This window comes from Mobula birostris, chromosome 1, assembly GCF_030028105.1.
Source record: "Mobula birostris isolate sMobBir1 chromosome 1, sMobBir1.hap1, whole genome shotgun sequence".
NCBI lineage: Eukaryota > Metazoa > Chordata > Chondrichthyes > Myliobatiformes > Myliobatidae > Mobula > Mobula birostris.
In genome coordinates, this window is record NC_092370.1 from 138,665,396 (window position 1) to 138,737,484 (window position 72,089).

Sequence of the window (72,089 nt, forward strand, 5' to 3'; positions counted from 1 at the left end):
CATGTATGACAATGGCCGGAGTAAATTGTGGATTGCTTAGCAGTTTGCATGAACTCCACAATCACATTCATATACGGGAATACTAACTGTATCATTAGGAGAAGTTGACATCATACTTCAGACATCTTTTTGGAAAGAGATGTTTAATTAGTGTCAGAACAGCTTATGCTGTTATACAGTAGGAGGATGAGCCTTTGATTCATTCTTCATCACCCAAGGGGAATGAAAAGTTCATCCCAGAATTATAGATTAGATATACACTTAGTGGCCTTTTTACTAGGTACAGGAGTCTTGCCACAGATGTGGAACCCAGTGTGGTCTTCTGCTTCTATAGCACATCCACCTCAAGATTCATAAACACGAGGAAGTCTGCAGATGCTGGGAAACCAAAACAGTACACACAAAAAAACTGGAGAAACTCAGCGGGTCAGGCAGCATCTGTGGAAAAGAATAAAAGTTGAAGTTTTGGGCCGAAACTCTTCTTCAGAACTGAAATGGAAATGGGAACCATTTCAAGTTTCAATGCATTGTGCATTCAGGTATGCTCTTCTGCTTTTACAATGTGTGGTTACTTAAGCTACTGTCACCCTCCTGTCAGCTTGAACCAGTCTGGCCATTCTCTTCTGGCCTCTCTCATCAACAAATCATTTTCACCCACAGGATTTTTTGTTTGTTTCCACTGCCATTCTCTGTAACCTCTAGAGACAATTGCACATGGAAATCCCAGCAGATAAGTAGTCCCTGAGACACTCAAAGCACCCCAACTGGCACCAAGTATCATTCCACGGTCAAAATCACTCAAGTCAAAGTTCTTCCCCATTCTGCTGTTTGGTCTAAACAACAATTGAAACTCTTGACCATGTCGGCTTGCATTTGTGCATTGAGTTGCTGCCACATAATTGGCTGATTTGATATTTGCATTAACGAGCAGGTGTGCAGGTGCACCTAATAAATTGGCCACCGACTGTAGGTTATATGTTATACATCCACCTATAAAGAGAGTTTATTAATTTTGTTTTTTTTTCCAGGTGTTGGATTCACTGGGCATGGGGCCTATTTCTGTAGTCATGAACTCTAAGATTGCTATGTCTCTAGGACCTTGCCCAGCATCATAAGTATATTCTGTCCAGTATTCTCAAATAAAATTTGTCCACTCTCTGCAATGCACACTAAATGTGAACTTAAATGAGGTGAGTGGCACTTGTTGTGCACACCAATGATAACTGATCAGGGTTCAATTCCCACCACTGTCTGTAAAGGTTTTGTTCTTTCTCCCAGAGACTCTATGAGTTTTCTCCAGGTGCACATTTCCTCCTACATTCTAAAGACATATGGTTAGGGTTAGTGAGTTGTGGGAATACTATATTGGGGCTGGAAGCATGGTGACCCTTGGGGGCTGCCCCCACACAATCTTCAAACTGTGTTGGTTGTCAATGCAAGTGAGACATTTCACAGTTTGTTTCGATGTTTCAATGTAACTCGTGACAAGTAAAACTAATCTTTCCTTTCTTCTACCTCTCTTGATAATATGTCTTCATCTTTGTGGTCTTTGTCCATCTGCACATTCTTATCAGATTAGGAATTTCAGAATAAAAATAGCATGTTACAGTTTACAGGCCATGCAAGGTTTTGGTGATAAAAGGGTGGAAATTAATGTGTATATTTACATTCCTGCAATCTATAAATCAGAAGAGAACATGAGTTTGGAAGGAGATGGGGTGTGTGGAAGAGGAATAAATATGTGGATATATCTGCCATATCAGAAAATTAAAACTAAATTAAATTATAAGAAGATAAACAATAATTTGCTTAGAGATAATCAACATTGACTTTATAGTTTTTACATTAAAGTGACAGTATGACAACTGCTTAAATATGTAAAATCAACAATACTCTGTGGATAATTTCAATGATCCATTGTGAAAATTTAATTTTTATTTCCCTCCTCACTGAATGTAACATTCCAATTGCAGTTTAGAAATGTAGTGGCTGCAGTCCAAAATGTAGTTGGCGCTCAAAGAATTATACAGAAAATCATTGCCCTGTACTGAATACTTCTTCGTATTGACCACTTGATACTTTACTTGAGTTTTCAGAAATTTAGGATTTTGAAAACAGTCAGATTAAAATGATTTGCACTACAATCCAATTGTGCAGCTTAAAAGCTAACTGTTATTCAGAATGAAGTGGTATTATGCTTTGATACTCTCAAATGTTATGGTTATTCTGATTAAAGAGGATTAGGATTAGAATCAGTTGAGCTGGGGCTAGTGACTTCATCCAGAAAAGTGACATGCAGTCTGCAAGACCAAATGAAAACTCCGGGGTGATCAGTACCAGCTGTGTATTTGTCCTTGTGAAAATTGGACAACCAGGTGATGAAAATTGCAGGAAAACATAGACTGTCACCTGGATACTCAGTCACCTGACCTAAATGAAGGAAATATTTTCAGAAAGAAAGTTCCTTTTTAATGTGCAAGTACGAATCTCATGCTATTGTAGAGCCGCTATTTCCCATTCAATTTTAAGTGACTCTCTGCTCTGATTTCCGATGCATGGAAGGCTAAATATCTTCAATTCCATTCCAGAAGAAACACAGTACATAAAACATCTACACCTTGGTCATCTCAAAAGCCTCTGCCTAAATGGTCCTTGGTATGGCAGTTCTTGTCAGAGCAGATAAGAGATTTCCTTGTGTGTGTACAGAAGTATTGAACTACATTACTAACTGATGTTCAGGTGGGATAACAGCTCCCTGAGTTTCCTAGACTTTTAAAAATAGTAAACATCAGAATTGTCATTGGAGTAAAACTCATTCACCAACACTTCAGAATGCTGATAAGCTTAGACTCTCCCTCCCAATATGTTTTTGTGTCATGAAAGGTCCAACATCAAATCATGCATTATATCATCCATGGTCTTGTAGGATAGCAAACAAAATAAAGATGGTACAATCAAAAAGCCAATCTAATTGTCACAAGTATGGTTTTATGGCAACTTGGAAATCAACCAGTCTCTTGTTTTGGTGAAGCCCAGTGCAAGATTTAAAAAGAGCTCAGGGTTTTCAGGACTTTTTGGCAGGCTTAATTAATCATGACTTATTGGGAAATTGGTAAAGGCAAACAAAAATAAGTTAATTTCAGAAGAGTGATCATTGCGGGAATAGCTATTGTGTGAGCAGGCAGTGTTAGAGTGGTTTATTATCAAGCATTGGCTCAAGAGGCGTAGGTAAGAAGGGGTGAAAGCTCTTAGTAGTAGTTTTCAAGTAAGTTACCTTCTTCCTTTGTCTATTAATATATACGTAATGCAGTGAGAATGGGTCCAAGTTTGGAGGCGTGTTCTTCGTGTGAGATGTGAGAATACAGGAAGACCTCCAGTCACCCTGATAACTACATCTACATGAAGTGTAGATAGCTGCAACTCCTTACAAACCATGACAGGGAACTGAAGCTGCAGCACGATGACCTTTGGCTCCAGTAGAGAATGAAAAGGTGATAAAGAGGAGCCACAAGGAGATAGTCACCCCTATGTTGCAGGAGGCAGGACCCTGGGTGACTGTCAGGAGAGAGAAAAGGAATAGGTACTCTTGTATGAAATGGTGTCAGGGGTCAAATCCTCAGTGTAGAGTAACCCTATACCGTTTCCTCTCAATAATAAGTAATACAGTTGGGGGAACATTCTACCGGGATGGGGGGGGGGGGGGGAACGTAGCTACAGCAACCAGGTCTCTGGCCCTGAGTCTGGCTCCATGGCGCAGAAGGGAATGGGGAGAAGAGCAGTGTAGTAGTGATAGGGGATTCTATAGTTTGAGGAGCAGAAGGAGGTTCCATAGATGTCAAAGTGACATGGGGATGATATGTTGTTTCCCAGTTTGCCAGGGTCAGCGACATCTCAGATCTGGCCCATAGCATTCTATGCATTGTGTTGCTGTCATATGATCGGCTGATTAAATATTTGCATTAATAAAGAGATGCACCTAATTAGTGGCCACTGAGTGTACTGCAATACTATAGATATTGCTTTGCCTTGACCTTGAGAGGAGAACCAGTTACCATTGACTTGTCAACAGTGCTTCAGAGAACTAATTTGAGGATTTGACTCCTGACACCATTTCATACAAGAGGTCTCTTTGGTTTTTGCTTACTGCAGCTCAAATCTCTTATTTCCTCAGAGGGTGATCTTCAGCAGTACCTTTTTTACCCAAGCTTCTTTGATCTGGGTAAAAATTATCTAAGTGACTTAGATCGTGGAGTGATAACGTTCTGTGCATGAAAACATCTTGTTAATGAGAAATGTCTGAAGAGAAAGACCAGACAGGCTCAAGCTGACAGGAAGGTGACAATAATTCAAATAACTACATATTAAGTTAGTGTGCAGAAGAGCATCTCTGAAAGCACAACACATCGAAACTTGAAGTGGTGGGCTACAGCAGAAGAGCACAAACGCACACTCAATTGCCTCTTTTTTCTTGAGAGAAGCGGGTACTGCCACAAAACCCAGGCCATGCCCTCTTCTCACTGTTACCATCAGGAAGGAGGCTCAGAAGCCTGAAAGCACACACTCAGCAATTCAGGAGCAGCTTCTTCCCCTCTGCTGTCTGATTTCTGAATGGGCATTGAATCCATGAACACTACCTCACTACATTTTTTTAAATTTTTGTTTTGCATTACTTATTTGAACTTAACTATTTAATAGGCATATACTATATATACATAAAGTCATTCAGTTTTGTCTCCATTTTTATTCATCCTATATTGCATTTTACTGCTTCCGTAACGTTAACAAATTTCCTGACATACGCCAGTGATATTAAACCTTATTCTGATTCTGCTAAATAATTCCTTCTGAGGAAATAAGAAAATGTATTTCCTTTTCGTGGCTTGTGATCATTACAATATCAGGGTGACTATCCAGATGAGACCTATTGATATAGTACTGTCAACAAACTTAATCCCAACACTGATCATTAAAGGAATATGCTGCAATTTTAATTTGCAAAGATATTTAATAGATGCAAAAGTAAAATATTGAAGATGTTGAAAAAGCAGAACAGCTGGAAATATATCTAACAGGTCAGATGGTATCTGTCAAGGGATTCTAACATCAGAGATGCTGTGTTTTATGCTAAGTACATATGTCAGAGTCTGAGAAATAGCAGTGCAGACACTGCAAAACGATCCTTCTTCAGAATGCTCGGTACTGCCACAGAGTTTTCATTACATTTTCAGATCTCAAACTGACCAGCTGATTGTTTCCAGCAGTTTTAATTTTTGGCTGGCCAATATTTCTCTGTTTCACAAAGAAGTACAGGTGAAAATTTATGTATTTATTTAACAGGGCAAGGCAAAGTAGGCCCTTTTAGTCCCCTGAGTCACGCCACCCCAGCAACTCCCGACAAACCTGATTAGTCCTAGCCTAATCACGGGACAATCTACAATGGCCAATTAACCTAATACCCAATACGTCTTTGGACTGTGAGAGGAAACTGGATTACCCAGGGAAAACTCATGCATTCCACAGGGAGAATGTACAAACTCTTTACAGTACAGCACCAGAATTGAACCCCAAACTCTGGAGCCCTAAACTGTAATAGTGTCATGCTATGGCGCTCCATACACTGAGATCCGTTAACTTCAGTTTCAAATGTGTACATACATTATTGCATGACACACTGCTTTACTGAATGACCTTTCAGAACACTCTTTTATTTGTTGCCGTGGTAAAAACAAAATTTATTCTGTATTCTGCTTTTAGTTTCAAGGATCAACGATCAATGATCAAGTATCAACTATTTTCACCATATACATTGACATTTATCAGAAATTTGCTGTGGTGTGTTGGCGTGACATGCAACAGAAAACAACATTCAATTATTATAAAGAATTAAGAACTATATAAATATATATTTAAAGTACAGATATGGAATAAAATGTGCATAAATACATAAATGTCAGTATGTATATACAATGTAAACAGCATTATAAAATGGTTTAAAGTACACTGGACTGTAAGCACTGTAACCCATTTTATAATGCAGTGACAACGGTAATGTTGGACAAAAAAAAATTTCCAATCATATTGCTTCCTCAGAATTTTATTGTGGTTATGACAGAGAGCGTCAAGCTAAACATACATATAATTTTGGACTACTTGCATCATGTAGAAATTTGGAGAAACTAGAAATTAACTTTTATTGCATTTAATGCGTATAACTGCATAATGGTGCTCATGCTTTGCAGTAGTTCAAATAAGTCCACAGGGCTCCACAGGGGACTGTCTTCTCTCCCTTTCTCCTCACCATTTACACGTCAGACTTCAACTACTGCACAGAGTCTTGTCATCTTCAGAAGTTTTCTGATGACTCTGCCATAGTTGGATGCATCAGCAAGGGAGATGAGGCTGAGTACAGGGCTACGGTAGGAAACTTTGTCACATGGTGTGAGCAGAATTATCTGCAGCTTAATGTGAAAAAGACTAAGGAGCTGGTGGTAGACCTGAGGAGAGCTAAGGTACCGGTGACCCCTGTTTCCATCCAGGGGGTCAGTGTGGACATGGTGGAGGATTACAAATACCTGGGGATATGAATTGACAATAAACTGGACTGGTCAAAGAACACTGAAGCTGTCTACAAGAAGAATCAGAGCTGTCTCTATTTCCTGAGGAGACTGAGGTCCTTTAACATCTGCCAGACGATGCTGAGGATGTCCTACGAGTCTGTGATGGCCAGTGCGATCATGTTTGCTGTTGTGTGCTGGGGTAGCAGGTTGACGGTAGCAGACACCAGCAGAATCAACGAACTCATTCGTACGGCCAGTGATGTTGTGGGGATGGAACTGGACTCTCTCACATTGGTGTCTGAAAAGAGGATGCTGCCCAAGTCGCATGCCATCTTGGACAATGTCTCCCATCCACTACATAATGTACTGGTTGGGCAGAGGACTGCATTCAGCCAGAGACTCATTCCACCGAGATGCAGCACAGAGCATCATAGGAGGTCATTCCTGCCTGTGGCCATCAAACTTTACAACTCATCCCTTGAAGGGTCAGACACCCTGAGCTAATAGGCTGGTCCTGGACTTATTTCCTGGCATAATTTACATATTACTATTTATGGTTTTATTACTATTTAATTATTTATGGTGCAACTGTAATGAAAACCAATTTCCCCCGGGATCAATAAAGTATGACTATGACTATGAGTATGACTAAGTCAAAAATGTTTTGTTGATAGTTTTCATTTGTACTCAGTGTCTGAGGCTTCTTGTCCAAGTGTCCAACAATAATCAGCCAGCATTGATGTATTCCAGTTGCCCTGATATTGTTTCTCCATGACCTTAGTGTCCTGGTGAAATCTTTCACCATGCTCATCACTGACAGTGCCAGGATTTGCAGGGAAGTCTAAATGGGAATGCAGAAAATGAATCCTGGGTGACATGTTGCACTTCATAGTTTTGTATGCTTGAAGCATATTGTCAACCAACCAGCTGCATGTAGCTTGGTACTCTGTAGTTGCCAAGAAAATTTTCAACAAATTCCTCAGCTATGGAATTTTCTCAGGTCTCACCAGAAGTTCACCGAGTTACCTATCACTGATAGACCAACAAAAATGTTTCCTTAATCTTTGCATTAGTTATTCTGACTTGAATTATAAATTGAAATAATAAATAGAGGCAATTAAAAAAATGGTGCATGTGATTTTCATGATCAGTAGCCCAAAATCTGTAAGGTACATCGAAAGATATTCAGGAAACAAAATCTTTGTTGTACTGTTTAATAAATAGAAAGGAGTGGGTGGGGGGCTAACTAGAATGATTGCTCAGATTAACTGCTGGGTGAAGAAAATTTTAAGATTGCATGAGGTTTTGGTTTTAATTTTAATAACCCTACAGCGCTTTCCAAAAGTGAGCGTTAGGAAAAGGCAGTTTTTCTGGGTGGGATGTGTCCGCAATGATTTTTCTTGACCGCTTCTTTGTTGTTAAATATACAAGATCTGCAGTAGCAGCAGTTTCACAAGGACAAATAAGTAAGTAAGAGGAGACAGTTCTTGTCTTTCATCCGTTTCTGATATGGCAATAAGCCACGGCAATGTCCTTGCTGAGGTTATGTAGATGTGTAGTTGAGATCATGTACAGAATTGTTCTCAGTAAATGACATCAGAAGAAACACAGACATGATGGAAATCTGGAAGAGAACCATAAAATTCTGGAAAAACTCAACAATCTGAGTTGACGCTTCAGGTCATCAGTAGAGTCTTTACCTTGAAGTATTACCTATATGACTCTTTCCACAGATGCTGAGTGTTTCTGTCATTTTCTGTTTTTGTCTTCAGCCTGTCTGAACATAAAGGAGCAAATTATTCAGCGAGCAAATTATTCAGCAAGCAAATTAGCTCCTCCTGAGACCCGTGTAGAGAGAGATGGTCCAGACGTTTTAATAGATTGGCTGTGTCTACGTCCATATGACATAGTAATAAATATTAGTATATCGTTCAGAAGAGTAATGAAATGCAAAGGCTAATAGATTGGTAGGAAGTATAATGTGGGAAAAAGATAATCTAATGCACACAGGAACAGAAGAATGGGAATCACTGTGAAAGGTCATTCATCAGAAATGATATAAACAGAAAAGACAAATGTGTTCAATACTCAATGCAAAGCTGGTATTAGAAAAATAATGAAAAACTGAGATGAATCTTGAGGGAATTCAATGTTGTGTAGAATTGTTTTACCTATATGATGAATGTGTCAACGTGGCTAGTGGTAGCATTCTTGCAGCTGTACAGTTCCAGTCCCAGTTCACAGCATCATTAGTTAATGTAGGCTGAGAATTCTGTGGTACTCTAAATATGCCGCACTGCTGATTTTATTTAAAGCTCCGCAGTCCTTCAGGTAAAGGCACTCGTGCAGGTTAAAGAAAAGTGATAAAGCAATATATATCCAAGGGAGGATATGCATGATTCAGAGTGGAAAGTACAGTTGGCGGTGTGTCTATATTCTTGCTACCTTTGTCCTTACTGGTGACAGAGGTGTCAAATTTTGGGAGTGAGCTGTCAAAAGAACCTAGATGAGTCACTTCACTGTGTTTTGTTGACGTTTCACCTTGTGTTCAAAGTGTTCGTTAGTGGTGAGCAGATTAAGTGTGTAGGGTGCTAGAAGGGTTGTCAAATAAATGGGCTACTTTGTCCTGATGGGATGCTCCTTAAGTTTTGTTGAAGTTGTACTCATCCAAAAAAGTGGAGCGTACTCCTTTATAGAGTCATAGAAAAGTACAGCACAGAAATAGGCCCTTTGGCCTATCTAGTCTGTGCTGAACCATTTAAACGCCCATCAACTTGCACTGGGACCATAGCCCTCCATACCTCTTCCATCCATGCACCAATCCAAACTTATTTTCCTTTTTCTTTCCTTATAGATGGTGGAAAGACCAAGGGAGTAAATAATTGGTTCATTCTTTTTAACTGCTAACCCTCCTAGTGTAGTCATAATTTAATATGCAGTTATGATTAAGTTTCAAATCTAACCCCATTTATGTCTAAAGTCTACTTATGTCTGAAGTCATTCCTGTTATGGTCAGCTCTTGAAAAAAAATTCTTATGTTGAACTTGCCCAAGGAAAGTGCTACTGTCAAGCAGCAGAAGTCTAGCAGAAGCTCTGGTTTGTCTCATGTTAAGCTGTATGCACCCGTCATCTCTTCAGAGATATTGGAAACAAAGCAGTACTTTGAACAGCGTTGTTCTGGGGAATGAGCAAACAAGGATCTAAATAATACACAAATGGACTCCATAGCTGTGGCCTGCAGCCATAGAGCTTCTGCACTTGACTCAACAATAAACTGGTTCCGTAGTGGTTGACCCACCTTCAGGAACTCACTTTCATGTTCTGAGTAATATTTGTTCACTTTTTTTAAATTGCTTGAGTGATTTGATCTTTCTTCGCACATTGAATATTTGTTGGGCTTTGTTCTGGGGGGTTATTTATAGATTCTAGTGTGTTTCTTTGTTTTGTGGCTGCCTGCAAGTAGATGAATCACAAGGTTGTATATGGTTTACATACTTTAATAATAAATATACTTTGAAATTTGCTTTGAGATTTGAAGGGAAATAATAGAATAGAAATTATTTGGAAATCATAGAGCTAAAAAATGATATCAAGGCAAATTACAGAAACAGTTGGAATGAGATTTGCTGATTTTTTTGTGTGTCAGACCACTGTATCTAGTCTACCTTTGCCAACATTCACAAGAGTAACAATTACATGCCCTAAAGGAGTGAGGTGGATAATTTCTGGGAGCAATTCAGAAGGTGCAGAATTGATACATCCCAAAGAAAAAGCAGTATTCTGAAGGTAGGATGATGCAACTGTAGCTGAGAAGTCAAAGCCAACATAAAAGCCAAACGGAGGGCATATAATAGAGCAAAAATTATTGGGAAGTTAGAGGATTGGGAAGCTTTTAAAAACCAACAGAAGCCAACTAAAAAGGTAATTAAGAGGGAAAAGATGGAATACGAAGGTAAGCTAGTCAATGATATTAAAGTGGATACCAGAAGTTTCTTCAGATATACAAAGTCTAAAAGAGAAACGAAAGTGAATATTGAACCACTGGAAAATGATGCTGGAGGGATATTAATGGACGACAAGGAAATGGCAGACAAACTGAATAAGTGTTTTGCATCATTCTTTACTGTGGAAGATACTAGCAGTATGACAGTAGTTTGAGACTGTCAAGAGGCAGAAGTGAGTGAAGTTGCCATTACTACAGAGAAGGTGTTTGGGAAACTGAAAGATAGATAAATCACCTGGACTAGATGGTCTACACCCCAGTGTTCTGAAAGAGGTGGCTAAGGAGATTGTGGAGGCATTAGTAATGATCTTCCAATAATCAATAGATTCTGGTATGATTCCAGAGGAATGGAATATTGCAAATGTCACTCCATTCTTCAAGAAGGGAGAGAGGCAGAAGAAAGAAAATAATAGGCCATTCAGTTTGACTTCAGTGGTTGGGAAGTTGTTGGTGCTTATTGTTAAGGATGTGGTTTCAGAGTGCTTGGAGGCACATGATAAAATAGACTGAAGTCAGCAAGGTTTCTGGAAGGGAGAATCTTGACAGACAATTTTTTTGGAATTCTTTGAAGGGAAAAACAAACAGGAAAGACAAAGGAGAATCAGTGGATGTGGCTTTTGACAATGAGGCAGTTTAACAAGTTTACAGCCCATGGTATTGCAGGAAAGATACTAGCATGGATAGAGCATTGGATAATTGTCAGGTGGCAAAGATTGGGAACAAAGTGAACATTTTATGATTGGCTGCCAGTGAATAGTGGTGTTTCACAGGGGTCTGTGTTAGGACAGCTTCTTTTTACGTTATATGTCAATGACTTGGATGATGGAACTGATGGCTTGTGGAAAATTTTGCATATGATACAAAGATAAGTGGATGGGCAGGTAGCATTGAGGAAGCAGAAAGGCTACAGAAGAGCTTAGTCAGACTTAGAGAATGAGCAAAGAAATGACAAATGGAATACAGTGTCATAAAATGTATGGTTATGCCCTTTGGTAGAAGGAATAAAAGCACAGACTATTTTATAAAATTCAAAAATCTGAGACACAAAAGGGCTAAGAGTCCTTCTGAAATATTCTCCAGAAGTTAATTTTCAGGCTGAATCCGTAGTGAGGAAGGCAACTGCAGTGTTAGCATTCACTTCAAGAGGATTATGTGACGGGATCCTGAATTACCCCTATAAACTGTGCTTTTAAAAAGAGAGAGACAGAGTTGTTCAACACAAGCACCTTGTTATTAAGAGACAGAGAGGGGCGAATACTGCTCACAGCTTGTTTGGAATTTCTGCAAGGACACTGGTAGCTTCTAAGTTCCTACACAGAGATAAGGGAGGAGCTACTTGATGGACAACTGGTGTTCAGCACAACAGCATTTGATCCAGCGTAATTGCTTGTTTCACAGGACACGCAGACACACTAGGCTGTGGTGAAGTTACCACTATCCTGTTTATGTGCCCACGAGTATGGGACTGTGGATCGATTACGAGGTATCGGTCTGTGATTTTTAGTGCGTGAAAGAGCAACCCTGTGGAGTCTACTGTGTCTAACCCTCGCCTGGGTTGGTAGACTATCACTTGAAGATGGTGCTATTAAGTTGGTCAAGTTTGACTAACTTGGAAGTTTTGGAGGGCAACAGGAAGAGTGATGACATCAGCTCACCTGAACAACTAAACACCTCTCTCTCTCCATCACTATTCAACTCAATACCATGAACTGAACTGAACTTCACTCATAACCATAAGACTATATCCATTTACCCCTATACTTGAAGAAACTTGGATTTTCTATTTCCACACTTGTATACAGGTGTCCCCCACTTTTCCAACATTCACTTTACGAAACCTCACTGTTCTGAAAGACCTACGTTAGTACCCTGTTTTCACTTTCAGAAGGTGTTTTCACTGTTACGAATAAAAAGCAGCTCGCGCCCCGAGCAGCCACTCTCCCCCAGATTCAGTACTGCATTCTTGCCGGCATTGCTTAAGCACATGCCTGTGAGCAGTCATTTGCAAGATGAATTCTATGGTATCGGAAAAGCCTAAAAGAGTTTGTAAGGGTGTTACACTTAGCGTAAAACTAGACATAATTAAGTGTTTCGACCGTGGTGAACAAAGTAAGGACAACGTGCGTTTGGCTTGTGGAAGCTGTCGAACATGATGTTGAAGAGGTTTTGGCACCCCATGACCAAGATCTGATAGATGAAGAGCTGATGCGATTGGAAGAAAAAAGGATAACAATCGAAATCGAATGCAGTAGCAAAATGAATGTGAAGCAACTGCATGAGATTTTCACTGCAATGATAAAGTACAACTTTAATTTTGAAAGGGTACGTAGGTTTAGGGGATATTTGCAAGATGGTTTGAGTCCTTACAAAGAACTGTGTGATAGAAAAACGCACAAGGCTCAGCAGTCAAGCAAGCCTTCCACATCAGCCACAGCAAACGATGAACCTCGACCTTCGACATCGAGGCGGGCAGAGATAGAAGATGACCTGCCTGCTCTAATGGAAACAAACGATGACAAGATGGCACCCCAGTGTCCCACCACGCCAACCCCCAGGCCACGGACAGATTCCGATTCGCGGAGAATGCAGCGGTAGCCAGGAGGCACACAGCACATCTTTAAGAAAAAAGTCGAAATAAACATGCTAATTAATTATGTGTCGGGTGGCACCTAATTAATTAGCGTGTTTGTTTTGGCTTTTTTCTTAAAGATGTACTGTGTGCCTCCTGGCTATCTCTGCACCCCTGTATGCTTCGCGGCAATGTATCGGTCGTTAGCCTGGAGGGTGGGGGCCACTGCACCACCCAACCTGCGATGACTCAGCCTAACACACCATCATCAGTGTGCTTGGCGCTGTTCTGATTCCAGTAAGTGATACTACACTGTACATACATTATTTCTACTTTATATAGGCTGTGTATTTTTACGTGTTATTTGGTATGATCTGGCAGATTCATAGCTTAAAGGTTACTGGAGAGCGCTTGTGCCGTGTCTTTGCCAACAGCGCTTGTGTGAGATTTTCTGCCAACAGCGCTTGCATGAGATTTTCGCTACGGAGAACAGTGCAGTAATGATTGTAGAAAAGTATTTCTACTTTATATAGGCTGTGTATATATCATATCATTCCTGCTTTTACTATATATTACTGTTATTTTAGGTTTTATGTGTTATTTGGCATGATTTGGTAGGTTATTTTTGGGTCTGCGAACGCTCACAAAATTTTCTCATATAAATAAATGGTAATAGCTTCTTCGCTTTATTACATTTTGGCTTACGAACCATTTCATAGGAACGCTGTACCTTTGGATGGCGGGGGAAACCTGTATAATAACTGCTAACCTGTTTGATTTCTCTGATTTTATATTAATGTATTGCGTAGTTACTAATAAATAGTATTCGTGAATAGCAATACCAGACTCCAAAGTGTTTTCCATTTCTGCTGGTTCTTTAACCCGTCACGGGGTACGTGACAGAATTGGGGGCTCGTTCGGGATTTGAATAAATTGTTTGGGTGCTTGTTTGAATTGATTGGGGAAAATCCTTTTTGGTTTGTTTGTGTGGAAAAATAGCAGAAATGGATGTTAGTGTTGAGAGGTTTCTGTTGGAACCAACCCCTGAGGCACTGGATGATGCTAAGAGGGGTGTGCTGTTGGGAATTGCTCAAAAGTTAAGACTAAAGGTGACGACTAAAATGAGGAAAGCTCAGATGCAGATGGTAATAGCCCAGCATGATATAGCTGAGGGAAAGTTTGGAGAGGAGGTGTTAGATTTATTTGCTGAAGGTAAGGTACTTACTGAGGCTGAGGTTCAGCTTCAGTTGGCAAAATTAAAGATGGAGCATGAATTGCAATTAAAACAGCTCGAGGCTGATGAAGCAGAAAATCAGAGGGTTCATGAGGCTAGAGAGGCAAAAAAACTGAGAGAAGAGGCAGAAAGACAGAGAGAGTTTGAGAGGGAGATGTGGCAGCTGGGAGGTCTAGTGTTGGACCTTATTGACTTTTAGAGCTCGGAAGAGCTGGTTTTGACTGAAAAAATTTATAAGTTGTGTTCCCAATGATGTAAGGGCATAACCAGATGAAGAGGATGCCGCCACACTGTGGGGGTCTGCTAAGGCAGCAGTCAAGTTTGTTTTGACCCACGAGGTTGAGTTTACCCCGGATGAGAGTTTGCCAGAGAGTAGCTGGGAGGTTCAGGGTAATCTAGAATTTGAAACTGGGACAAGTGATAACAGCCTAGAAGAGGCAGCTGTCCCGATTGCCGGGGTTCAGGTTCTTAAAGTTCCAGTGGATTCACAGGGTACTGAACCTTGTGTTGAAGCTCAGTTAAGGTCTGAGGTGTCTGACTCAATCAGAAAGGAATGCAGTTCTTTTGTGTCAGATGGTCTTGGTTCAGTGAATAAGGGGTTAACCTTGGTACTAGTGGAAATTGAGGATTCTCAGTCACTTGTATTAGACAGTGTTCTAAAACTTAGTGATGAGATGAAATCTGGTGAAGTAAATGTTACTGAAGCTATTGAGGGAAGTGTTGTTTCTGGACTTTTGAATAAAGTACTTGTGAAGTTTGGATTAGTTTTGCAACCTTTGCCCTGCTTGCAGGACAAGGGCCTACTGAAGAAGTGTATGCCACTCTGTTGAATATTGTTTTAACATTTCGGTGTAAACACTTTCAAGGTTATGATGTTGTTCATGATTGCGATGTGGAGAAGATGATTTTTTTTGGTTTTGAGAGGCTGTCTAAAGAAGTTACTATGGAGACAAATTGGGATAAAGGTTGCAGGAATAAAATAAATGGATTGTTTGACATTTTTCACAACGTACACGTGTTTTTTGTAAGTCTGCTGATAGTGCTGAGTTTAGTAAACATTGGGGGGAGGTTGACACCTATCCAAGGTAATGTTTGTTCAGCATTTCCGCTAAGGAGCAAAGCTGCTGCTAATGATCCACACAGAGAGATTGATGTGTACCCTGCCTGCGTAGTGACCCGAAGCAAGTTCAAAAAGTCTGCTGATGCAGATAGTTTGGTGCAGGGGGTTCTGAGGCCCATGATAGCAAAACCAGGGGTTTAAATCATGATGATTTGTCACAGACTTCTCTACTTTCCATGTTACAACTTGGAGAGTAAGTTGTATGAGAAAGGTTTGTCCTTATCCAGAAAGGAATTTATAGAGGAACAGAATAAAGATCATGAAATTGTAGGTTTAAAAGAGACAGCTCTCTCGGAGGATGAACTTCAGAATGAGTCAGTGGGATATTACCTTAAAGATGGGGTGTTGATGAGGAAGTGGAGACTATGGCGCCTGCCAGTGAGGATTGGCCTATTGTGCACCAGGTAGTGGTACCAAAGGTTTACAGGGCTGAAATTTTAAACCTGGCCCACAAGATGCCTTTAGGTGGATATTTTGGAGTAAAGAAGACAGTGCACAGGATTATGAGGGAATTTTATTGGCCTAATGTGAGGAAGGATATTGTAAATTATTGCAGAGGTTGTCATATGTGCAAGGTGGTGGGAAAACCTAATCAGGCCATCCCAAAAGCACCACTTCGACCAATACCTGCTTTTGGTGAACCGTTTTCCCAAGTCATAGTGGATTGTGTAGGCCCATTGCCAAAGACTGCAGATGGTCATCAGTATGTACTAACTGTTATGTGTGCTGCATCTAGGTTCCCTGAAGCCGTGCCTCTCAGAAACAACCAGGCCAAGACTATGGTAAGAGCACTCAGTAAGTTTTTCACACTGGTATGTCTGCCCAAAGAAATTCAATCTGACCAGGGTAGTAACTTTACTTTGAGAACATTCTAGGAGATAGTTGGAGAACTGGGAGCTAAGCACATTGAGTCATCTGCATATCACACAGGGTCCGAGGGAACCTGGGAACAGTTCCATTCCACTTTAAAGACCATGATTAAAACCTACTGTCATGAGAATGACAGGGACTGGGATGAAGGGGAACATTTATTACTTTTTGCCGTGAGAGCCACAACTCAAGAATCCCTGGGGTTTAGTCCATTTGAGCTAATTTTTGGCCACAGGCCCAAAGGACATTTGACCTCGCTCAGAGAGCAGTGGTCTAACCCAAAAGTGCGTGTCAGTGTGTTAGATTATGTTTTGAAATTTCGAGAAAAGACTTAACAAGGCTTGTGACCTTGCAAAACTCTCAAGTTAAAATGAAACTCTGGTATGATAGAAGAGCGAGGGTACAGGTGTTTGAGGTTGGAGATAAGGTTCTGGTTCTGTTCCCCCTTGTGACCAACCCCCTGCAAGCACAATTTCATGGACCACATGAAATAATTAAGAAAATTTATTCTTTGAATTATGTTATTAAAACTCCTGACAGAAGGAAGGCTACCCAATAAGTGCACAAAATATGCTGAAGCCTTATTAAGATTCTGAGATGGTACCAGTAAGTACTGTTATGAAAACAAATGGGGTTGTGGAATCTGGTAATGAGCTGCAAAATCATTTTAACAAGCTGAATATCATATCAACAGGACTTGAGACTTCCATTATTTTGACAGGCCTTACTGATAAAGTCTGTCATCTGGAGCCTGCGCAGAGAAAACAATTGTAAGAATTAATTAGCAGGCATAAAGATTTATTTCCTGATGTTCCAAGATGGTGCACAGCTGCAATGCATGACATAATTCTAAATTTAGCCCAGCCCATCAAACAGCATCCTTACAGAATGAACTTAGAGGAAAGCAAAATGGTTGAAAAAGAAATTGGCTACATGCTATTAACTGGTATCATTAGACAATCTACCTCAGACTAGGTGGCGCCCTGCGTTCTTGTGCCTAAACTGCACGGTGGCATGAGATTCTGAGCTGACTACAGGAAAATCAGTGCAATAACCAAGACAGATGCTTATCCTATCCTGAGAGTGGATGACTGTATTGATAAAGTGGGAAAGGCTAAGTACCTTACAAAAATCAACTTGCTGAAAGGATATTGGTGTGTTCCTTTGACTGAAAGGGCTAGAGAAATCTCAGCATTTGTCACACCTTCTGGGCTGTACAAATACAATGTTTTACCCTTCAGGATGAAAAATGCTCCAGGGACATTTCAAAGAATGATCAATTCTGTGATTAGAGGTTTAGAAAACACAGGGGCTTATATTGATAATCTGGTTGTATGGAATGACACGTGGGAAGAGCATATTGCGGCTGTAAAAAAACTGTTTGAAAAGCTGTCCAAGGCCAATCTTACTGTGAACCTCACTAAACGTGAGTTTGGTCATGCCACAGTTGCATATCTGGGCTATGTAGTGGGCCAGGTCCAACTGGCTCCTGTACAGGCCAAGGTTCAAACTATTGCTGAGGTTCCCGTTCTAAATGACAAGAAAGCTTTAAGAAGGTTTTTAGGAATGGCGGGGTATTACTGAAAGTTTTGTAAGAACTTTGCAGATATCGCTCTCTCCCTAACAAAGCTCCTAGGGAAGAGTGAAAGATTTGTATGGGATGACCTTTGCCAGGAGGCATTTGAATGTCTGAAAACCATCCTGTGCTCAAAGCACCTGATTTTTCCAAGCCATTTTCTATAGCGACAAACGCTAGTGACGAAGCTGCTGGGGCAGTACTGTTACAGAAGGGTGTGGATGACATTGAACACCCAGTAGCTTATTTCTCAAAGAAACTTAACGTGCATCAGAAAATCTATTCCACTGTTGGAAAGGAGTTGCTATCACTTATTCTGGCTTTACAACATTTTGAAGTCTATGTCTGTCCTGCCCAGAAAACACTTGTGGTTTACACGGATCACAATCTGTTAGTGTTTCTAACTAAGATAAAGGTTAAGAATAGAAGGTGGGGTCTGATCTTGCAAGAATATGACCTGAAAATAAAACATGTGAAAGGTACTGACAACATTATAGCTGATTGTTTATCTAGGTGTTAAGTTAGAAATTGTACACGTTTCTGCTCTGTTATCTGATAATTATACATGTATTGCTTCAAACTTCGTGATTTACAGTTAACCTAAAAATTTTGATACATCAACATTTTTCCTAAAAGGAAGGGGTGTGGCGGGATTGTGAATTACCCCTATGAACTGTGCTTTTAAAAAGAGAGATACAGAGTTGTTCAACACAAGCACCTTGTTATTAAGAGAGAAAGAAGCGAAGACTGCTCACAGCTTGTTTGGAATTTCTGCAAGGACACTGGCAGCTTCTAAGTTCCTACAGAGAGAGAAGGGAGGAGCTACTTGATGGACAGCTGGTGTTCAGCATAACAGCATTTGAACCAGCATAATTGCTTGTTTCACAGGACACGCAGACGCACTAGGGAGTGGTGAAGTTACCACTATCCTGTTTAGGTGCCCACGAGTGTGGGACTGTGGATCGATTATGAGGTATCGATCTGTGATTGTTAGTGCATGAAAGAGCAACCCTGTGGAGCCTACTAGTATGTCTAACCCTTGCCTGGGTTGGTAGACTACCACTCGAAGACGGTGCTCTTAAGTTGGTCAAGTTTGGCTAACTTGGAAGTTTCCGAGGACAACGGGAGATGACGGCATCAGCTCACCTGAAGAACTAAACACCTCTCTCTCTCTCCATCACTACTCAACTCAATACCACAAACTGAACTGAACTTCACTCATCACTGTAAGGCTATATCTATTTACCCCTAGACTTGAAGAAGCTTGGTTTTTCTATTTCCACACTTATATATAATAACAGCTAACCTGTTTGATTTATCTGATTTTATGTTAATGTACTGCGAAGTTACTAATAAATAGTATTAGTGATTAGCAATACCAGACTCCAAATTGTTTTCCATTTCTGCTGGTTCTTTAACCCGTCACCGGGTATGTGACAACTAGAATATAAAAACAAGGATATAATGTTGAGGCTTTACAAGGCACTGGTAAGGCTTCACTTGGAGTATTGTGAGCAGTTTGGGGCCCCTATCTCAGAAAAGATGTGCTGATGTTAGACACGGTTTACTGAAGATTCACAAGAATGATTCGGGGAATTAAAGGGTTATTGTAACATGAATGTTTGTTGGCTTTTGTCCTGTACTCACTGCAATTCAGAAGAATGAGAGGTGACCTTATTGAAACCTATGGAATATTGAAAGGTCTCAATAGAGTGGATGTGAACAGTATGATTCTATGTTTGGGGAGACTAGAACCAGAAGGCACAACCTCAGAATAGACGGACATCCATTTAGAATGGAATTGAGGAGGAATCTTTATAGCCAGAGAATGGTGAATCTGTGGAATTTGTTGCCACAGGAGGCTGTGGAGACCAAGTCATTGAGTATATTTAAGGCAGAGGTCAATAGATTCTTGATTAGCCAGGGCATAAAGAGTTGTGGTTAAAAGGCAGGAGATTGGGGCTGAGCGTGAAATGCATCAGCCATGATAAAATGGCGGAGCAAACTCGCTGGGCCGAATGGCTTACTTCTACTCCTATATCACATGGTCCAAAAATAAATATCAGAACAAGAGCAAGAGACAGAGAGATAGAATCAGAAAAATTGAGATTGAAAATGAGACAAAGAGTTTTCCATGGATCTAAAAATAAACATTTTCCACCCAAAGCTTTCAGAAGTTGACTGAATGAAATGGATTGATATATATAGCTTTCAATCTTCCTTAGCTGTGGCAATGTGGTCATGACTTTATTGTAATGAAACTCATCGTATAAATTCAATAAATTCATGAGGGTTATCATCTTCCACCTAACTATTGAGTTTTCTTTTAAGTGCTCCATATACTTAAGCATAATAAACTATAACTTCTTCTACTACAAGTAAGAATGAGAGGCAGGTGGTTTCTGAAGCAGAAGCCACAGAGGCTTCATACTGTCTACGCCTTGATGTGCATATTTATATGATTTTTAATCATTCCACCAATGATGTCTGTGCCTTCACTGGAATTTCCTCCCTATTGTTTTTCTCTTTCATTCTCTCTCTCTCTCTCTCCACCTTTAATTGCAAACATTCTCTTTTGCTTATCCCAGTGGTTCCCAACCTCCGGGCCGTGGACCGATACATTGCCGCGAAGCATGCTGGGGTGCAGTGGTGGCCGAGATGCACCCAGCACATCTTTAAGAAAAAAGCCAAAATAAACAAACTAATTAATTAGGTGCCGCCCAGCACGTAAATGTCGGCCCAGATCAGAGGCAATGCAATCGGCAGTCATGCCGGGCAGCACCTAATGTTTTCTTTTCTTTTTTCTTAAAGATGTGCTGGGTGCGTCCCGGCCACCGCTGCACCACTGCATTCTTTGCGGCAATGTATCGGTCTGCAGCCCAGAGGTTGGGGACCACTGGTTTATCCTAATACTTCCTCCTTTGATAAAATGTCATAACTCTTATTCTCTATGGACGTTGCCTGACCTTGTTGCATACTTTCTTCATCTTTCTACGTTTGTAATAATTGTTGAACTGTCTTGAGTCAACATTTCTTTTGATACTCTGCCTCTGTGAAACACCATGTTTTAATGCTAAGCTGCTGTGAGAATCCAAGTAGTTACTGTCACTGATTGCCAGTTGCAGCAGTTTTAAAAGTCAGTTTTATCATTTTGTAACTAATTGAGTCTCAAACATAGTGAAGAACTAGGGACATAGGTTGAACTTTTAAATGTATTCAAGACTGAGGTAGACTTTTGAACTCAAGCGGCATCAAGTTGTGGAAGAGGTCAGAAGGTGGGATCGGATCAACATTAATGTGTCATGTGTAAACTGTGAAAGGTAAAATATTTAGATGAAAATGATGGAGAAGGTCTTCACTTTGAGGGCAGTGAGAGTTTGAAATGAGTTGCCAGCAGAGTGGTGAATGTGGGTATGATTTGAACATTTAAGAGATGGTTGGATAAGTCCAACTAGATTAATTGGTCATTGTAAACTGTCCTGTGATTAGACTAGTGTCCAATAGGTGGGTTGTTGAATGGTGCAGCTTGCTGGGTTGGAAGCCCTGTTCTAACTGTATGTCTAAATAAATAAATAATAAAATGCTTGGATGGGACGGTTATGAAGGACGATGGGACTAGGCAGAATAATGGTTTGGCATGGAATAGATTATCTGTTTCTGTGCTGTAAGCTCTATGGCTGCATGATTTTATCAGAGCAGCTTAGATCTTAATTACTTTGCAGAGCAGACTTGTGGAACAATGTGGCTCACTACTACTCATTAATTTTATGTTCTTAGATTTTTATCAGTTTATTTAAAGTGTTAATGTTAGAAAATATGCTGTGGTGTTTCAGAAGCAATTTTTGCACTCAGCCATGCAAGGAATCATTTGAAAAGGTTGTCATGAAAGAGCAAATGAAATTGGCAGTATGGACCAGATTCAAAGTCGTGGGATGCGTAGCTGTTACTGGAAGAGTGAAAGATTTGGGAACATGCAAGAAATGTAGATTGGAAGAGTGGATTATTATTCAGTGGAGAGGAGTGAGGCCACAAAGTGATTTGAAATAGGGGAAGGTTTTCCGAAATAAAGGCAATTCAGGAGGTACTTAATTCAAGGTATTGGGCTGGGTTGATCGGACCAAAAAGACGCAAACCAATGTGAGTGTCCAGAAAATGTGGTAATAAGCATATAAGCACAACAAAGTAACTTAAGTCTAATTCTTATCATAAAACAGAAACCATAAATAAACCAGCACTAAATGCTATGTAGTAACTTACAAAGATTTCCACAAAGATTTCAGGGCTTATGATTCTCAACTGCCACTTAATTGTCACTGCTATTGGGGAAAAGCCAAAATCCAATTCGTGAAATCAGTCTTTGTCCATTTTAGGCACCTATTGATCATGATTCTTCAGTATAGGTGAAGTCCCAAGAATAGAGGGAAAGGTGCCTCAATAAGTGAGGGTTCAACCCATAAGCATTGAAAGACACAGAGACAAATAAGCTCTATGGTCACCTGTTCTCATGCCGCTAACTCGGCATGGTTTGTTTCATTCAAACAACTCATGTTCATTAGCAGACATCCTCATGCCATGTGTGCCTTGAGGCCAAGGAAGACTCCAACTGCTATCAGAAAATATTAGACGTTAACAATGTTTAACAGTGTTTAATAATGTTTACCTTGACACTTTGCATGCTGTGAGCTCACAAAGAGTTAAGTGTCATGGAGCTATTCAGACATTCATCCAATATTTCACCAAAGTTTAACGCACCACAACACAACCAACAAATACTGGTACACCTGGAGTTGCTTTTAGTTAAGCTGAGGTCACCCAAAACAGACAGCTTAAGTAAGATGCAAGCTGGGTCATTGGCCTGCTGTACACGGGAATAGTAAAGACATAGGAATGCATAAATATTTGATCAGCCCTTGAGCTAGTGGAATGGAGAGAATCAGTATTACAGAAATGGATATTTGTAGTCTTGGACATGGAGCAGATATAAAGTTGCACTCTCAGCTCACCGTTGAATCAGAAACTAAGTCTTAGAGGATTCTGGATCTTTAATATTCAGGACAGAGGGAAGACGTAATGGAGTCATACAATACCGAAACAGGCCCTTCAGCCTAACTGGGTTCATCTCAACCAGGATTCCCATCTAAGTTAGTCCACCTTTGACCCTCTAAATCTTTATGTGCCCTGACCAAGCACCTTTTGAATGTTGCTAACATACCTGCCTCAGACCATTCTATAAACTGTGTTTCATTGCTCCAGAACAACGACAATAAAGATATTCTTCTTCTTATTATTATTATTCTTATACTGACTGCTCTCTGTGTAAACAATGTTGCCCCTCACCTTCCTATTAGATCTCTCCTCTCTGACCCTAAACCTATGCCATTTAGTTTGTGAAGATGCAGAAAAGAATGTGTTCATTCACCCGACCTATGCACCTCACAATTTCACCATATGATCCTTTCATATAATCACACCTTATTCTCCTACACTCCAATGGAAGAAGTCCTCACCTGCTTAACCTCTTACCATAACATAGCCCCTCAAATCCTGGCAATATCTCTTTCCATATAATAGCATCTTTCCTATCGCAGGGTGACCTGAATTGGATGCAATATTCCAAATGTCAACTCACTGAAGGAACACACACAAAATACTAGAGGAACTCAGCAGGTCAGGCAGCATCTATGGAAATTAATACAAATTTGACATTTCTGGTTGAGACTCTGCTTCAGAACTGAGAAGGAAGGAAGAATACGCCAGAATAAAATAGTAAGGTGAAGGGAAGGATGCTAGAGAGAAGGTGGTGGGTGAAGCCAGGTTGGTGGGAAATGTCAAAGGCTAGAGAAGATGAACTCTGATAGGAGAGGAGAGTGGACCATAGGAGAAAGGAAAGGAACAAGGGTCCCAGGGCAGTAATAGGCAGATGAGAAGAGGTAAAAGGGCAGAGCATGGAATAAATGCTGCCTGACCTACTGAGTTCCTCCATCATCTTGTGTGTGTAGCTTTGGATTTCCAGCATCTGTAGACTTTATGATTTGCTCACCAAAGTTTTGTCTGTGCACTCAGATACAGTGGAAGGAATGATATAGTGAGCAAAATGGCAAGTCATCAATCTCCCTAAACTTCTTCTCAATCAAAAATTGACACTGGACAAGCAATTTGACAAATCAATGTTAAAGATGGGAATGAGACTTCAGGGTGGCTTCATGTAGTCTGGAACAGTATGTGTTTTTGCAAAAGGGGGAATCATGTAGTTGAAAATATAAACGGGCGGCACTGATGTAATGGGATGTTTACCATGATGACAATCAAAAAGGGGATGCAATTTCTAACTTTGATAAGGGACAATTTGTGAAGGCACCTTGGAGTGAAAAAGTGTTCAAAATTTACAGAACTTTAGAACATCAAAATGATCGAGGATGAGGTAGATTTGAAGGGACGAAGTGAGGAGGAGAGCAGCTGGAGAGCTTGAACTATAAACAACATCATCAAGCAACGATCAGTAGAACACAATTAAATAATGAGCATTCATTCAGAAAATAATGAACAGCAAAACCAGAAATCCAATTACAAGATGAAGTACTAAAATCTCATTATTAGCATCACATTTGGAGCATTAGAGCAAGGTTTAGTGTCATCCCTTCTGACATGGAGTCTAGCTCAATAGGCTTGTGCATCAAAGAATTTGACAGAAAAATAAGCGTGCCTGATGTGTTTGGGAATGGGAATGGAAATGCAGGGTGACTACTTGATGAGGTTTATTAAGACAATATAAACTGATATGAGCGGAAAAAGAAAAACATTAAGAGTTAATTGAATAGAGCTTAGCAATTCTCACAGTGCTACGATCACCAATGCGTCATCTATAGAATGAAACTACCAGGTTGGAATAATAGAGCAAAGATATAGGTGGAGCATAGAATCTTGATTACCCATCTGGGGATCTGTAAGAAATGCTTTCAGAACTTGCCCTCTGGCGATAATGCTAATAGAGTTGAACCCATTATAGGGCACTGTAGGCATTTGCAGGCAGAAGTTGTGGGAGTAATCTGGTGAGGTGAATCAAATACAAGACCCTAAGATTTAGTAGCAGAATTAGGCCATTTGGCCCATCGAGTCTGCTCTGCCATTTCATCATGGCTGATCCATTTCCCTCTCAGCCCCAATCTCCTGCCTTCTCCCCGTATCCTTAACTGAACAGGCATGAATTTTATCCTGTTAGTTCCCATAGGTTGAGAAGTTGATTGTTCCAAACAGAGCATGCAATCGATCCTCTGAGTCACGTAAAGCCCTTTATAGAAGAAGCTGGTCAGCTGAGTTAGGAGCTCTCAGTCATTTCCACATGGAAGTAATTTTAACTCAAACCTGTTAAGCAGAATACCAAAAGGATTGGTATAGCACACTAGATTTATACACTTGTAATATTATTCTTCAGTTACATTGAGAGTAAAATTGAGTAAGTGTGAAAACAGCATTACACTTGATCCTCTTACTTTCCCAACAATCAGGGTTAGAAAAATTGTCCCTTTTTCTTATTCTATCTGAAGGGCTCCTTTCTATAGTAAGCATAATAACTGTGCATAATCATCAACTATGTATAATCATAGTTCCATTTTGTTCCTCCCTATGATTACTGGCATTTTAATCCATTGCTAAACACTTTGAAGTGAAAAGGGAGCTAAAATGGCAAGCCTTTATATACAGAATTATTACCTTCAAAGCATTATTTGAAGAACTATTTTTGTCTGAAATCTATAGTCTGTTTGAAGTTACTGTAAAAGTGTAGTTGTACATAAAGCATTAACTTTCAAGATAGCATTTGATGAGAATTGAGAAAAACATACCACATCATAAAATCATATCACTGTTTCTCTGAGGGATTCATAAATAATGTAACAAACATTTGAAGATGACTTACTTGGGTGTTGGTAATGCTTTCAAATAGATCTTTTTACAGACATTTAAATATAATAATACTACTTGCAGTCATGACAAAAACATCCAATTTGTTATCAATATAGTGACAGAATGGAATAGTGACAACCAAAAGCAGACACATTTTCTTTTTAATGTATACACCAAGTGAAGTGATAAATAAGTTGAAGTGTTGGTGTTTTAGATTATTTTAACCCCATAAAACAAGATTAAGTGCAAGCTTATTGTCATTCAACTGAATGCATGCTATCTGCCAAATGAAATAATGTTTCTCCGGACCAAGGTGCACAACATGGTACGTGGCAATATTACCACAAATAAATCAACAAATAATAAGTTTACACTTCCAACCAAAGTTGAAAAGTAAACTGCATATGACTACTGGTGCTTCATATGTGATGAGACCCGGGTGGCAGCAGGGAGATCAGTAGTCTCATGGCCTGGCGGAAGAAGCTGATCCCCATCCTAAAAGTTTTTGTTAGAATGCTGTGCTACCTCCTGCCTGATGGTAGGAGGAAAAAAAGATTGTTGGATGGAAGGGAGGGATCATTGACAACGCTAAGGGCCCTGCATATGCAGGCAACATGATAAATAGCTCAGATGGGTTGAAGTGAGACCCCAATTATCTTCTGAGCAGTCCTCACAATTCCTTGTAAGTACTTGCAGTCAGATGCCTTGCACTTCCTATACCAGACAGAAGCAGCTAGTGAAGACACTCTCAATAGCGCTCCTGTAAATATTCATTAAAATGGATGCAGGGAGCCTTTCTTGCCTCAGTCTCCTGAGGAAGTAAAGACATTGCTGTGCTTTCCTGAATAAAGCAGTGTTGTTGAGGGACGTGGTGAGATCGTCCATCATGTGCACTCCCAGAAACTTGGTGTCCTAATTCACTCCATGGAGGAGCAGTTTATGTGCAGTGAGGAGTGGCCAGCCTGCACCTTGCACAAGTCCATAATTATCTCTTTGGTCTTGTCCACATTGACACTCCAGCCTGCTCGCACCATTCTCCCAGCCACTCTACCGTATGCCGTCTCATTGTCATTGTTGGTGAGGCCAACCGCTATTGTGTCATCAGAAAACTAGATGGTTCAGTTTGAACCGCATCTAGCAGTGCACACATGCATCAGCAGCACTCTGAACATGATGCCTGGGGAGCTTTGCTGGTCACTGCTACAGAGCTAGAGATGTTTCTGTCACATGGACAGAGACAAGATCTAATTTCAGAGAGTGGTCTTGAGACCAAACAAGGACAGTTTACCCACCAGCTTCTATGGGATGATCATAGTAAATGCTGAGCAGCATCCTGGTGTAGGAAGCACAATGTTAGACCATAAGACACTGAAGCAGAATTAGGCCACTTGGCCAATTGAGTCCACACAGCTATTCCATCATGGCTGATCCTTTTTGCCGCTCCTCAACCCCATTTCCCGGCATTCTCCCCATAACCTTTGATGCTATGTCCAATCAAGAACCTATCAATCTTTGCCATAAGTACACCCAATTCCCTGACCTCAACAGCTGCAAATGTTAATAAATTCCACAAATCCAACACCCTCTAGCCAAAGAAATTTCTTCATATCTTTGTTTTAAATGGACGCCCCTCTATCCTGAGGCTGTGTCCTCTTGTCCTAGGCTCCTCCACCATGGTAAACATCCTTTCCACATCTACTCTGTCTAGGCCTTTTAACATTCGAAAGGTTTCAATGAGATCCCCCCTAATCCTCCTAAATTCCACTGAGTACAGACCCAGAGCTATCAAACATTCCTCGTATGATAACTCTTTCATTCCTGGAGTCACAATTCCTTGTGAACCACCTCTGGACCCTCTCCAATGCCAGCACAACTTTCTTATTTGAGGATCCCAAAACTGTTCACAATACTCTAGCTGAGGCCTCACCAGTGCCTTATAAAGCTTCAGTTTCACATCCCTGCTCTTGTATTTAAGTCCTCTTGAAATGAATGCTAACAATACATTTGCCTTCCTCAACACCAACTCAACCTGCAAGTTAAATTTTAGGGTGTTTTGCACAAGGACTCCCAAGTCCCCGTGCATCTTAGATTTCTGGATTTTCTCCACATTTAGAAAATAGTCTGCACATTTATTTCTACTACCAAAGGTCATGACCATGCACTTTCCAACATTGTATTTCATTTGCCATTATCTTGCCTATTTTCCTAATCTGTCCAAGTCCTTCTGCAGCCTACCTGTTTTTGCAACACTACCTGCCCTCCACAAACCTTCATACCATCTGTAAACTTGGCAACAAAGCCATCTATTCCATCATCTAAATCAGCAGTCCCCAACAACATGGCCGCGGACCAGTACCGGGCCGCAAAGCATGTGCTACCAGGCCGTGAGGAAACAATATAATTTGGTGATATGAGTCAGCTGTACCTTTCCTCATTCCCTGTCACTTTGAGCTTGAACGCACGCGAGATCATTACCCGCGCGTCATCCATGTCAGTGTGGGAAGGAGATCAACTTCTCGAGCTTGCAAATGACGGCGGGCTAAAAAGTATGTTTGACATAACATCTCTGCTGGCATTCTGGATCAAAGTCAAGGCTAAATATCCTGAGGTAGCCACGAAAGCACTGAAAAAGTTGCTTCCATTCCCAACATATCTCTGCAATGAACGCAACAAAAACGAAATTGCGGAATAGACTGGACATAAGGAACTCCCTTCGCGTATCGCTGTCTCCCACCACCCTTTGATGGCACCATTTTGTTGCAGGGAAACAAGCCCAGGGCTCCCACCAATTCAGTGATATTAGTGTGTTGCAATGATTTTATATGTTCATATGGGGAAAATATGTCCTGTGTGTTTAATATGCAAATGTTACTTAAAATGTTATGATGCTATTGACTTATAAGTGACTTATATAACCACATACCATATAACAGTTACAGCACGGAAACAGGCCATCTCTGCCCTTCTAGTCCATGCCGAACGCTACTCTCACCTAGTCCCACCGACCTGCACTCAGCCCATAACCCTCCATTCCTTTCCTGTCCATTTATTTATCGAAATTTTCTTTAAATGATAGTATCGAACCTGCCTCTACCACTTCTACTGGAAGTTTGTTCAGTACTTACTTCAAGCTCCCCTGTTGTCCCCTGATAATTGACTTATCACTATATTCATGCAAGGAAAATATGCACTGTGTGTTTAATATTAAATTCGTTAGATAAACCCTTTTAGAAACAAAATTGAGTGTATTAGCCCCTTATCACCTATGTTCCGGTCGTGATTAACAACCCCCCCTCAAACAGAATCACCAAAAACGATTTGTAGAAAAAAACTGGCACGTGCACGCATGCGCACTGATGCCCGCACAAGGCTTCATGGTCATGGTAGTCTTTCTCTGGGTAAACACAACGTATTTGACTGCTACTCTTGTCCGTTGGCAACCCTACTCCCCCCCCAGACCCTGGTCGGCCGGTCCGCAAGAATATTGTCAATAATAAACTGGTCCACAGTGCAAAAGAGGTGGGGACCCCTGATCTGAATCATTGATGTGCAGCATAAAAAGAAGTGGTCCCAACACTAACGCCTGCAGAACACCACTAGTCGCTGGCAGCCAACCAAACAAGGATCCTTTTATTCCCAAACAACAGGAATTCTGCAGATGCTGGAAATTCAAGCAACACACATCAAAGTTGCTGGTGAACGCAGCAGGCCAGGCAGCATCTGTAGGAAGAGGTGCAGTCGACGTTTCAGGCCGAGACCCTTCGTCAGGACTCAACGAAAGGTCTCGGCCTGAAGCGTCCACTGCACCTCTTCCTACAGATGCTGCCTGGCCTGCTGTGTTCACCAGCAACTTTGATGTGTGTTGCTTGATCCTTTTATTCCCACTCACTGTCTCCTACCAGTCAGCCAATGCTCTAACCATGCCAGTAACTTTCCTGTTTTACCATGGGATCTTAACTTGGTAAGCAGCCTCGTATGTGGCACCTTGTCATAGGCCTTCTGAAAGTCCAAATATACAATATCCACTGCATTCCCTTTATTTATCCTACTTGTAATCTCCTCAGAGAATTCCAGCAGGTTTGTGAGGTAAGTTTTTTTTCCATGAGGAAAACATGCTGACTTAGTTCTATCTTGTCCTGTGTCACAAGTACTCCATAACCTCATCATTAACAGTTGACTCCAACATCTTCCCAACCACCGAGGTCAGGTTAACTGGATTATAATTTCCTTTCTGCTGCCCTTCTCCTTTCTTAAAGAATGGAGTGACATTTGCTATTTTCCAGTCCTCTGGCACCATGCCAGAGTCCAATGATTTTTGGAAGATCATTGCTAATGCCTTGACAATCTTTAATATTTTTCTAAATGGAACAGGACGGAGTGGAGTGCAGAGGCTATGGTACCTTCAGTGGTCCAATTTTAGTAATAAGGAAATTGGAAAGGGTCCAATGGACGATATAATATGGTCCATATCCAGCCATTCAAAGAGCTTAGTTATTGTTGAGGTCAAGGCCACTGGGTGGTAACCATTAAGGCAGGTTAATGTTTCCCTCTTGGCACCAAAGTGATGGTGGCTGCTTTGATCATTACAAAGCTAGGGAGGGGCCAGTTAAGCAATTGCTTTCAGCCTGCAGGTTGAGCAACAAAGTTGAATGAGCATCAGCAACTGTTTTAAAAGGTGGGCTGCTGGTGAGACAGATTCATTTTCCCTTCTGGCAGCTTATTAAATGAATGCAAGCCCTGGAAGGAGCAATTATTTTGAGAGGGACTGCATTGAGCCTGAGGACATGCTGTTCAGGCCAAGGTGAAGGTTTTGATGAATACCGGACTTCAGGGAGAAGGACAAGCATTACTAAGCAAGATAAGATCTTTCTTTTTCTTTCAATCCAATTGTTAGTAGAGGAACAATAATAACAGTTAGTAGAGTAGTACCCATCTCTGTGTGTTGAGGGAAGTCAGGAATAATCAGATGTCCCTGAAAATTGAGATGCAGAAAGTATGTCCAATTACAATAGGAGTTTCAGAGATGTGGTCATACTAAAGATTCAGCCATATAGATGGGTGGCCATTCGGAGGGGCACCCACGTAGTGAAGATGTTTTGCATGGCTGATCTCATCTTAAATGAATATATCCCTTTGGATAATATTAAAGATGTTGTGTTTTAATTATTTCCATAATTGAGTAATATTTAAAATATTGTTTGATTAAACATTCTTTGTTTGTTTAAGTAATTCATTACAGGTTATCTGTAAAAGTATGTGAATAGCATACATCGTTACATCACATAAGTATGCACCTCACAAAAATTTAAAACAAAGTAGACATGTATAGCCCTTGTCCAGCGATTTTCTTTCAATTAGTTTTTGAAGTTACAAAAGATAAGAATGGAGAAAAGTAAGTGTTGAAGCACAGCAAAACATTCCAGTTTGAAAAAGCCAATAGCAGATGATATTCATGGGTTCAGAAAGAATGAGTACTGGGTGATAATAATACATTTTTAGAGAAGAGCAGAAGTAGCTGGCAACATTAGAAACATAGATACATCTGATATGCACACAAGGTAAATAGCTGATCTATACTGAATGAATTCAGCAGCATTTTAAAGCCAATGAAAGAGCCTATGAGAAACGAGTGCCAGTTTTGCTGAGTGTGATAGGTGGAAAAGCATGCAGTTTGCTTAGAAGTTTGACCACTCCAAGCAAACAAGCTAAAATGAGCTTTGCTGATATTGTGAAAGTAACATAGGAATATTTAGAACCGAAACCATTGCTGAATGTAGAATGATTTAGGTTTCATTAGTAGAATCAAAAGGAAGGGGAGTTTATACTGCAGAGAGACATTAATAGGATGCAGAAGTGGGCTGAGAAGTGGCAGATGGAGTTCAACCCGGAGAAGTGTGAGGTGGTACACTTTGGAAGGACAAACTCCAAGGCAGAGTACAAAGTAAATGGCAGGATACTTGGAAGTGTGGAGGAGCAGTGGGATCTGGGGGTACATGTCCACAGATCCCTGAAAGTTTCCTCACAGGTAGATAGGGTAGTTAAGAAAGCTTATGGAGTGTTAGCTTTCATAAGTCAAGGGATAGAGGTTAAGAGTCGCAGGGTAATGATGCAGCTCTATAAAACTCTGGTTAGGCCACACCTGGAGTACTGTGTCCAGTTCTGGTCACTTCACTATAGGAAGGAGGTTGAAGCATTGGAAAGGGTACAGAGGAGATTTACCTGGATGCTGCCTGGTTTAGATAGTATGCATTATGGATCAGAGATTAAGGGAGCTAGGGCTTTACTCTCTGAAGAGAAGGAGAATGAGAGGAGACATAATAGAGGTATACAGGATATTAAGAGGAATAGATAGAGTGGACAGCCAGTGCATCTTCCCCAGGGCATCACTGCTCAATACAAGAGGACATGGCTTTAAGGTAAGGGGTGGAAAGTTCAAGGGGGATATTAGAGGAAGGTTGTTTTAACTCAGAAAGTGGTTGGTGCATGGAATGCACTGTCTGAGTCAGTGCCAGAGGCAGATACACTAGTGAAATTTAAGAGACTACTGGACAGATATATGGAGGAATTTAAGGTGGGGGGTTATATGGGTGGCAGGGTTTACGGATCGGCACAGCATCTTGGGCTGAAGGACCTGTACTGGTCTATGTTCTACGTTCTATTTCAGCGTACATGGCTGAATTAAAGAAACTGTCTCAACATTGCTAATTCAGTTCAATGCTCTGAGAGATCATTTAATTTTGTCGATTCTTACAAAAAAACTTTCAAAAAATGGCTCTTAACTGAAGCACAATTCACATTTAAAAGAGCAGTTTAAATCACTGTATCAATAGAAACGGCAGACAAAGATGCAAACAAGTTTTTAGATTTAGATTATGAGAACACTCAGTCCTCTTTTATTGTCATTTAGAAATGCATACATGCATTAAGAAATGATACAATGTTTCTCCAGAGTGATATCACAGAAAAACAGGACAAACCAAAGACTAACACTGACAGAAACACATAATTATAACATATAGTTATAGCAGTGCAAAGCAATAGCGTAATTTGATGAAGAACAAACCATGGGCATGGTAAAAAAAATCTCAAAGTCCCCGAGTCGCTCGACTCCTGAGTCCCCAATAGCAGGCGGCAAAAGAGAGAAACTCCTTGCCATAAACTTCCAGGCACTGTCAACTTGCCGAAGCCTTGAAAGCAGTTGATACAGCCGACATTGAGTCCGTCCATCCAAAGACTTCGAGCCTCCAACCAGCCCCTCCGATACAGCCTCCCGAGTGCCATCCTCTGCCAAGCGCCTTTGACCTCACCCCGGCCGCTGAAACAAGCAAAGCTGAGGATTCGGGGCCTTCTGGACCGCAGATTCCGGTTACCACACGGTAGCAGCAGCAGCGAAGCGGGCATTTCAGAAGTTTTACAGATGTTCCTCCATACTGTCACATCCGTCTCCGTCAAATCAGAATTGTGCACGGTCCCCTACTTGACAGATTATAGATATCATTCACCGGAGAGGCCGCACGCGCTGCCGTTGTGTCGCCATATTCTCCTCCTCCGTATGTCTAGGGAGTATATCACTTTGGTCCTGTCAAATCCATGGGGTTGCAGTCAGCAATGAAAGTGAGCAGGAACGGAACTGTAATGCCTGAACAGAAACCTGCCCAGCCAATCAAATTCTGTTACTGTTGTGGCACTGGCTCACATATAACAGACCAATGCAGATTCAAAGATGAAACTCGCAGAAAATGAAACAAGTTTGAGCATATACAAAGAGCATGATGGACAGACAAAAATAAATGGATGCACAGGGAAGAAAAAAGATGAAAATTCAAGTCGCAGTTTCAAAAAGAGCACTAATCTGCATGTCGTCGATGAAAAATCTGAAGAATGTCAACGATACAGGACTGAGCAGCCCTGATATTTACAATGTGAATACTAACAAGAGACAAGCAATATGGCTTACACCAGAAGTGACCGGAAAATAAATTAAAATGGAATCGGATGCTAGTTCAGGTTTATTCCAAAAACATGCATTTGAATGGCATTTCAAGGATACTGCAGAGATCTATCCAAGAACTTGGACTGGTAATAAGATAACTCCTGTGGGAATGATATGTGTAACAGTGAATTACAGCTACCAACAAGCTACATGTGATAAAAACAAAAGGGTCGAGTTTGTGGGCCTATGATTTACTGAGACAACTACCACTTGATTGAAGATCCATCCATAATTTGCAATGCTACATCCCCTACAATAAAGTCAACTCAAAGTGAATTTAGAAAGATACTGGGTGATGTCACAGCAGTGTTCAAGGATGGCATTGGAAAACTCAAACATATCAATGGTAAAATACTGCTAAGTGAAGATGCCACACCCAAGTTTTACAAAGCCATCTGGTTCCTCATATCATCCATAAGGTAGCCAGTAATCTAGATTACATTGAGGCTGAAGGACTCCTTTCAAAGGTGGAGTAGAGCCCATGGGCAAAGCCAGTGGTCCCAGTATTGAAGAAAAAAGTGTCTGTTAGGATCTGTGGTGATTTTAAGTCACCATCAACCAGGTACTGACAGTAAATCAATACCCTCTTCCCACAGTAGAGGATATCTTTTGTTACATACCTCAAGGAGATCTGTGATTTTTTTTTTGTGTGAGAATGAAGTAATGGTCTTTTGGAGGTCACCTGATGTAATTTTCCCGCCGATGTGAGGTCACGTGAGGACATGTTCACCACGAGTATACAAGGGAAGACCTCAGATGACGCAGTTAGTTTTTAGTTTTTAGTTTTCCAGCTAGAACGTTAGTCTGTCTCAGTTTCTGTTGTGTATCTGTTTTTACGATGCAGTTTCATTTTTAAAATGGAGTTAAAATGGAATATAAGGCATTGGTGAGGCCGAATCTGGAGTATTGTGTTCAGTTTTGGTCACCAAATTACAGGAAGGATATAAATAAGGTTGAAAGAGTGCAGAGAAGGTTTACAAGGATGTTGCCGGGACTTGAGAAACTCAGTTACAGAGAAAGGTTGAATAGGTTAGGACTTTATTCCCTGGAGCGTAGAAGAATGAGGGGAGATTTGATAGAGGTATATAAAATTATGATGGGTATAGATAGAGTGAATGCAAGCAGGCTTTTTCCACTGAGGCAAGGGGAGAAAAAAACCAGAGGACATGGGTTAAGGGTGAGGGGGGAAAAGTTTAAAGGGAACATTAGGGGGGCTTCTTTACACAGAGATTGGTGGGAGCATGGAATGAGCTGCCAGACGAGGTGGTAAATGCGGGTTCTTTTTTAACATTTAAGAATAAATTGGACAGATACATGGATGGGAGGTGTATGGAGGGATATGGTCCGTGTGCAGGTCAGTGGGACTAGGCAGAAAATGGTTTGGCACAGCCAAGAAGGGCCAAAGGGCCTGTTTCTGTGCTGTAGTTTCTATGGTTCTATGGTTCTATGGAGTGTTACGTTCTGTGGCAAGGTACAATAGTGCTGGACTGGCAGCTTTTGCTAGATATGTCGATGTACATTTTTCCAGTAGCATTGGAGAGTGAAGACTTTATCGAAGTACAGGAGATGAAGGATTGAGAGAAGTCAGGAATGTTCGGTAATTTAATAAAGGATCGACCTTATTGAGTCTTCGTTGAAGAAGTAGCGACCTGCATCGTAGATAACTCTTGCCAAAAGAAAAAGGAAGTTCATGCGGGATTTGCTCTCTCTAAAAGAAATTAAGGTCAGTTGATTTAAACTGTTTATTTCCTGCATCGTGAATCCTTTGGACAGAAGCAACAGGAAAGTCGCGTCTATGAAGAAATCCTTCTCCAGAGAAGTCTCTTCCAATTGAACGTATAAATCTGTTGGACTTTCGAATTTACCATTTTAAGAACTGTATTTGACTTTACCACTTTAAGAACTGTTTTCACATTTAACGCTTTAAGAACCAGTGCCGAGTGATGATTTGTTGAACGGCTGCAAAGCGGTTAACTTCCAGTTAAGGCTTTTGTTTGTTTTTTTTATTGTTTAATAAATGTTTGGTTGTTTTTATGTAACCTGTCTCGAATGATATTCATTGTTGCCAGTTATGTAACACTTTGCAAACCATTCTGGAGGCAAAGGGGATAGACAGCAGCTGAGACCTACCTACAGATGGAGTTGGAAGAAGAGTCCAAAGTTTTTCTCAACATAAACACTCCCAAAGGGCTTTATCACTATAATAGGCTTATTTTTGGAGTAGCATCTGCACCTGCACCTGCACTCAGGCAGAAAGCTATGGACAAGGTGCTGCAAGGCTGCCCAGGCACTCAGTGTTACCTGGATGACATCATTGTTACCAGTGAGGATGACAAGGAACATCTCCAAAATCTCAAGATCCTGTTAGAAAGTGTGAAACCCTCCTTTACTTGGCGTTTCCTGAAATGCGTCTCATTAGTCCCTCGCTAACAGTGACTGGAGTCCGTGGCGAGAACACACCCTTCTCTGGCTTCGTATGTCTAGGGAGTATATCACTTTCGTCCTGCTAAATCCATGGGGTTGGGATGTCTCACCCACCAAAACCTAGTTCATGTGAATGCTGTGTGATTTGCTGCCCTGCAATAGCCCTCCACCATGAAATAACAGATTGCATATTGCATAAAGAAGTATATCTGTGAACGTTGTCTTAACCAAAAAGTTAATAAAGAAAAGAAAGAAAAAGTAAAAAGGGCCCATTATAATTAAGCAGTCAAATGTGCACAGGTTGGATCTCAAATCTTTCTAAAGCCATATTCACCGATCCTCAGCAGAACTCCGTCCCTTGGCTCCTTTGAATCGTGTTTTCCCACCAGAGTGAATCCGACAATGGGTTCCCTCTAGCATCTTCTCTCTTCATCTCCCGCCGAACAAAGATCAAGACCAACCTTAGTGTTCCTCTCAAGACCACTTTCCCCAGCATTCTCTAGAACCTTTGCCCAGTTCCTCCATCCTAACTGGATGACACACATTCTTCAGCATGCCTTGCCTTTCGCGATAACCCAAACAAGCTGAAGGCTGAACAGACTGCTTACAGAACTGCTAAAATTAAATACCTACAGCATAGCAGTAAAAATGTGAACCAGAGTGTTACAAGTAGATCGATGTTCAAAAGTGGATACGATTTCCAGTTTAAGATGGCACTACTGAAGCAGTGTGACAGCTTACTGGTAGCTCAAAAGCAAAGGCATTTGATTAAAACCATTATTAATGACTCTGCTTTTGAAGTAAATTATGGTAAACTATCATCACAAACAATGAAGAAGTGAGTTAAAGCAAAGCAAAATCATGGGCTATGCTCAGCTGCTGCGCTGCAAAACTGACACATTTGGATTTGGAGCCGTGTTTAGAGTGAATAACTCAGAGTGGAGATGACAGGACAGAGCAGTTCCGATGCTCGTCCAACTAACCCGAGTACATGGGTGGATCACTCCAAGTACCAACCTGAATCGGAGAGGTTGAAAATGGCTTATCTGGCAGCGAAATCCAGGTCTGAAGTGAATCGTTGGGTCCGAATGTGAGGTTCAATCAGCTGTTTGGACTATTTAAGTGCTGGCCCATATAGACTGGAAAAGCAGGATGTCAAGAGTCGGGCAAGGTTGGATTGCTGTGGGTGCTGTGCCGAGTTGGAGAAGTTGAGAATGGCTCCTTTGGCAGCAAAATCTAGGGCCAGGGTGATTTGCTGGTGGCAGCGCCAGGTCCTAGTGCAAGGTTCAGACAATTTAAACACCAGCCAAGATAGTCCGGGAGCTCCTCTCTCCACAAAGCTGAGGCTGTGAGACTACAATCAGCTTCTATGCTTTGTGTCTGTGAACTTTCTGGCAATTTGCCCCACTAATGTGAGAAATTGAATACCAAGGCTTTGAGTCTACTCTGGGTTACCCGAGGGTGTTAGATCCAAGGACTCAATTCCACTTGGAATGTTGTTGTTGTTGTTGTTTGCTTCTATTGTTTATATGATTTGTTTTATGTTTTTTCTCTCTTTCTCTGTGAGCACTGGGGGTTAATCTTATTTTTTTCATTGGGTTCTTTCGGGTTCCTTGCTTTGCGGGGATCTGGAAGCAAACAAATCTCAAGGTTGTATAATTTATACATCCTTTGACAATAATTGCACTTAGAAACTGGAAACTTTGAAAAGGATTAGAAGGTTATGGATTCAGAGCATGACTCAACAAATACGAATTCTTTGGATCAATAATCACTTACTGTGGTCACACCATTGATGCACAAGTTTTAGAAATGCGCACTGAGAATATTTAAGCAGTGGTGGATGCCCTAAGGCTGAAGGTCACGGTAGTAGTCCTTTTTAGGATTTGTCAGTTACGATAACCGGTTCCTGCCAAACTTGACTACTGTTCTCCACCCCTTAAACTCATTACTAGAGATCAGGAAAGAATGGCAATGGACAAAACTCTGTGACGTGGCTTTCCAAAAGGCAAAGCACATGGTGGCATCAGACACTGTACTCCACATTATGATCCACATCATCCAGTGAAGCCTAACTGTGACGCCTTATGATATAGGTGCAGTCATGTCAAATGTATGAGTGATGGAAGTGAACACTCCATTGACTTTGCATCACATTCCCTTACCGCTGCCAAGAAAAATTACACACAGATGGACAGAGAGGCCTTAAGTCTGCTTTAGGCTGTAAAATGTTTCAATTAGTAATTGCATGGGAGAGAGTTTATCCTCAATACTGATCATCAACCACTGGTGTTCAATTTCAATTCACAGAAAGATATTCCACTAACAGCAACAGCACAAATGCAGAGATGAGCTCTGTTTCTTGGAGGATGCAATTACAAGATCAAATTCAAGAGGACGACTAATCTTGGAGATGTTGATGGATTGTTCCGTTTAACTCTGGAAATGGAAATAACTGAAAAATTTGCAAAAGAGGACACTCCTCTGGATATATTATCCCAAATTCAAATCAAAAATCTCCCTATCATTGCAGAGATGATCCAAAGGGAAACCAAAAAAAGACCCCACACTGTCTTAGGTCTACATCAGCAGAAGCTCAATTTCCACCATTTTCACCAGCACTGGGATGAATTTGCCCTCAATGGAGGTTGCCTTATGTGAGGGTTGAGAGCTGTACCATCCAAGCTGCAGCTATATTGTTGAAGAAGCTGTATATGCCAGTCATCTAGCTGTGGTCAAATTGAAAGCATTGGCTTGGGGACAGATCAGCAGATCGAGCTGCTTGCCATGCATTGCTTGGGATGACATCATGTCTGGAAGAAAGGTGTCCAGAGCTGTCAGAACCACTTTCTGCAGTCCCAGAGTCAACTCCTACAACCACCATGGAGGAGGCCCCAGAACCTGAGATTTGTGGCTGTGGAACAATCTCACCTGCCTTCCCTTGTCAGGAAAGGTGTTCTCCCACAAGAATAACAAATTATCTATAGCGATTAAATACAAATGTTTGTATTTTGGTCTGAATGGGGCAATTTAAAATTTACTATGCTGTGATTATAAAGTAGTTGTATTATATATATTGTGTGTGTGTGTGTGTGTGTGTGTGTGTGTGTGTGTGTCTGTGTGTGTGCGCAATAAGTTATCTATTTGAGTTGAGATGCATTCTGTATTGAGTTGGCGTTTTTAGGTAAGCAGGGTGGGTTGTTGTGTATTTAATAGTTCAGTAGTACTTGAATACTATTGTAAATGTATTGTTTGATTCAGTAGTCTTTGTTCATTTATATAATTTATTACACAATGTATGTACAAATTTATGAATAGCATATGCCATTATGCCACCACATCACAAGCGTATGCCTCACTAAAAGTAAAAACAATGTAGATATATTTATGGCCAGTCCGTGTTTTCCTTTCAATTAGCTTTGGGAGTTAAAAAACATAATGGGGAACGGCCACTCAGGCAAAAGCAACAGCAGGAACCAATTCAGTAGCAGCATGACTGCCTGTGTTGAACAGTGGGGACGTCTCAAGTGCATGCAAGCTGTATTGACAAGAGACTCCATTGTCAGGGCACCGTTGGGTTTTTTGTTGTCACAAATAAGCCTCTTGAATGGAGTGTTGCCTCCTGAGTACCAGAGTCAAATATGTCTCTGAGTGGGCACATGATATTGTGAAATAGCAGGATGAGTAGACTGAGGCTATGGCCCATAATTGTACTAACTACATAGGCAGGAGGGGGGAAAGTGATCCTGTAAAGGGGATTTAGGAAGAAAGTTACAAATTGTGGTTACAATCTCATGATTACTCCCTGTGCCACATGCTAGCAAAGGAAGAAGCTAGCAAATAATACAGTTGAATGTATGGCTCAAGACTTGTTGTAGGAGAGAGGGCTTCAGGTATGACGAAACATTGGTTTCGCTCCCCGTACAGGTGGGACCTGCACATGAGGCAAAGGTTACACCTGAACTGAAGGAGCACCAATATCCATGCAGGGAGATTTGCTAGTCCTACTCAGGGGGGTGGGTTTAAACTAGTATGACAGGGCAATTGGATCCAGTACATAAATGAGTGGATTGAGGAGATGATAGAAGTCAAGTGGAGTAAGTCTAATAGGAAGAACAGTTAGGGCAGGTTATTGGTCAGGTTATTGAACATAGTGGTGCTGATGATTTGAAGTATATTTATTTTAAGGAAAGGCAAAAGAATTTAAAGTCATTACAGAAATTTGGTTGTGAGAAGGACAGGACTGGCATCGCCATAGTCCATGATTTGGATGTTTCAATATGATAGTGAGGGATGTAAAAGAGGTGGAGGTGTTCTATTACTAATCAGTGAGAAATTATAGCATATCTTTTCATTCCATCTCTCCCTATAATCAAGTTTCTGCGCTGAATGGCCACTTTATTTAGTATATCTGACAAGCTGCTTGTTAATGCAAATATCTAATTAGCCAATCATGTGGCAGCAACTCAATGCTTAAAAGCATGCACACAAGGTCAAGAGGTCCAGTTGTTGTTCAGACCAAGCATCAGAATAGTGAAGAAACGTGATCTCAGTGACTTTGAGAGTGGAATGATTGTTGGTGCCAGATGGGGTGGTTTGAGTATCTCAGAAACTGCTGATCTCCTTGGATTTTCACGCACAACAGTTTTTATAGTTTATAGAGAATGGTGCGAGAAACAAAAAAAAAAAATCCATTGAGTTGCAGTTCTGTGGGTGAAAATGTTTTGATATGGAAAGAGGTCCCAGGATATTGGCAGACAGGGTCAAGCTGACAGGAGGGTGACAGTGACTCAAGTAACCATGGATTACAATAGTGTATAGAAGAGCATCTCTGAAGGCACAACAAGTCGAACCTTGAAGTGGATATGGGGTATAGCAGCAAATATACGCTCAGTGGTCATTTTATTAGGTACAGGAGATACCTAATAAAGTGGCCAGGGAGTATATTTTTCCTGTTTCCACCCTACCTCTCTTCAACAATTGGTACGTGATCCAGTAACTGGATTACTGCGGTGATGTTTTATTGTGTCAATATGCCAATAAAACCCAAACTACACTCCATCCAATGGCCACAACATTATACTTTCAGAGAAAAAACGGTTCAGAACAGAATATTTCACTTTCATTCATTCATTCAGATAATTTAAAGTCAACAAAGTTAGTTTGCGTGACTGACATGAATGAAGTCAGCTAACCTGATGAAAGACAGCCTTTTTAGTGATACATTTACTCACTGAATCATCAGAGGAATTCTTGCTGTCAGATAACACAAGGTCCTTTGGACTGAAATGAATGGGCGATCTGATTAATAAATATTTCTGTTCAGCAGCGACACCTCAAAGCACATGGAAGATGAACATTCAAAAAAAGACAGCAACTGGCCCACTGCAATAATCCTATTAACATAATGGACAGTGGAATGGTTCTGGATTATTAATCATTTACTGTGCAAAATACTTATTAATCATTCCTATACTGTAATATCAACTGTTGTTGACCTTTCAATGTCAGACAGCCACAGGAGGAGCTGAGCACCATAACCAGTATTCACAAAACAGCGCACCCCAATGCTTTCCCTGTAATTGCAGGTGAATTCTCCCAGGCCAGCTGGAAGAAGTCCCTGAACAACTACCCCCAACATATCATCTGTGGGACCAGAGGAGCCAACACACTTGACCATTGTTAGATCACCATCAGAAGAGCTTCCATGCCATCCCACACTTGCACTTTGGAAAGTCCGATCTCCTGACTGTACCTCTACTCCCAGCGCACAGGCAGAGACTAAAGACCACAGCAACAGTGGTGAAGACCATGAAGATATGTTCAAGGGAGACAGAGGAGCACTTACAGGACAGGTTTGAATTGGTGGACTGAACAATATTCAGGGATTTGTCTTTGAATGTGAATTAATATGCTCCAGTTGTCGCCGACTTCATCAAGACCTGTGTGGATACAGGACATGCCCAATCTAAACGCTGTGGATGAACTAGGAAATTCATAGTCTGCTGAGGGCTAGGTTCATGGCATTCACAGCTGGTGATCCAGAACTATACAATCAGTCCAGGTACAACCTATAGAAGGCTATTTTAAGAGTGAAGAACAATTCCAATTGATGTTAGAGATGGAATCAGATAATCAGATGCCTGTCAGTTCTAGCAGGGTTTGCAGGTATAGCTTCCTACAGGACAAAACCTAACATCATGAATAGCTGTGATGCTTTATTTCCAGATGAGCTCAATGCCTTTTATGTACAACTTGAAAGGGAGAATAAAACCACACCTGCAGCATCTGGTGACCCTGTGATGTCTTTCTCGGAGACCGACATGAGACACGTTTTGACAGGGTGAACCTTCACAAGGTGTCGGCCCTGATGATGTACCCTGCAGGGCAGTGATAACATGCACCAACCAACGTGCAGGAGCGCTCAAGGACATCTTCAATCTCTGACTGCTGCAGTCAGAGGTTCCCACCTGCTTCAAAAGAGCGACAATTGTACCAGTGGCCAAGAAGAACAGGGTGAGCTGCCTCAATATCGATCACCAGTTGCACTCACAGCTACTGTAATGAAGTGCTTTGAGAGGTTGATCAAGGCCTTAACAAGGACCCAAACCTGTTACAATTTGCCTATCACCATAGTAGGTCTACAGTAGATGCAATCTCCCTGACTCTCCGTTCAGCCTTGGATCAACTGAACAACACCACCTACATTAGACTACTGTTTATTGATTACAGTTCAGCATCCAACACCATTATATCCTCCGTACTAATCAGAAAAGCTTTAATACCTGAGCTTCAGTAGCTCCCTCTGCAACTGGATCCTTGACATACTCATCGGGAGAACACAGTCAGTGTGAATTGTCAATAACATCACCTCCTTGCTGACAATCAACACTGACACTCCTCAAGGATATGTACTTAGCCCACTGCTCTACTCTCTCTGCACCTATGACTGTGTGGCTAGGCACAGCTCAAACACCATCTAAAACTTACTGATGACTCAGAGACTCTGCAGTTCATGTTCCACATGTTGTTGGTTACTTTTTAAAAAAAACTATGTCTGCAATTTGAATTCTTTTGGAAATTGAACATGCAACTGTCTTACACTTGCTCTAAGTGAATTTGATAATAAATTTGAATTTTGAATTAAGGAGCCCATCACCCTCTTCTCATTACTACCATCAAGGAGGAGGTACAGAAACCTCAAGACACCCACTCAATATTTTAGGGACAGCTTCTTCCCTTCTGCCCTCAGGTTTCTAAATGGACAATGAACCTATCCATGAACACACTACCTCATTATTTTTTTTTCTTTTTTGCTGTCTTTTTAGACTACTAATTTAATTAAACATTTAAAAACATATTTCTTACCGTATATTTTTTTCATTGGCACAATTGCAGTTGTATCAGCACAGGAGGCTTCCCACAGGTCCAGAAGCGAGTGATTTTAAAAAAGGAGCTGTCGCGAGATTTCGGCTTTTTTCAGAGGAGGGGGAGCAGTTACAGTTAAGTTGACAAAGGAGGCCACAGGCAGGTCGGGGATGAGAAATGTGCTTTAATGGGAATTTTTTGGCAGTGCTATCTGCATGCTTTTATGCATTGAGTTGCTGCCACATGGTTGGCTGAACAGATATTTGGATTAACATATATATGTATACGTCTACCTAATCATGTGGCCACTGAATGTATAATCTCAGTTGTAGTTGTCAAGGAGGATGAGTCAGTGTTGCCCACCCATCAATTGTCAGCATCAGACAGAGGTATCACCCTCAGTACGAGATATTCCCAGCATGCTTACAGTTTAATAATTTGCAAGTTAAGAACAAAATATAGATATAGAACACTGGTGCACATTACAGGCCCTTCAGCCTACAATGTGGTGCTGACCTTTTAACCTACTCTAAGATCAACCTAACCCTTCCTTCCTATATAGCCCCCCATTTTCCTATCATCCAGGTGCCTATCTTAGAGTTTCTTTAATGTTCCCAATGTATCTTGCTTCACCACCATGCAGGCATTCCATGCACTCACCTCCCCCTGTGTGAAGAACATACCTCCCAGATACACATTTCTCCAATTACCCTACAATTATGCCTACTCTTATTATCCATTGAACCATATAACAATTACAGCACAGAAACAGGCCATCTCGGCCCTTCTAGTCCGTGCCGAACTCTTACTCTCACCTGGTCCCACTGACCTGCACTCAGCCCATAACCCTCCATTCCTTTCCTGTCCATATAGCTGTCCAATTCTATTAAATCTTCTCTGTACTCCCTCTATTTTGTTGACATCTTTCCAATAATTCAGTGACCAAAACTGTACACAATACTCCAAATTTGGCCTCACCAATGCCTTGTACAATTTCAACATAACATCCCAACTCCTATGCTCAATGCTCTGATTTATAAAGACCAGCATACCAAAAGCTTTCTTCACCACCCTATCCATGTGAGATTCCACCTTCAGGGAACTATGCACCATTATTCCTAGATCCCTCTGTTCTACTGCATTCTTCAATGCTCTACCATTTACCATGTATGTCCTATTTTGATTAGTCCTACCAAAATGTAGCACCTCACATTTATCAGCATTAAACTCCATCTGCCATCTTTCAGCCCACTCTTCTAACTGGCCTAAATCTCTCTGCAAGCTTTGCAAACCTACTTCATTATCCACAACTCTACCTATCTTAGTATCATCTGCATACTTACTCATCCAATTTACCACCCCATCATCCAGATCATTAATGTATATGACAAACAACATTGGACCCAGTACAAATCCCTGAGGCACACCACTAGTCACTGGCCTCCAATCTGACAAACAGTTATCCACCACTACTCTCTGGCGTCTCCCATCCAGCCACTGCTGAATCCATTCTACTACTTCAATATTAATACCTAACGATTGAACCATCCTAACTAACCTTCCGTGTGGAACCTTGTCAAAGGCCTTACTGAAGTCTATATAGACAACATCCACTGCTTTATCCTCGTCAACTTTCCTAGTAACCTCTTCAAAAATTCAATAAGATTTGTCAAACATGACTTTCCACGCACAAATACATGTTGACTGTTCCTAATCAGACCCTGTCTATCCAGATAATTATATATACAATCTCTAAGAATGCTTTCAATCAATTTACCCACCACTGATGTCAAATTCACAGGCCAATAATTGCTAGGTTTACTCTTAGAACCCTTTTTAAACGATGGAACAACATGAGCAATACGCCAATCCTCTGGCACCATCCCCGTTTCTAATGACTTTTGAAACATTTCAGTCAGAGCTCCTGCTATTTCCACACTAACTTCCCTCAAGGTCCTAGGGAATATCCTGTCAGGACCCAGAGACTTATCTACTTTTACATTCCTTCAAAGCGCCAGTACTTCCTCTTTTTTTATCATCTGCCCTGGGAAAATGTCTCTGGCTGTCCACACAACCTATGCCTGTTATCATATTGTACAGCTCTATCAAGTCATCTCTCATCTTCCTTCACTCCAAAGAGAAAAACCCTAGCTTGCTCAACCAATTTTCTTAATACATACTTGCTAATCCAGGCAACATCCTGGTAAATCTCCTCTGCACCCTCTCTAAACCTTCCACATCTTATAATGAGGTTACCGGAACTGAACACCAAATTCCAAGTGTGGTCCTACCAATGTTTTAGAGAGCTGCAACATTACTTCACGGCTCTTGAACTCAACTTCCTTACTAATAAAGGGCAACACTCTTTACGCCTTCTTAACCACTTGTAACATGTAATGGTTTCTATGTAGCAGTAATGTTTGGGTTATGACTAGAGATAACGGGGTTTGGAATGCTGTTGTTCTTTCTTTTGAGTCTGGAAGAGAGATTTTCACGGTCTTTTGCCGGGGAAGGATGAGGAAAGAAAATGCGAATGGAGAGAGTTGGTAGACCACTGGATGGAGTGGACTTGGAGCAAGGGTCCGAAGGGCAGTGACGATCGGAGGCGGTCGATGGTGGACGATCGACTTATCAGTGAGCTCCAACATTGCAGAATAGACTGCTTCATAAGAATGGGCCCTTTTTTTTGTTTGTTTTCTTTACTAACCATATGGTCAAAGTAAGAATTATAAAGCTTAATCGTTTAATTGCATATTGTATGCTGTTTGTTATTTCTGGGTACTGATTTGTAACAGGAAACACATCACACAGCATCCACCCAAACAAGAGTTCTTAACTTTGGCTGGGCCGGGGGCTATCACCCCCTATATTAAGCCGCTAGCCGAAGCCAGAGTTACACACTCTATCAACTTTCACGGCAACTTTGAGGGATCTAACTGTGTGTTTGGTGTTTCCTGCATGTATTGCTCATTTCTATTAGGTCTTTGGTGATTGTGAGCTACTTTCTTGAAATGTAACAACTTCTTTGGTGATGGTTCCCCAATAGTACTGTTAGATTTGGAATTGCTACATTTAGACACAATAGCAGTGAACAAATGGTTGTACAGATCCAAGTCAGTCTAATGTAAGGACCAGCTGCTGGGCACTAATGGCATGGTGCTGGGAGTCTCTCTGATTGTGGATTCCCTGTCATCATCCACCAAATAAACAAGGACTGCCAGACCCTGCAGCAGAAGAATCGACAGATGGCAATGGACACAGGAAGAAGAAAGTTGGCATGTGTCTTGGGAGTACGCATCTGACCATGCCAGATTCCGGATGCTCTGATTCTCCAGAGTATGGCTAGCTGGCGTAGTGCCCATTCCACTAGTTGACAGCCATGTATTTAATAATCAATTGTCAGCTCAAATTTACTTCAGTCTGTGATTGCTTTTTGGATTTCGGTCTCGTTTGGATTCCAGTCTACCATCAAGTCAAGAATCCTGCTCTTGTCTCAGTCTTGAAATTGTGTCTTGAGTCTAATCTCGGATACACCAGCACTTGGGTCCTTAGCATCATCGTCTTGCCAGATTGACATGTAAGTCATGGTGTTTCTAAGTTCCCGAAGCCCTTAGTATTCCATGTCTTTGAGATTGTGGATTTGGATTCATGAAGTTTCTGCTGAAGACTTGCCAGGATGATGCAATACATTTTCCGAGCAGTTCACATTGCAAACACGGTTTATGTGGTGCACATGTGTAACATATTTCGCAATATTTTGCATGCTTTTAAATAAGATTGCATGTCCTTTTGGCTGCATATACAGAGAAAGTTCCAAGTCACCGTGATTATGAATTTAAAAAAAATTTTTGATTAGTTTTATTTGTCACATGTACATCGAAACACGCAGTGAAATGTGTCATTTGCAATACAGTCTGAGGATAGGCTGAGGGCAGCCGGAAGCATTGCAGTGTGGGGAGAAAGTACATAGTGTGGAAACTGAACTCCAATCGGTGAACACTGGCACTGCAAATCATTGCACTAACTGCTACACTATTGTACTGCACAACCTTGCTCAATATGAGATACAAGCTTGAATTTAACACTCTGTCATCGTCGTTATGCACCGTGTCACATGATGTGGATGATCATGGTCTTTCCATAACCATAATTGCTCTTGGTAAATTTTTCTACAGCAGTGGTTTGCCATTGCCTTCTTCCGGGCAGTATCTTTATAATACAGGTGACCCCAGCCATTATCTATACCCTTCAGAGATTGTCTGCCTGGTGTCAGTGGTTGCATAACCAGGACCAGTGATACGCACCAGCTGCCCATACAGCCATCCACCTCATGCCTCGTGTTCCCATGGCTTCACGTGACCCTGTTTTTTTTTGGGGGGGGGGGCACTCGGCAGGTGATACACTTTGGCCAAGGATAAGTAGCATGCTAGCAGAGGGAAGGAATGTCTTACACCTCCTTTGGTCGAGACGTATCTCCACCACCCCACCACCCATTTAAGACTGTATCACCAGCAGTGAAGTTAGTGTCCTAGCAATTGAATCAGCTGCAGACTTTAAAACAGAAATTATTATTGATACAAAATCCAGCTTTATGCATTAGTTAGAGGCTGGAATAAAATTTGGGAGGAGCAGATAGACTTTAGCATATGCATGCCAGCAATCATAATTTCTATTTTTAAATTGCCTAAAGAAAAGAATTTAGTTACTTATCTATGGCAATCCTTACTTAAGTAGTAGACATGAACAGAGCACCAGAGGGCAAAAAGGTATGCTCAGATCCTGAAAATGGCACATAACTGTTCATGTTCAAAGGGTTGCACAGAATGTGTGTTCCTTTGTAAACTGCCTTTACAGAGAGTTGCGTCTGAGAACATGTTTCTAACATAGTTTTCTAACGGTGAGCTTATTCACCCTGGCTTTGATTACACCATTAAAAATCGTCTCTTCTCTAGCAGGGTATTCAAAAAAAATTACTGCAGGTAGAAGAGCAATTCTAATTCTTCTCCAACTTGATACATAGATAGACATCGCATTCTAGTAACCATGCATAATATATACTGATTCTGATCTCATTTATTCACATCAAAGATGATAGCCTTCACCCACAAAAAGCTCATTTGACTCCAATCATACAAGCATTATTAGCATATATAAACATGATCCCACAACTAAATAAAACAACTTGGAACTCAGCCATATTGCACACACTGGAAAAAAATAGTTAATGCTTATTATTTAAATATGTCATGCTGATGTTAGGCTGACAACAACTTCAGGGTTATACCAACACTAATTATTAATTAAATCAACACATTTTGAAGAATGTACTTTCCACACAGATTAAGTGACCCTCCAATTTAACCTGACAGGAAAATGAAATGATGCAGGATGTATCTATTTACAGTAACAGTTAGCATTTATCATTTTGCCTCAATAAAGCAGCCAGCACAATCAAGCACCCCAACCACTCAGACATCCTTTCTTCTGCCCTTCCTGTAACGTATGGATCTATTTCTTTTAGTGCAATGACCACCGCCGTCCTTCCCCAGCACTACGTATTGATCTGTTGTCTATACATGTGCTTTGTGTTCTCCCTCTCCGGCGGCAGCAAGCAGCAATCCCTCCTCCCCACCACTGGCAAAAAAGAAGCAAGCATCGGTCCCGCCACCGAGCATTCAGCGTGAGCAAAGCTACAGCAAAGACACAGACTTGCAGTTATCCCAAAGACTTCGTGTTTCATCCAGCATACGACATACTGCAGATTTTCTCTCTCCCTGAATAAGGGAGTAAAAGGTGTCTCCACTTTTCCACCAAAATCACTGGCTTACGATGTTAAAAGTCTGTTACATCATTTTTTTCCAAGCTCCGTGCCCGAAGATCGCAAGGATCTCAGGTCTTTGAGCCCACAGCAGATATCCTGACTCCCCCGACGACACATGGGTCTCCTGCCATGACAACAACCCTCGATCTGCCTGTCTCCAGAACCCCGAGATCTTAGACTTCTGAATTTGAGCCGGACTCTCGGGCCGAACAGCAGCCAGTTATGGAACCCTGAGAGTGGGTCCCATTCCCGCAAAGAACCAAAGTCAGCATGTAACTCCAGGTCAGTGTCTTGAAAAGAACCCTGAAAGGGAAAAATAAAGATATTAAAGATGGAAATAGAGCTGTTTCCAAAGATGCAAGTAAAGGAGTCACCGTTTAGCGCCATCTTAACTTCACCTCGCCTCCACTTTTGCTGCAGATATAGCACTTCATTCTGTTTACTGGTATTGTTTCCCTTGCATTACCTCAATGCATTGTTGTTCTGAAATGATCTGCATGAACGATATGCAAGACAAGTTTTACATTGTTTCTGAGTACATGTGACAATAATAAACCAGTTTACCAATGTATGTTGTAAAAACTGCTCCAGAGCTGTAACAAAACAAAAACTGAAGCCAAGCTACATAAGAAAATACTTGTGCGTTATAAATTTACTTTGACTTTGAAAAAGAATAGAAAGGCTTAAGGAAGGAATTCTATACTTAGGGACTTAGGAGCTTAAAGCATAACTGCCAAAGGCAAATCGGTTAAATCTGTCAATGATTAAATAGTTCAAAACCAGGATCTAGTGTCCGAGAGCGAGGATCGCAAAGGATACTCTGCAGGCTAGGCAGCTATGCTTTGGGATAATGAGTCCTGAGGTAATGAACAGATAGGTCACTGAGTGTAAAAGAATCAATAACTTGTTTTGGCTTCCCATGAAGTAATAAGAAAGGCTGGGAAAATATCTTTTCATTGAGTTCTGTAAACAAGGTAAAGAATGGTTTTGATTTTACACAAGTTGACTTGGTCTATCTGCAAGTATTCAACATCCAGCCAGATTCCACTATTGGTGACATCCATAACACATCTCAAATTCTGGCTCCCCTCTTGCCTCTTCTCCTCTTCTGCCCATCACCTCCCACTGATGCCCCTCCTCCTTCTCTTGCTCCCATGGTACTCTGCCCCTTCCTATCAGATCCCTTCTTAGGTCCTTTACCTGTTCAACCTGTCAACTCCCAGCTTCTCACTTCAACACCGCACCGCCCCCCACTGCCTCACCCACTCACCTTTGGCCTCACCTGGTTTCACCTATGATCTGCCAGGTCATACTTCTTCTCTTTCCCCCCATCTTCTTATTCGGGCTTCTTCTCTCTTCCTTTCCAGTCCTGATGAACTGTCAACTGTGCATTGTTCTCCATAGGTGCTGCCTGACTTGCTGAGTTCCTCCAGCAACTCGTGTGAGTTACAAAGTAGTAGAAAGTTTCCTTCTCCTCAACATCTTCTAACCTGTGTTTCAGAGAAATCATCTCTTACATTGATTCACTGGGTGGCCACTTGATTACTTACACCTGTACACCAGCTCATTGATGCAAATGCCTAGTCAGCCAATCAAGTGGCAGCAAAGCAATGCATAAAAGCATGCAGCTGTGGTTCAGAGGCTCTGTTAAGAGATCAAATTCAGGGCTCATTACAATCTTTGGGGGTTGATAGTTTTCATTTAAAAACTTTATTAAGTTATGGGAATTACTTTAATTTAATTTGCAGTATTGTCTTTCATTGCTTACAAAGTATAAGGCTTTTTGGGGGTAATTTAGCTTTCATTTGAAATGGAAGTAGTAAAGGTTCTACACCACACTCCAGACCAGTGGGTAGTGGTAATTCACCTTTATGTTGAACAGCGAACTGCAATAGTCAGAGGAAAAAGAAGGTGTTCAGTTGGTGTTCAGACACAACTTAAGAATAAGAAAGAAATGAGATCTAAGTGACTTAGACCGCGAAATGATCATTGGTGCCAAATGGGGTGGTTTGAATATCTCAGAAACTGCTGATCTCCTGGGATTTTCACAACTTCCAGTGAGCAGCAGTTCTGTGGGGAAAAGCACTTTGTTAATGAGAGAGGTCAGTGAAGAACTGGCAGACTGTATCAAGCTGATGGGAAGGTGACAGTAACTCAAATAACCATGCATTACAACAGTGGTGTGCAGAAGACCATCTCTGAACACATGGTATGTCAAATCTTGAAGTGGATGGGCTACAACAGCAGAAGCTACTGAATAAAGTGGTCCATGAATGTAGAAATGTGGCTTATCCGTAGATAACTCTACTCTGGGTTGATCTGTAATGAATTGAACACTTGCTTGCCATGCTGGCGCACAATAAACCAGTGAGCTCCAGTTGTATGCTGCCACCTACAGCACACCTGAAGAGAGCTCACATAGAAACCTCCATATTCAGTGGGTACATTGCTCACAACATTTCTCCTGTACCTAATAAAGTGGCCACTAATTGTATGTTTGTGGTCTTCTGCTGTTGTAGCCCTTCTAATTTTGACACGTTGTGCAGTCAGAGATGCTCTTCTGCACAACACTGTTGTAACATGATTATCTGAGGTAGTGTTGCTTTCCTGTCGGCTTGAACCAGTTTGTCCATTCTCCTTTGACCTCTCTCATTAACAAGGCATTTTTGTCCACAGAACTTCTGATCACTGGATTTTTTGGGACAATTTACAATGAACAATTAACCTACCTGGTCTGTCTTTAGATTGTGGGAGGAAACCGAAGGACCCGGGGAAAACTCACTCATTCCATGAGGGGAACGTACAGAGACTCTTTACAGCTATTAATCTGCCAAGAACCACAGACATCCAACTACATTAAGCTCATTTTACACACAGGCATCTTTGATTTCCTTACTGTTTGTGACTGGAAGATGTTTTGTGAAATGTTGAGGGCATAATTGATGAAATAAATGCAATTATTTCATTCTTTATGTGCAGAGGCCGTGAGCACTCACCAGTGATATTGTATCTACCATTGATTGTGGATCAAAAAATGACTGGGGCATGGCCTGTGAAGTTCTGACTTATGTATCACTGCCAGGGTTAGGATGCATCACTAAAGATGACCATTAACTCATCAACCCAATACTCAGCATCATTAAAAGTGCACTGAAAGGTAGCATAGCGGTTCATATGAAGTTATTACAGCTCAGAGCATTCCGGAGTTAGGAGTTCAATTCTGGTACTGTTCTATAAGGAGTCACTGTACGTCCTCCCGATGGTATGTGTGGTCTTTCTCCGGTTTCCTCCCACAATCCAAAGATGTACCTGGTAGGTTGACTGGTTGATGTAAGTTGTCCTGTGATTAGATTAGGGTGGGGATGTTTGGGTTTCTCAGACACTGATGATCTGTTGGGATTTTCACAAACAACAGTCTCTAGAGTTTACAGAGAATGGTGCGAAAAACAAAAAAAAGGCATCCAGTGAGCAGCGGTTCTGCAGAAATGTCTTGTTAATGAGAAAGGTCAGAGGAGAATGACCAAACTAGTTCAAGCTGACAGCAAGGCAACCCTAACTCAAGTGACCATTTATAACAACAGTGATGTGCAGAAGAGCATCTCTGAATGCACAATATGTCAAACTTTGAAGTGGATGGACTACAGCAGCAGAAGACCAGAAACGTACATTAAGTGGCCACTTTATTAGGTACAGGTGAAAGGATCTCATAAGTGTGGATTTGGATAGGCTGTTTTCCGGCAAAGTTGTACTTGGTAAGTGGAAGGCCTTTAAAACTGAAATTTTCAGAATACAAAGCTTATATCGGCACCCAATTGCCCACCATTTAGAACATCTACCATAAACGCTGCCTGGGCAGGGCAAAAAGCATTATCAAGGATGCATCTCACCCTAACCATGGACTTTTTACTCTCCTCCCATTTGGTAGGCGCTACAGGAGCCTCCGCTCCCACACCAGCAGGCACAGGAAGAGCTTCTTCCCTGAAGCTGTGACCCTGCTGAACCTCACATCACAGCCTAAGCAGTATTGCACCCATATTGTACTGTCTTAGAACTTTTATATTTGTGTGCTGTAGCACTTACTTTTTATTCACGGTTAATTTGTAAATAACACTATTCTTTGCATTTCTGGTCAGATGTTAACTGCATTTCATTGGCTTTGTATCCATACTTGGCACAACGACAATAAAGTTGAATCTAATCTAATTATATGTGCATGTCAGAATAAAAGGTAAAGATAACAGGTTTAGGGACCCTTGGTTTTCAAGAGGTATTAAAGCCCTGGTTATGAAAATAAAAGAGATATACTGCAGGTATAGGCAAGTTGGAACAAATGAGATGCTATTGGAGTATAAGAAATACAAGAGAACACTTAAGAAAGAAATCAGGAGGGCTAAAAGAAGGCATGAGGTTGCCTTAGCAGACAAGGTGAAGGAGAATCCTAAACGATTCTACAGGTATAGTATGAGGAAAAGGAGTGAAAGGGACAAAATTGGTCCTTTGAAAGATCAGAATGGTAATCTATACATGGAGCCAAAACAGAGCGGGGGGATATGATAAATGCATTTTTTGCACCTGTATTTGCTCAGGAGATGGACACAGTCTATAGAAGTCAGGCAAAGCAGCATCAGTTTCATAGACTTGATACAGATTGCAACAGAGGAAGTGTTTGCTTTCTCTACAGGGACTAACAAGGTGTTCCTTCGGGTCATATGAGAAGAAAGTGCAGAAATTGCTGGGGCCCTGGCAAAGATATTTAAATTATCCTTTGCCACAGGTGATGTACCAGAGGATTGTAGGATAGCCAATGTTGTTTCACTGTTTAAGCAAGGCACTAAAAATAAACCATGAAATTATAGGCTGGTGAGATTGACACGAGTAATGGAATAGTTATTGGAAGGTATCCTAAGGGACTGGATATATTTGGATAGACAGACATGGATTGATTGAGGACAGTCAGCATAACTTTGTGCATAGAGGTCATGCTTAATCAATCTTATAGAGTTTTTTGAGGAGGTTACTGGGAAAGTTGATGAAGGCAAGGCAGTGGATGTTGTCTGTGTAGACCATTTGACAAGGTCCCACATGGGAGATTGGTCAAGATGGTTCAGAGGCTTGACATTGAAGATGAGGTAGTAAATTGGATTAGACGTTGGCCTTGTGGGAGAAGCCAGAGAGTGGTAGAAGATGGTTGCCTCACTGACTCGAGGCCTGTGACTAGTGGAATGCGACAGGGATCAGTGTTGGGTCCATTGTTGTTTGTCATCTATATCAATGATCTGGATGATAATGTGGTTAACTGAATCAGCAAATTTGTAGCTGACACCAAGATTAGGCGTGAAGTGGACAGTAAGGAAGACTATCAAAACTTGTAGTTGGATTTGGGCTTGCTGGAAAAATGCATTGAGAACAATAGATGGAATTTAAAACTGTGAAGTGCCTGGTGTTGCACTTCTGTAGGACCAACCAGGGTAGGTCTTACACAGTGAGCAGAAGAGCACTGAGGAGTACAGTAGAACAAAGGAATCTGGGAACACAGGCCCATAACTCATTGAAAGGGGTGTCCCAAGTTTATAGGGTGTAAAGAAATTTTTTGGCACATAGGCCCTCTTAAAGTATTGTGTACAGGAGATGGGACATTATGTTGAAGTTGTATAAGCCATTGGTGAGGCTTAAATTGGAGTATTGTGTGTAGTTTTTGTCACCTGCCTACAAGAGATGTAAATAAGGTTGAAGGAGTACAGAGAAAAGGATCTTGCCAGATCTGGAGGACCTGAGTTATAAGGAATGATTCAATAGGTTTGGACTTAATTCCTTGGAACATAGAAGTTTGAGAGAAGATTTGATAGAGACATACAAGAAATTATGAGTGGTATAGATAATGTAAATGCGAGTAGGCTTTTTCCACCTGTGGACAACAACTAGAGGTCATAGGTTAAGGGTGAAGGGTGAAAAGTTTAAGGGGAACATGAGGGAAAACTTCTTCTCTCAGAGGGTCATGACAGTGTGGAATAAGCTGCCAACGTAAGAGGAGCATGTTTAAGAGAAGTTTGGATAGGTACCTGAATGATAGAGGTATGGAGGGCTACAATCTTAGTGCAATTTGATGGGAGTAGGCAGTTTAAATGGTTTAGCACAGACTTGATAGGCTGAAGGGCCTGTTTATGTGCTGTACTTTTCTATGATTTTGTCTCAATAACAACTCATGTTCCCAGTATTAGTTTTGCAAAATGTGTCTTCTTTTGCACATTGGTTGCGTGTCAGTCTTCCTTTCTGTATTGCTTTTCATAAAGCCTCCTATTATCTTTCTCCTCGGAGGATCATCATCTTGTCACGATGGACAGGCTTGTGAGTTTCTGAGATTCTGACAATGCTGCCATCTGGAATTTAGCTCATGGTACGGTAGCCATGGAAATAAGATCAAGGGGAGAGGTTCCAGACAAGGAGTAATCCAACCAAGACTTCAATCGTGAGGCTGGCAGAAGGTGATGGCAGTGAAAGCAGAGGAAGTCTGCAGCAGTGAAGAGTTTCTTATCATCTTTCATGTCATGCAACAGAACTCTGAGCTCAATCCGTCAAGAACCATGTGGTGCCTGCCTCTGCATCTGCCTCAAAGTTAGCTGCACAGAGTTGTGAACTTAGTCACTTCCATCATGACTACTAGCCTCCATAATATCCAGGACATCTTCAAGGAGTGATACTTCAAAAAGGCGGCATCCATCATTACAGACCACTTCACCCAGGTCATGCCTTGTTCTTGTTGCTACCATCAGGAGGGAGGTACAGGAGCCGAAAGACACACACACAGTGATTCAGGAACAGCTTTTCCCCCTCTGCCATCTGATTTCTGAACGGATATTAAACCGATGAACACTACCTCACTACTTTTTTATTTCTATTTTTGCTTACTACTTTTTTAACTATTTAATATATATACTTACTGTAATTCACAGCTTTTTCTTTATTATTATGTATTGCATGTACTGTTACTGCAAAGTTAACAAATTGCACAACATATGCCAGTGATATTAAGCCTGATTCTGACTCAGTATCTAATCACAGATAATTAGATACCAAATCAGAATCAGGTTCGCCATTAAGGGAATAACTCCTCGGAACAACGTCATACTTGACTTGAGTAATTGTGCTGTTATTGTATCTCTTTATTTTCCTGGTGTGAGCATGTGGCCAAGTGGTTAAGGCATTGGACTAGCTACCTGAAGGTCGTGAGTTCGAGCCCCAGCTGAGGGAATGTGCCTTGAGCAAGGCACTTAATCACACAATGCTCTGCGACGACACTGGTGCCAAGCTGTATGGGTCCTAATGCCCTTCCCTTGGACAACATTGGTGTCGTGGAGAGGGGATGCTTGCAGCATGGGCAACTGCCGGTCTCCCATACAACCTTGCCCAGGCCTGCGCCCTGGAGAGGGGTGAAGACTTTCCAGATGCAGATCCATGGTCTCGCAAGACTAACGGATGCCTTTAATTAATTATTTTCCTGGAAATATCTGCAAGAAAGTGAATCTCAAGATAGTATATACATACTTTGATAGTGAACTAATTTTGAGTTGCTGCCTCGTTCTTGATATTGACCAACATAACTGCCTATGTTATGCCGCAGCCTTTGCAGAATTGATTTGGAGAGCCTCATTGATCCAGTTAAACCATGTCCCTCCTCCTTCCACCAAGGTGCTCAATTCAGCATCAAAGTGTATTGCAGCCCACTTTCTTCTGTGTTGTGTCAGCCTTCAACGTATCCTGAATCACCACACCTGTCAGCATCTGCTGGAGCTCTGTCACAGCAGCAGAATTTCTTCAGCAGAGCAGGCATGCAAAAAGAGGTGAAGTTATTCACAATATTGTCCTTGGTGCTGAGTTGTATGGTCAATGACAACTTCAGCACAGACTGTACAGAACAGTAAATCAGGCTCCCATCTTGCACACAGTTTGTGTGACACCGGCGCAGGATAATCACAGATCATGTCTGGAGTGACATGAAAGGAAATGACGAACATTTTCAGATGCAATATTAATTAAAGTAAATTTACATCCTTCCAATATTATCATGTTTAGGTATTGAGTTCACTGTCCGAAAAGCCTGAACTCAGAAGGACATTTTAAGCCCTATCCAATATAGATATCGACATGTACCCTCACTATAAGGAGGTTTTTTCTGTTTCCATCTACTCCTGAAAGACTAGCAGACTTCTCTGTCTCGTTTTTGTGACAAGTTCTAGCTGCCAGTACCCATTATTGGATTGTTATCCTCCCCGCTTCCTAGGAGGTTATACATTCAACTAGAGAGTTTAAACACAGTTTATTTTATTTTTAATGATATACGTCTAATTTCAGACAAAATGTTTTTAACACAGATTTATCACTCACAGAGAATTTCTGCTTTTTAAAAGACTTCTGAATGACAGAATATTTATCAACTACAAGGGATTTCCAAACACAGGTGCAATTCTTGCAAATTCAAAGAACATACAAATGATTTGCAGAGGAACAAGTTATCCTTTGCAGAAACTGAAGATTGATTAATGAATTTTAGTTCTTCTTTTTGTCACCCAGTCTTTCTGTCATTCCCCTTGTGATTCCTAACCATCTCCAATGATTTCTAACATTTATCCTGTTTTTCTACTAGTTGACACTATCAGCATGTATTGTTTTTCCCAGATACCTTTGCTGGGACAAAGTAATTTGCATAGATGGTCTAAAAGCTTTTGGCAGCAGAGATACCTAAAATTAATGTGAAGGTTGATGTTGTGTATTTAATATTTCAGTAATATATGAGTAATGTTTTCAATAAATTGTTTGATTATGCATTTTTGCTGTTACATAATTCATTGTAAAGGTATGTGAATGGAATACATTATTACACCACCATGTCAGATGTGCTTGCCTCACTAAGACAACTACCTACTCGGGGCCAGCTTCGTATGTGGCTGCATCAGGTTGTGTGTAGAGCCCAGGTATGTGGGCACCAAGTACCACTATGTGCCCAGGTTCTACTTGTCGCCCTGGCTGCGAAGGATGGGTCTGGCCCCACTCCCGCGCAACGCCCCAGTCAGCTGGTCGTTGCCGGCATACCTATCCCACGTAGCAAAGTTCTTCCAGGAGAACGCCTTTGACCACAAGGCCATCAGGCAGTGGTCGGCACGAAGTGTCCTGCAGGCACTGCAGGAGAAGGACGTGATGGACACAGTGGGGTGGTTCCCTGAGCAGACTGTCCAGTTCATCTGGCAAAATGCCTCATCGCCAGATCTCACCAACAGGCACCAAGACCTCGCCTGGCTGGCGGTGAGAGGGGCCCTCCCAGTCAGAGCCCTCCTGTACGCCCGGAACGTCGTCTCCGCACCCCACTGCCCACGGGAGGACTGCAGTGAGGAGGAGTCTGTGACCCACCTCTTTGCACACTGCCAGTTCGCAAAGAGGGTGTGGAGGAGGATGGACGGGCTAGTGTCACGTTTCATCCCCAGCAGCTGCGTGACAGAGGACTCTCTGATCTACGGGCTGTTCCCGGGGACGCACACGGAGACCAACATCCGGTGCTGCTGGCAGATCATCAACTCGGTGAAAGACGCTATTTGGTCAGCCCGAAACTTGATGATCTACCAGCACATGGAGATGTCTGTGGGAGAATGCTGCCGACTGGCACACTCTCGGCTGCAGGAGTACGTGCTGAGGGACGCACTGAAACTCGGTGCAGCCACCGCAAGGGCCCGGTGGGGGAGGACCACAGTATAGGTTTCTCCACCCGTGGGAGTGGGAGGGGTCGGTGGGCGGGGAGTATACCCCTCAACAATGAGATGCAAAGCTGAACTACTGGAGTGCCACGTGGGTGGCTATAAACACGGGTATTTTACTGAGTATAATGGAAACGTATGTAAAGGATGAAAAGTTATTGAATGGCTTACTGTATATATTTATTTTTGAATAAAGTATATTTTGAAATAAAAAAAAAAAAAAAAACATGGTTTTCTTCACAAGAGCTGAGAGATGGTTGAGTTTCTGAAAAGCACAGCACATCCCTCTTTGGAAGGGGAAGAGATGGTCGAGTTAAAAAAAAACGACAGAAAATGGACAAAATTCACAGGTTCATAAGCAGAGAATACTGGGTGATAATAATACATTTTTTTAAAACCAAAAATGACTGGCAACAACAGAAAGACAGATGTGTTCAATTACTGGATGATGTGTTCTGACAAATGGAGCAGTATTTTAAATGGAATAGCCCATAAGAAATAAGTGCCAGTTTTGCTGAGTGAAATTGGTGGAAGAACATATTTAGAATCTTAACTGCTCCAACCAAACCTTCCAAAATGAGCTTTGCTGATATCATGAACATAATGCAGGAACATTTAGAACTGAAGCCATTGCTTTATAATTGCATAATGCTTTAGGTTTCATAAGTGGCTGAATTGAAGAAATTGTCCAAACATTGTCAGTTAGGGAAAATGAGATTGATAAGTTTGTACATAATATTCGAAAGCTGGCTCCTAGTTGAAGCACAACTCACATTTAGAAGAATAGTTGAAATCTATATCAATAGGAACAGCAGCCAGAGATGCTATTGAGTTACAGTCAGGAATGAAAGTTAGTATGAAAATGTTGCAAAAAATGACCAAAGCAGGTTTGAAGGTGAAACTTACAGAGAAGGCAACAACACAGGACACATACAAAGAGAATGTCAGACAGACAGAAGTAAATGGACTGCACAGGGAAGAGAAAAAGATAAAAAGTCAAGTTGCAGTTTCGAAAAGAGCACTAATCTGCATGCTGTTGATGAAAAATCTAATAACATTGAGAGTGACACAGGCCTGGGAGCCTTGAGCTTTACAATTTGAAAACTAACAGGAGACAAGTTGTGACAGAGCAGGTCTGCCACAAGTAGTTTCTTCCCCTTGCCCTCCAGTAGCCCTGTAATTCTCATTATCCTTGTCTGGCAGTGCTGATATGAGGTGATGTGAGATGAGGTGAATTAGTTCAGGCTGATGTTTTGGAGCTGTCGTCCTAAAAGTCTGATGGTATTTATCTTCATTAACAGAGAACGGAAAATGGGGACGGAAGTGGGGTTAAGATGGCGCTAAACAGCAACTCCTTTGTTTGCATCTTCGAAAACAGCTCTATAATATCTTTATTTTTCCCTTTCAGGGTTCTTTTGAAGACCCTGACCTGGAGTTACATGCTGACTTCAGTTCTTTGCGGGAATGGGACCCGCTCTCGGGGTTTCAGGACTGGCCGTTGTTCAGCACGCCAAAGGGTCGGCCTGAGAGTCCGGCTCATATTTGGAAGCCTAAGATCTTGGGGCCCTGGAGACGGGTGGTTCAAGGGTCGGTATCACGGCAGGAGACCCGTGTGTCGTTGAGGGAGTCGGAAAATCTACTGCTGTGTGCCCGAAGACCTGAGATCTTTGCGATCTTCAGGCACAGAGCTTGAAAAAAACGAAGTAGCAGACTTTTAGCATCGTAAACCAGCAAGCTGTTTGTTGTGTCTCCTCGCTCGCTGGGAAAATGGAGACACCTCCCTCTGCCTTATTAGGGAGAGAGAAAACCTGTGGTATGTCGAATGCCGGTGTGAAACTCAAGGTCTTTGGGATAACTACAAGTCTGTGCCTTTGCTATTGCTTTGCTCACACTTGAGTGTGATGCTTGCTTTTTTTTGCCAGTGGGGGGAGTGGGGATTGTTGCTCGCTGCCACTTACACGTGGGAGGGGGGAGCTGGGGGGGACTTTAGGGTTCTCACGTTTAACTGTTGTTCATTCTTTGGGGAACTTCTCTGTTTTTGTGGATGTTTGCAAAGAAAAAGCAATTCAGAATGTATATTGTATACATTTCTTGACATTAAATTGGACCTCCGAACCTTTGAACCTTTGATTTTCTCTTTTTGTTTTTTTTTGTTATTTTACCGTTTTTTGGACTGTAAATATTTTTGACCCTTTTCAAGAAGTCTTCCACCTCTGGTACACAATAAACACCTTTGCACTGAATGTGCTATTGTTCCCTGCCTTCTAATTCTTAAATTCCACACCTTCATGAGGACCCATCACCCTCACCAAACAGAATGATGTCACACAAGCAATATGGCTTACACCAGAAGTGAATGACAAAGGAATTAAAATGGAATTGGACACTGGCTTGGCTGCTCTAGTCATTCCACAAATGAATTTGAATGGCATTTCAAAAATAATGAACTGAAGTCTGCAGATAGCCTATTAAGAACTTATCCTAGAGAAAAGTTAACTCCCATGGGAATGACACTTGTAATAGTGATATAAAACAACCAACAATCCACATTGGCTTCTATGTGGTAAAATTAGTAGGGCCAGCATTGTGGGGCTTTGAGTGGCTGAGACAACTCCAACTTGATTGGAGATCCTTCCACTATTTGCATGCCATATCCCCTGCAACAGAGTTAACTGAAAGTGAATTAAGAAAGGTACTGGATGATGCCACTGCAATATTTAAGGATGGCATTGGAAAACTCAAACATATCAAGAGTAAAACAGTGTTAAATAAAAATACCACACTCAAGTTTTACACAGCCCATCCTATTCCAGTGAGCTAGATCACATGGAAATTTTTCCAAGGTTGAGTGGAGTCCATACACAATGCCAATGGTCCCAACATCCGTAAAGAATGGGTCTGTCAAGATCTGTGGTGATTTTAACGCCAGTGTCAATCCAGTATTGAAAGTAGATCAATAACTTCTGCCCAGGATAGAAGATAGCTTTGCGAATCATTCTGAAGGGATACCGACAGATCGAGATGGAAGAAGAGTCCGCAGTGTTTCTCACCAACGTCACAATATGCACTGCCAACATTGAAACCAAAGTGCGAGGAAATACAGGCTCTGATGTCGAGATAGTGATGAGAGTTTATTCATAATAATTCCAACAGAACATCTGTCGCTCAGAGAAATAACTTCCTCAAAACTAAAACCTTGCAATTAGCATTAATGGGCTGTTCACTTAAATAATACTTGGAATCCCAAGCCTAACAAAATAACTTAAGAAGCTTAAACAGAAAGCACCAGGGGACCACATTACGAAGTGCAAGTTGCTTGAGAAAAACACAAGGAACTTTAAACTATTAATGACTCTCTTTAAACAACAATTAATCAATTCAGGTGCTCCAGAAATCTCAGAACCCGATGATCTCTGCACCCTGCACAGGCCTGAAGAGCTCATTGCAACCATAAACAGTGACAAAGTCCCTTATCACTATAATGGGCTATAATGGTTGCCTTACGTGGGGATTGAGAGTTGTTGTACCATCTAAGCTCAGAGCTGAAGTGTTGAAGGTGCTACATGCCATTGAATCTAGATATGGTCAAAACGAAAGCTTTGGCTCAAAGCATTTGTCTCGTAGATCAGCAAATTGAGCAGCTTGCTGCACTGTTCGGGATTCCAACACATCCAGAAAGTCCCAAGCATTCCTGGGAATGACCTGCATTGCCCTGACATAGGATTCATGTGGGTTTTGCAGGATCATTCATGGCATAAGTTTCTTGGTCGTAGTGACTGAGCCACAAAGTGGCCAGACGAGTTCCTAATAGCCTCAAGACAGCATCGCACTGTTGATGTGTTGAGAAGCCTTTTCTCAAGGACTGGTGTCAGTGACAATGGACCACAGTTTGTTGCAGAACACTTTCAGCCATTCCTGAAGATGAATGGAATAAGACATATTACATCTGCATTGTACCATCCAGTTACAAATAGATTGGTGAGAGGTTTATCCAGATTATAAACAGCACACTGCAAACAGTCCTGTTGAGGAGCTACAGTTTTGTTCTTAACCTTTCCAAATACCCAATTAAAAGTGGGTACTTTCGGCTTGAATGGGACAATTCAAAATTTCCTTTTTTGTGCATGTCTATGTAGTAGTTGTATTATATAGTATACTGTGTGTATAGTTGAGATGCATTCTCTATTGAGCTGGAGCTTATAGCTAAGTGGGGGGAGTGTTGTGTATTTAAGATTTCAGTAATATTGTAAATATATTGGCAACACACACAAAATGCTGGAGGAACTCAGAAGACCGGGCAGCATCTATGAAAAAGGGTAAACAGTCGACATTTTGGGCCAAGACCCTTCATTGACTGGAAAAAAAACATGAGAAGTCACAGGAAGAAGGGTGGCTACTGGGAGATCCTACTCGTTCTGGCGAACAGAGCTTAGGTGCTCAGCAAAGCAGTCTCCCAGTCTCCCAGTCCCAGAAAGGGTGGGTAATGTAGCAGGATCCTCTTTTGAGTAGGAATGGGTGGAAGTCAGGAACAGGGAGGGAGCAGTTACTCTATTGGGGGTATTCTAGGGACCCCTGGTAGCAGCACAGATACAGAGGAGAAGATCGTGAGACAGATTTTGGAAAGGTGCAAAAATAACAGGGTTGTTATCATGGGTGACTTTAACTTCCCTAATATTGATTGGCACCTGATTAGTTTCAAGGGTTTAGATGGGGCAGAGTTTGTTAAGTGTGTCCAGGATGGATTCCTGTCACAGTATGTGGACAGGACAACTAGGGGGATTTCCATACTAGATCTAGTACTAGGTAATGAACCGGGTCAGGTCACAGATCTCTCAGTGCATGAGCATCTGGGGGACAGTGACCACCGCTCCCTGGCCTTTAGCATTATCATGGAAAAGGATAGAATCAGAGAGGACAGGAAAATTTTTATTTGGGGAAGGGCAAATTATGAGGCTATAAGGCTAGAACTTGCGGATGTGAATTGGAATGATGTTTTTGCAAGGAAATGTACTATGGACATGTGGTCAATGTTTAGAGATCTCTTGCAGGAGGTTAGGGATAAATTTGTCCCGGTGAGGAAGATAAAGAATGGTAGGGTGAAGGAACCATGGGTGACAAGAGAAGTGGAATATCTAGTCCAGTGGAAGAAGGCAGCAGACATGAGGTTTAGGAAGCAAGGATCAGATGGGTCTATTGAGGAATAGAGGGAAGCAAGAAAAGAGCTTAAGAAGGGGCTGAGAAGAGCAAGAAGGGGGCATGAGAAGTCCTTGGTGAGTAGGGTAAAGGAAAACCCCAAGGCACTCTTCAATTATGTGAAGAAGAAAAGGATGACAGCAGTGAAGGTAGGACCGATTGGAGATAAAGGTGGGAAGATGTGCCTGGAGGCTGTGGAAGTGAGCGAGGTCCTCAATGAATACTTCTCTTCAGATTCATCAATGAGAGGGAACTTGATGATGGTGAGGACAATATGAGTGAGGTTGATGTTCTGCAGCATGTTGATATTAAGGGAGGGGAGGTGTTGGAGTTGTTAAAATACATTAGGATAGATAAGTCCACGGGGCCTGATGGAATATTCCCCAGGCTGCTCCATGAGGTGAGGGAAGAGATTGCTGAGCCTCTGGCTAGGATCTTTATGTCCTCATTGTCCACGGGAATGGTACTGGAGGATTGGAGGGCGGCAAATGTTGTCCCCTTGTTCAGAAAAGGTAGTAGGGATAGTCTGGGTACTTATAGACCAGTGAGCCTTACGTCTGTGGTGGGAAAGCTGTTGGAAAAGATTCTTAGAGATAGGATCTATGGGCATTTATGGAATCATGGTCTGATCAGGGACAGTCAGCATGGCTTTGTGAAGGGCAGATCGTGTCTAACAAGCCTGATAGAGTTCTTTGAGGAGGTGATCAGGCATATAGATGAGGGTAGTGCAGTGGATGTGATCTATATGGATTTTAGTAAGGCATTTGACAAGGTTCCACACGGTAGGCTTATTCAGAAAGTCAGAAGGCATGGGATCCAGGGAAGTTTGGCCAGGTGGATTCAGAATTGGCTTGCCTGCAGAAGGCAGAGGGTCATGGTGGAGGGAGTACATTCAGATTAGAGGATTGTGTCTAGTGGTGTCCCACAAGGATCTGTTCTGGGACCTCTACTTTTCGTGATTTTTATTAACGACCTGGGTGTGGGGGTAGAAGGGTGGGTTGGGAAGTTTGCAGATGACACAAAGGTTGGTGGTGTTGTAGATAGTGTAGAGGATTGTCGAAGGTTGCAAAGAGACATTGATAGGATGCAGAAGTGGGCTGAGTAGTGGCAGATGGAGTTCAACCCAGAGAAGTGTGAGGTGGTACACTTTGAAAGGACAAACTCCAAGGCAGGGTACAAAGTAAATGATAGGATACTTGGTAGTGTGGAGGAGCAGAGGGATCTATGGGTACATGTCCACAGATCCCTGAAAGTTGCTTCACAGCTAGATAGGATAGTTAAGAAAGCTTATGGGGTGTTAGCTTTCATAAGTCGAGGGATAGAGTTTAAGAGTCGCTACGTAATGATGCAGCTCTATAAAACTCTGGTTAGGCCACGCTTGGAGTACTGTGTCCAGTTCTGGTCGCCTCACTATAGCAAGGGTGTGGAAGCATTGGAAATGTTACAGAGGGGATTTACCAGGACGCTGCCTGGTTTGGAGCGTATGCATTATGATCAGAGATTAAGGGAGCTAGGGCTTTACTCTTTGGAGAGAAGGAGGATGAGAGGAGACATGATAGAGGTGTACGAGATAATAAGAGGAATAGATAGAGTGGACAGCCAGCACCTCTTCCCCAGGGCACCACTGCTCAATACAAGAGGACTTGGCTTTAAGGTAAGGGGTGGGAAGTTCAAGAGGGATATTAGAGGAAGGTTTTTTACTCTGAGAGTAGTTGGTGTGTGGAATGCACTGTCTGAGTCAGTGGTGGAGGCAGATACACTAGTGAAGTTTAAGAGACTACTAGACAGGTATATGGAGGAATTTAAGGTGGGGGTTTATATGGCAGGCAGGGTTTGAGGGTCGGCACAACACTGTGGGCCGAAGGGCCTGTACTGTGCTGTACTATTCTATGTTCTATGTTCTACTTTGGGTCTCACAGAAACACAGGAGGGCACACCGTGGGGGGGGGGGGTGGGCGGGTGGTGGTGGGATAACCTCCAACAGGATGGCATGTAAAAGTGGGATCTCCTGGTAGCCACCTATTTCAATTCAGCCCGAAACGGTGGCTGTACCAGCAGATGTTCTCATGTTTGTAAGTACACTTTTTTTTGACTAAGCATTCATTTTTATTTACATAGTTCATTACAGGTTAAATGTAAGAAGTGCATGAATGGCATACATCATTTCACCACCATGTCATATGTGCGTAGCTCACCAAAGTAAAATGTAGTAGATGTCACCCCCGACTCTCATCTTTTTTGTTTGTTTAGTTTCTGGAGTAACAAAACATAATAGTTGACTCTCTAAGTACACATATATCCCAACTATTGATTGACCAGTTATACCTGTGACCATGTTTGATGTGCTCATTGACAATATCAGTCTAGTCTGCAAGCTTCCTGGAATTCAGTCACAACGTTGGAAATATCTTAGCCAGTTTTGGCTGGTTTGATGCAATCCAATTAACAAAACTTCATTGATTTACATTGATTAAACAACGGTCTACAAGACTATGCTGTTTACCGGTTTACAACAAGAAGCAGAGTGAGGAATATTGGTTAGATGTTTAACTTTGTCTCTAGCAACTTTGACCCTGTGGAAGGGTCATGCTGCTGTGTTAGAAGGCTGAAATTATTAATTAGCCTCTCAGTTTCTGGAAAGTTAATAGCCACGACAATCATTGATATAAAAAGCCTTTGGATCTTTTACCAGAACCTGCTGCAAATTTTTTGATTGACTTGTAGTATATGTACAGAGTAAAGGTGTATTTTAATGATTTTTCTGAAATGCTGTCTTGCAATTTAAAATTGCAGCTTCTACAGCCATTCACTTTTCATTGAGTTTTAATTCACTACTTCCTCTTGGACAGGCTAAAATCATTTATATTTAAAATACAGATTCAAAAGTTGTTTTCTCCATGCCCCTTTCTCCTTAATTACTCTTTTCTCATTTTGTTAGTTCTGCCTTCTGTGATTGCAGAGACCTTTTCCACTTCTATTTCTTTCCCTTCAAGACTTTCAATTTGGTTTCAATCCAGCTTAAAAACAGTTCTAATCAGAGATCTTTCGTTTGAAATATTGCCACTAATACCGTATGGGCTGCTGAGAGTTGCAAACATGTTCGTTTTTTCATTAATGCACTTTATTTGAACTATGAAAAGAGACAGAACTGAATAATTGTCGGGATAGGAATGGGTGTTCTAATAGTATTAATAGGGCAGCACAGTGGTGTAGCAGTTAGCACAATGCTTTACAGCACTGGCTGTTAAATCGGGGTTCAATACCCACTGGTATCTGTAAGAGATTTGTATGCTCTCCTCATGAACATGTGGGTTTCCTCCGGGTGCTCTGGTTTCCTCCCACAGTCCAAAGATGTGCAGGTTGGTAGGTAAATTGGTCACATGGGTGTAATTAGGTGGTGCAGGCTTATTGGGCTAGAAGCCCCTGTTACTGTGCTGTATCTTTAAATGGATAAAATATCCATTTACCTGTAGGGACATGTTAGGCCCAGCTTTATGGGCCAAAGGGCTTGTATTTTGCTATAGATTTTCTATGTTTGCTATGACTCAAAAGGAATGCATTACACCAGTAAACAGTATGCTATTTCAGAACATTGTGCTCCTGCAGTTCGACATATCACCCTGCATCGCTTAATGCTCTTCACCAAGCAGATAGTGTTCAGTGCAGCAGGGTTACAGCTCAACAAGAAGACTTTGATTAGGAGAAGAGCAGGAGTGATCCCAAGTATCAGGATATCTTTATGCTATTCCAAGAATCAATCTACTGAATCTTTGTTGTAATGTCACAATGAAAAGCATATCTTCAGCTACTGTTCTAGTTAGTGTGTTTGTAATTTTCACTCATTCAGAATTAGCAATGAGGTTAGATTCCTAAAGCACTGGGTCTGCTTCAGTTCGATTGAAGAGATAGGAAAGAGGAGAGTTTTTAATGGCAATGATTCAGACTGCAAAGGCCATTAACCTGTTGGCTTATGGATTCCTGCAAGACAGCTATGAAAACATTGAAGTTCAAAGGTCAAAGTACAAAGTAAATATATAATTGAAGTACCATATACTACCTGTCATACGGAGGTGGCCGGGAATGCACCCAAGTGCAAGATACAGACGCTGAAGTACTAGGGACAGGACTAAGATACAGGCTGAGGGCAAGGACATGGATGCAAAAACCAGGAACCCGGAACAGGACTGGACAAGAGAGCTAGGAGCCCGGGCTTGGACTCTGAGCTAGAGACTTCACAAGGACCCAGTACCTGGGTCTTGCCTCTGGCTCGGACCCCAGAACTAGGCAAGGATGAGGCTTGGCAGGCAGGCAGGACGAGGCTGGAGTCTAGCAGGCTAGAGGCTAGGCAGGAGGCTGGAGTCTTCAGGCTAGAGGCTAGGCAGGAGGCTGGAGTCTTCAGGCTAGAGGCTAGGCAGGAGGCTGGAGTCTTCAGGCTAGAGGCTAGGCAGGAGGCTGGAGTCTTCAGGCTAGGGGCTAGGCAGGAGGCTGGAGTCTTCAGGCTAGGGGCTAGGCAGGAGGCTGGAGTCTTCAGGCTAGGGGCTAGGCAGGAGGCTGTAGTCTTCAGGCTAGGGGCTAGGCAGGAGGCTGGAGTCTTCAGGCTAGAGGCTAGGCAGGAGGCTGGAGTCTTCAGGCTAGGGGCTAGGCAGGAGGCTGGAGTCTTCAGGCTAGAGGCTAGGCAGGAGGCTGGAGTCTTCAGGCTAGAGGCTAGGCAGCAGGCTAGAGTCTTCAGGCCTGAGGCTAGGCAGGAGGCTGGAGTCTTCAGGCCTGAGGCTAGGAGGAGGCTGGAGTCTTCAGGCTAGAGGCTAGGCAGGAGGCTGGAGTCTTCAGGCTAGGGGCTAGGCAGGAGGCTGGAGTCTTCAGGCTAGGGGCTAGGCAGGAGGCTGGAGTCTTCAGGCTAGGGGCTAGGCAGGAGGCTGGAGTCTTCAGGCTAGGGGCTAGGCAGGAGGCTGGAGTCTTCAGGCTAGGGGCTAGGCAGGAGGCTGGAGTCTTCAGGCTAGGGGCTAGGCAGGAGGCTGGAGTCTTCAGGCTAGGGGCTAGGCAGGAGGCTGGAGTCTTCAGGCTAGGGGCTAGGCAGGAGGCTGGAGTCTTCAGGCTAGGGGCTAGGCAGGAGGCTGGAGTCTTCAGGCTAGGGGCTAGGCAGGAGGCTGGAGTCTTCAGGCTAGGGGCTAGGCAGGAGGCTGGAGTCTTCAGGCTAGGGGCTAGGCAGGAGGCTGGAGTCTTCAGGCTAGGGGCTAGGCAGGAGGCTGGAGTCTTCAGGCTAGGGGCTAGGCAGGAGGCTGGAGTCTTCAGGCTAGGGGCTAGGCAGGAGGCTGGAGTCTTCAGGCTAGGGGCTAGGCAGGAGGCTGGAGTCTTCAGGCTAGGGGCTAGGCAGGAGGCTGGAGTCTTCAGGCTAGGGGCTAGGCAGGAGGCTGGAGTCTTCAGGCTAGGGGCTAGGCAGGAGGCTGGAGTCTTCAGGCTAGGGGCTAGGCAGGAGGCTGGAGTCTTCAGGCTAGGGGCTAGGCAGGAGGCTGGAGTCTTCAGGCTAGGGGCTAGGCAGGAGGCTGGAGTCTTCAGGCTAGGGGCTAGGCAGGAGGCTGTAGTCTTCAGGCTAGGGGCTAGGCAGGAGGCTGTAGTCTTCAGGCTAGAGGCTAGGCAGGAGGCTGGAGTCTTCAGGCTAGAGGCTAGGCAGGAGGCTGTAGTCTTCAGGCTAGAGGCTAGGCAGGAGGCTGGAGTCTTCAGGCTAGATGCTAGGCAGGAGGCTGGAGTCTTCAGGCCTGAGGCTAGCAGGAGGCTGGAGTCTTCAGGCTAGGGGCTGGGCAAGAGGCTGGAGTCTTCAGGCTAGGGGCTGGGCAGGAGGCTGGAGTCTTCAGGCTAGGGGCTAGGCAGGAGGCTGGAGTCTTCAGGCTAGAGGCTAGGCAGGAGGCTGGAGTCTTCAGGCTAGAGGCTAGGCAGGAGGCTGGAGTCTTCAGGCTAGAGGCTAAGCAGGAGGCTGGAGTCTTCAGGCTAGAGGCTAGGCAGGAGGCTGGAGTCTTCAGGCTAGAGGCTAGGCAGGAGGCTGGAATCTTCAGGCTAGGGGCTAGGCAGGAGGCTGGAGTCTTCAGGCTAGGGGATGGGCAGGAGGCTGGAGTCTTCAGGCTAGAGGCTAGGCAGGAGGCTGGAGTCTTCAGGCTAGAGGCTAGGCAGGAGGCTGGAATCTTCAGGCTAGAGGCTAGGCAGGAGGCTGGAGTCTTCAGGCTAGGGGCTAGGCAGGAGGCTGGAGTCTTCAGGCTAGGGGCTAGGCAGGAGGCTGGAGTCTTCAGGCTAGAGGCGAGGCAGGAGGCTGGAGGCTTCAGGCTGGAGGCTAGACAGGAGGCTGGAGTCTTCAGGCTAGAGGCTAGGCAGGAGGCTGGAGGCTTCAGGCTGGAGGCTAGGCAGGAGGCTGGAGTCTTCAGGCTAGAGGCTAGGCAGGAGGCTGGAGTCTTCAGGCTAGAGGCTAGGCAGGAGGCTGGAGTCTTCAGGCTAGAGGCTAGGCAGGAGGCTGGAGTCTTCAGGCTTGAGGCTAGGTAGGCTCATCCTGGGCAGGTCCAGTTCTCCTGGGCAGGGCGTGGATCACCACCCGACGGAGGCATGGGACAGGAAGGGACAGAGCCAACCGCAGGTAACGGCAAGACGGCCTCGCTTACCCGATGGAAGCAAGGGACTGGAAGGGACAGAATCAACTGCAGGTAATGGTGAGACGGCCTGGCTTACCTGACGGAGGCAAGGGACAGGAAGGGACAGAACCAACCGTAGGTAACTGCAAAACGGCTTGGCTTACCTGGGCGGAGGCAAGGGACAGGAAGGGAGCTAGGTACAGGGTGGCTCCAGGCCAAGACTGCAGGCGAGACGAGGCGAGGGTTACCAGCAAGACTAGGCAAGGCTTCAGGCAATGCAAGGCGAGACAAGAACTTCAGGCGAGGCGAGAGTTACCGGCAAGGCTTCAGGCGTGGATACAGAAGGCAAGGAAGGGATGCAAGGAGTAAGGACAAGAACAATCCAGCCACCATGCCCTGGTCTCTAAAGGTATTTATGCAGCCAGCCCCAGTGAGCATCAGCTGACTCAATTAGAGCTCAACAAGAACAGAAACAGGGTAGACAGGAAAACCTGGAGCAAGGGTCGATGGACCGGACCATGAACCGGAATACAGGCTTCACGGACCGGTCCATGACACTACCCTGCAATGCACTTTCTTGCAGGCATTCACAGTGGAATAAAGAAGTAATGAATGAATAAGAATAAAGAATGAATAAAAAGCTGCACACAAAGACTGACAAACAACGAATGAACAAAAAAAGACAAACTATACAAATACAGAAAGAAAGAATGAATGAATGAAGAAATAAATAAATACAGCAAACATGAATTGTAGAGTTCTTGAACGTGAGTCCACATCCAAGAAATGTTTTTCTATTTATTTTGTTTAGAGAAACAGGCCCTTCTGACCCAATGATCCATAGCACACAGCAACCTATTTGATCCAATCTAATCCAGGACATTTTACAATGACCTATTAACCGACTAACCAGAACACCTTTGTACTGGCGGGGGGCGGGGGGTGGTTACCTGGAATAAGTCCTCACACTTATGGAAAGGACATCTGTGTTTCTTACAGACAGCATTGGTTACATTTGTAGAAAGGGATACAGACTGACAGAAGATATTCTGCAACAAAGCATATAATATGCAGAAATGCTTTCAGCATCAGTTTAATTCAATGA